General features: G+C 44.8%; 2 protein-coding genes and 2 long non-coding RNA genes across 5 annotated transcripts; 2 read left to right on the top strand and 2 right to left on the bottom strand.

Moving 5' to 3' along the window:
* Positions 1-31,550: 31,550 nt before the first annotated feature.
* Positions 31,551-32,114, bottom strand: LOC124670354. The gene has a single exon (XM_047206865.1). It carries the CDS (start codon positions 32,112-32,114, stop codon positions 31,551-31,553), a length of 564 nt encoding a protein of 187 aa, XP_047062821.1.
* An 8,379-nt stretch (positions 32,115-40,493) lies between these two features.
* LOC124679383 lies at positions 40,494-41,582 on the top strand. The gene is made up of 2 exons (XR_006994960.1): positions 40,494-40,605; positions 41,339-41,582. It is a non-coding gene; the product is annotated as an uncharacterized LOC124679383 (long non-coding RNA).
* Positions 41,583-41,902: 320 nt separating this feature from the next.
* LOC124679382 lies at positions 41,903-43,572 on the top strand. Of its 2 annotated transcripts, none has more exons than XR_006994958.1 (3): positions 41,903-41,997; positions 42,880-42,946; positions 43,105-43,536. It is a non-coding gene; the product is annotated as an uncharacterized LOC124679382 (long non-coding RNA). The 2 variants fall into 2 exon arrangements; XR_006994959.1 differs by lacking the exon at positions 41,903-41,997 and adding an exon at positions 43,543-43,572 and having other exon boundaries at positions 42,771-42,946; positions 43,105-43,190.
* Positions 43,573-46,558: 2,986 nt separating this feature from the next.
* Positions 46,559-47,116, bottom strand: LOC124672357. The gene has a single exon (XM_047208596.1). It carries the CDS (start codon positions 47,114-47,116, stop codon positions 46,559-46,561), a length of 558 nt encoding a protein of 185 aa, XP_047064552.1.
* Positions 47,117-72,089: the final 24,973 nt, after the last annotated feature.

Raw genomic sequence — 72,089 nt, 5'->3', positions numbered from 1 at the left:
TTTCCATAAGTGAAACATCGAGCGTGGGTTGTGTGTAAGTTTTTCCAAACTCTTGCTTTGTTCGGCGCTCGTAGAGGCATCTAAAGCGAGAGGGAAAGATGTCGTCATCTTAGCACTCGCGAGGCTTTTTGGAGCACAATCTTCGGCCCTGTACTATGTTTACATAGTGATGGGGTTTAGAAGTTTATAGGTACTGCAATGCTTAACAAGAATCGAAGCTTTAAGTTCTTATTAATAAAGTAAGGATGATGCTAAAGGGCGAAAGGAGGGGGGCCCTATTTATAATGAAGGAAAAAAAACATAATAAAAGCTAGTAAGCTGCTTAGGCAAGGAAGGGATTCTTCTCTTCTTCTGGCATCTTCACCGCGTTAGTATTTGCAGCAGCGTTGCTGATTTCATCAAGGGTTTGAACGGTGGTTGCCATCGTCTTGCTATCTCCTAAGCCTTACGTGCCGTCAAGCTGCCGAGCCTTTTGCTTGCCGAAGCTGCTGCTGCCGAAGCCTCAGTGCCGATGCTTTAAGGGCGAGAGCGGCTGGCTTCTTCTTGATTTCCCTGCCATCTTTTTCTTCCTTGATCTCTCGTAAGGACAGCTTGGGCGGAGGGCCGACGATTTCTCGCTGTGGCCCAAACTTTGCAGCAATCCTCTGAAAGTCGCGATCACAATTGTCCGATCGTGAAAAACTTCCATGGACTGTGAGGTTTGTCCCATTGTTCCCAGGCATTTTCAGCTTGAGGTATGCATAATGCGGCACAGCCATGAACTTGGCATAAGCTGGTCTTCCGAGTATAGCGTGATACTGTGATTCCCAGTTCACCACTTCAAACTCGATTTTCTCCTTCCTGAAATTATCGGCTTTGCCGAAGATGACATTCAGGTAAGCTTTGCCAAGAGAGTATCCCGGTGCGGTTGGAAGGATCCCGTGGAAGCAGGTGTCTGTTTCTTCCAACATGCTCATGGTGATCCCCATACTCCCGATTGTATCGACGAATATCGGGTTTAGCCCGCTTCCGCCATCCATAAACACTTTGCTCATCTTGAACCCTCCAATTTGTGCTTCGACTACCGGGGCGGCATGTCCTGGTTTTGGTATGGTCATCGGATGATCTGTTCGGCTGAACGTAATGCTACGAGACGACCGGTCGACGTACTCGGGGATGTTTGCCATGATGCTTTACGCCAAATTGATCTCTCGGGTGAGCTTCTTCATCTCTCTTCTTGAAACGCTTGTCCTGTGGATCATACTCATCCGCCCACGTGGCGGTGGGAATGCCTCGTTGGGTTGAGCCTGCTTGGACTTGGTGCTTGTGGTGGAGGTGGTGGCGGTGGTGGTAGCTGTTGTTGGCACTGATTGCTTGGATGAGCTTGTGCATGTCAAGGAACTGTCGACAGTCCCTGAGCAGGTGACTCGACTTCGTTTTACCGTCTTTGGAATCGACATACGAATGTAGGTAACAAGGGGCGTTGACCTGTTCAGCATAGGGTAGTTCGGGAGTCCTCTGCTGCCGTGGTTTATAGTTACCACGGTTCCCAGAGTTGTTCCGGTTATCATCGTGCTGTTGTCTCGGTCGTCCTGCCGATCGGCATACCACTGCTGCTACCAGATTGTTATCATCGTAGTTGCGGTTTTTCCTCCTCTTGTGTCGATCCCTTCGGCTACCCGAGTCGTGCTTCGGCTGATCATCGTCTTCGTCATCGCTGCGCTGCCGTGGCCTTCGCACGTTATCTTCGTCATCGGTCCAGTTGTTGGCAATTTCCATTAACTTGGTTATGGTTTTTGGCTTCTTGCGCCCGAGTTCTTCTATGTAACTTTCCCGCTGGACGCCGTCGCTGAAAGCGTCGATTGCTCTGTCGACAGATACGTCTTCGGCAGCATTCGGGAGCTTTGTGAATCTCCCAATGTAAGAACGCATCGACTCCTTCGCTTCGCCGACAATTCCGTAGCTCTTCGATCCCGACGGGCCTCTTATATGTTGCTTGGAAGTTGGCAACGAAGGCGTCTACTAGGTCATCCCATGATTTGACGGAACCTTTCGGCAGACCCCGTAGCCAGGCCCGTGCTGAATCCTTCAAGTAAAGTTGTAAGCATTGCATTGCCGCTATCTGGTTTCCTTTGTGCAAGATCACTGTCTGCAGGTAGTCATCTATCCAAGATCTTGGTTCTTGCTGCCCATCGTACTTGGCGGTGTCAGTAGGGGTAGGCTTAAACTTTTAGGCGGCATTGCTTCGCGTATCTTGTAACTTAGGCAGTCGGCTCCCCTGAGCTCGCCGTCGTACTCCTGGTCTTCATCCGAGGAATCACTATCGTCGTCTTTCCTGGTGGCGCGTCGACGCCTTGCTTTGTCGATCCTGCTCTGGGTGATCTCGTCCCGAGCGTCTCTCGCATGATGTTTTGACCCTTTGCCTTGGGCCATAGTTTTTTCCTTTTGCGGGACCAGGTTGTTTCCCAATATCGCGAGACTCTCGAGGGCACCTCGGTGAGCCTGAGCCATAGATCCTTCGGGGCGCTGGTTGATGAGGTAAGCGGCGAGGTTGGCCGTTGCTGCTGCAACGGTTTTTGGCCGTGGCATGCCCGCGGTATCCGTGGTCATGAAAGATTTAGTCAGATTTGACGTTATCTCTCTGGCGTCATCTTCCGAAAGCCTGGACATCCTCGACCGATGCTTGCCTGCTCCCTGGGTGTTTCGGGAGGCACTCCCCTGTGAACCCCTTCGTCGTTCGCTGGATCGATCCGCGGCAGTTAAGCGTCTCTCGAGGGAGGCTTGCTCTTTCGACAAGTGTTCTCGGTTTTTCTCTAGTATGGAGCGGTAAGCATTGAGGGTTCCGACCGAAGTTCCTGCAGGGAGCGGTGTGTTGTTGAGTACTGCTGCCCGTGCTGCTGCCCACTCTTCATCCGCAATGGTGTAATCGCTATCGCGGTTGCTGGCGCTGTCCTCAAAACTTGCCCTTCTGCTAGAGCGGGGGGTATGGTCCTCGTCTCCTCTGCGCCTTGCGTTCCCTGTGTTATTGGCGACATAGACCTGGTGGCGTGCTGCCCTTTGGTTGGTTCGTAGGATGGTGCTGTCGATACTGTCTTCTCCCGATGAATACTGGGCGTTGCAGATGAACGGCGTGTCGGTAGATCCCGATCCGTGCCTGGTGTCGCGGTTCGAGGCAATAATACGAGGTCAACTTCGAAGACGAAGAATCGTCCGACCCTACTGACATAGAGGACGTCGAGCGGGGAGCCGATGGTGTAGGAGAGCAAGTTGCTCCCGTTAGGCCAGCCGACAGATCGACTGAAGATGATGCGTTCGAACTTGTCGATCCGGAAGCGGGGGATTCCAGCAGTTGAAGGATTCCTTCTGCGTTGACGTTGTAATGGACGCTGCCGAAGGTCATCTCCATGTTCCCTTGCAGATCCGAAAAGTTTGAACGGGAGGACTCGCTGTGTGGAGTAAACTCGTAGGAGCCGAACCGAATCGGGCTTCCCAGGACGGGCGACGATGGTGTCGATGAGGTTGCTGATGAAGTTATAGGCGAACTCGCTGGCGAAATTGCCAGCAAATTTGCCGATGAGGCTGCCGATGTCATGATCGGATCTGCCGATGCCCTGCCTTGTGCCAACAGGGTCCCCACAGACGGCGCCAATTGTCGAGGGTGCTCCTCGGCAATGCCCTCCGATAGGGGCTTAGGGTTGATGGAATCCTGCAAGCTGACATGAGACATCGGTACACAGACAAGCGGGGAGAGCGATTTACCCAGGTTCGGGGCCCTCGATGAGGTAAAACCCTTACGTCCTGCCTGTCTGTTCTTTGATTATGATGAAAACAGGTTACAATGGGGTGCCGAATAGTTCGGCTGTGATCTCGTCGAGATGCTAGTTGCTAGGGTAACCTAGTTCTAAGCTTTTGTTGGCTATTGCTGCTAAGATTGATTGTGTCCCTCGGCGGGCCCTCTCCGACCTTTATATAGGAGGCCAGGTCTCAAGGGTCCTAACCGAGGACGACTAGGTTTACAGTAGATTAGATCCAATCTTTCCTTGTTTGTCCGTTTCATGATCTTGTCCGCCAAGGAATCTTCTGACTCGCCGGCCTAGTGCCCCATCCCGCCTTCTGGTAGCTTCATGGGCCTCCAACTTGTCAATATCAGATAAGGCAATACTGGTTACCCGAAGGGTAATGCCCACGTCATATACCCCTTGCAAAAGCTGTCCCTACTTATGAAGATGCCTCTGTTTGTTTGGTACGCATGATGGAAGCTAGATTTATTAGTCTCAACCCCATGATACAACACATGTTTCTTACACTTTCTGATATGGAGCGGGGAGAGAAGAGAGATTTTGTTCTAAAAGTCTTAGTGCGAGAATTTGCAGATACAGCTAGAGAAGCTAGAAAAGTTTTTAGTAAGCATGAGAGGCTTGGTACGATCACCGATTTTAAAAGAACACTTGAAAAAATGGATATGGATAGAATTAAGTACACTAATAGTGTTAATAATGGCGGGGAGATTAAAGCACCAATACCATGTAAGCTCCTAGCGATGCATGAAGCTCTAGATGATAATTATGCTTGGCTTGTTCCTGAAAATTTGTTTGATGAGAGTAGCAAGCCCAAGACTAATGAAAAGGGAGCCGCTGAAACCTATGTATCCAAAATACTATGCATGGTTGAGAAAACTCCAAACCCCGCTTGTCGATGCATCATCTCTTGATAACACTTGATATACACTTTCTGCGCCTAGCTGAAAGGCGTTAAAGAAAAGCGCTTATGGGAGACAACCCATGTTTTTACTACAGTATTTTTATTTTATATTTGAGTCTTGGAAGTTGTTTAATACTGTAGCAACCTCTCCTTATCCTAGTTTTGTGCATTGTTGTGCCAAGTAAAGTCTTTGATAGTAAGGTTCATACTAGATTTGGATTACTGCGCAGAAACAGATTTCTTTGCTGTCACGAATTTCGACCTGCCTCTCTGTACGTAGCTCAGAAAAATATGTCAATTTACGTGCGTGATCCTCAGATATGTACGCAACTTTCATTCAATTTGAGCATTTTCATTTGAGCAAGTCTGGTGCCTCAATAAAATACATCTTTACGGACTGTTCTGTTTTGACAGATTCTGCCTTTTATTTCGCATTGCCTCTTTTGCTATGATGGATGAATTTCTTTGTTCCATTAATGTCCAAGTAGGTTTGTGCAATGTCCAGAAGTGTTAAGAATGATTGTGTCACCTCTGAACATGTGAATTTTTATTATGCACTAACCCTCTAATGAGTTGTTTTGAGTTTGGTGTGGAGGAAGTTTTCAAGGATCAAGAGAGGGAGATGATACAATATGATCAAGGAGAGTGAAAGCTCTAAGCTTGGGGATGCCCCGGTGGTTCACCCCTGCATATTTTAAGAAGACTCAAGCGTCTAAGCTTGGGGATGCCCAAGGCATCCCCTTCTTCATCGACAACATTATCGAGGTTCCTCCCCCGAAACTATATTTTTATTCCATCACATCTTATGTGCTTTGCTTGGAGCGTCGGTTTGTTTTTATTTTTTGTTTTGTTTGAATAAAATGGATCCTAGCATTCATTGTGTGGGAGAGAGACACGCTCCGCTGTTGCATATGGACAAATATGTCCTTAGGCTTTACTCATAGTATTCATGGCGAAGGTTGAATCTTCTTCATTAAATTGTTATATGGTTGGAATCGGGAAATGCTACATGTAGTAATTCTAAAAAATGTCTTGAATAATTTGATACTTGGCAATTCTTGTGCTCATTTTTAAGCTCTTGCATCATATACTTTGCACCCATTAATGAAGAAACACCTAGAGCTTGCTAAATTTGGTTTGCATATTTGGTCTCTCTAAAGTCTAGATAATTCTAGTATTGAGTTTTGAACAACAAGGAAGACGGTGTAGAGTCTTATAATGTTTATAATATGTCTTTTATGTGAGTTTTGCTGCATCGGTTCATCCTTGTGTTTGTTTCAAATAACCTTGCTAGCCTAAACCTTGTATCGAGAGGGAATACTTCTCATGCATCCAAAATCCTTGAGCCAACCACTATGTCATTTGTGTCCATCATACCTACCTACTACATGGTATTTCTCCGCCATTCCAAAGTAAATTGCTTGAGTGCTACCTTTAAAATTTCCATTCTTTACCTTTGCAATATATAGCTCATGGGACAAATAGCTTAAAAACTATTGTGGTATTGAATATGTACTTATGCACTTTATCTCTTATTAAGTTGCTTGTTGTGCGATAACCATGTTCCTGGGGACGCCATTGTTGCGGTCAGAAACCCACCGGCGAGCAGCGACGGGAAACACCGTAGAGCCGGGAGGCTCCCAGGACTGCGGCTGGCCCTGGTCCCTCCGAGCGACGGCCCGCAAAGACTTGGCATGCACGTCCGATGCTGATGCAAGGGCGTGCCACCTGACCTATACCGGTCGGGAAGGTGTTGGATGATGCCTCGCTTAGTTTCCTGCATGGCATACACGTAAACATTAAATACGAGCCTCGATCGGCTCTCGGGTTGTCTCGTGAATCGGCTCAAGGAGCCGATCCACCCATGATCCGTACGAGGTGTACGATCAGATGGTGGTCCTGCTTGATCAAAATAAAGCTAAAACGACCTACTACGATTTAGGGTTTTCATGATCGGAACATCCTACTCGTGATTGAGCCTGGCGGCCACACACGGTGATCGTAAACCGACCCTAGACAAGGCCTAAAAACCAACACGAAGTTGATCCTCGGAACATCCTGTCTAGGGCTAGCAAACTACACCCTACGCGCCACTTGGATCCTTCAACCCGTTTGTAAGGCCTAACTATGCAGATATTAAACTAATCCTTGAAGAACAAGGAGCAATCATAACGGATCGGATCTACTAAATAATGATCAAGCGGGGTGCCGCCCTTACACCTAAGATAGGTGTAAGGACGGCTAGATGTCTAAGGGTTGCTGATGTCTACGGGTGCTTCTATTCTTGTAGACAGTGTTGGGCCTCCAAGAGCAGAGGTTTGTAGAACAGCAGCAAGTTTCCCTTAAGTGGATCACCCAAGGTTTATCGAACTCGGGGAGGAAGAGGTCAAAGATATCCCTCTCATGCAACCCCGCAACCACAAAGCAAGAAGTCTCTTGTGTCCCCAACACACCTAATAGGTGCACTAGTTCGGCGAAGAGATAGTGAAATACAGGTGGTATGAATAAGTAGTAGCAACGGCACCGGAAAAGTGCTTTGCCCGGGACGAGTAAACAAGCGGTAGTAACGCAGCGAGTAGTAACGCAGCGATAGTAACGCAATAAAACAAGTAAACAAGCAGCGATAGCGATATTTAGGAACAAGGCCTAGGGATTAGACTTTCACTAGTGGACACTCTCAACATTGATCACATAACGAGAATAGATAAATGCATACTCTACACTCTTGTTGGATGATGAACACATTGCGTAGGATTACACGAACCCTCAATGCCGGAGTTAACAAGCTCCACAATAATGCTCATATTTTAGTAACCTTTAGTGTAAGATAGATCAAAAGACTAAACCAAGTACTAGCATAGCATGCACACTTGTCACCTTCATGCATATGTAGGAGGAATAGATCACATCAATATTATCATAGCAATAGTTAACTTCGCAATCTACAAGAGATCATGATCATAGCATAAACCAAGTACTAACACGGTGCACACACTCGTCACCTTTACACACGTGCGGGAGGAATAGAACTACTTTAATAACTTTGCTAGAGTAGCACATAGATAAATTGTGATACAAAACACATTGCAATCATAAAGAGATATAAATAAGCACTTCACTACGCCATTCATAACGGTGAGTAAGTATTCGTGAAATATAGCCTAAGAGACCCACACGGTGCACACACTCGTCACCTTTACACACGTGGGACAAGGAGTCTCCGGAGATCACATAAGTAAAACTCTCTCGACTAGCATAGTGACATCTAGATTACAAGCATCATCATATGAATCTCAATCATGTAAGGCAGCTCATGAGATTATTGTATTGAAGCACATAGGAGAGAGATGAACCACATAGCTACCGGTACAGCCCCGAGCCTCGATGGAGAACTACTCCCTCCTCATGGGAGCAGCAGCGGTGATGAAGATGGCGGTGGAGATGGCAGCGGTGTCGATGGAGAAGCCTTCCGGGGCACTTCCCCGCTCCGGCGGGGTGCCGGAACGGAGACTCCTGTCCCCCGGATCTTGGCTTTGCGATGGCGGCGGCTCCGGAAGGTTTTCCGTATCGTGGTTCTTCGCCTCGGGGGTTTCGCGACGGAGGCTTTAAGTAGGCGGAAGGGCAGAGTCGGGGGTCGAAGGGGTGGCCACACCATATGGCGGCGCGGCCGGGGCCCGGGCCGCGCCGGCCTATGGTCCGGGGGCCCGGTGCCCCCCTCCGGTCCTTCCCGGGTGTTCTGGATGCTTCCGGTGAAAATAGGAACCCGGGTCTTCGTTTCGTCCAATTCCGAGAATATTTCGTTACTAGGATTTCTGAAACCAAAAACAGCAGAAAACGAGAACCGGCACTTCGGCATCTTGTTAATAGGTTAGTTCCGGAAAATGCACGAATATGACATAAAGTGTGCATAAAACATGTAGGTATCATCAATAATATGGCATAGAACATAAGAAATTATCGATACGTCGGAGACGTATCAAGCATCCCCAAGCTTAGTTCGCTCGTCCCGAGTAGGTAAAACGATAACAAAGATAATTTCTGAAGTGATATGCCATCATAACCTTGATCATACTATTTGTAAACATATGTAGTGAATGCAGCGATCAAAACAATGGTAATGACATGAGTAAACAAGTGAATCATAAAGCAAAGACTATTCATGAATAGTACTTCAAGACAAGTATTAATAAGTCTTGCATAAGAGTTAACTCATAAAGCAATAAATCAAAGTAAATGTATTGAAGCAATACAAAGGAAGATTAAGTTTCAGCGGTTGCTTTCAACTTGTAACATGTATATCTCATGGATAATTGTCAACATAGAGTAATATAACAAGTGCAATATGCAAGTATGTAAGAATCAATGCACAGTTCACACAAGTGTTTGCTTCTTGAGGTGGAGAGAAATAGGTGAACTGACTCAACATAAAAGTAAAGAATGGTCCTTCAAAGAGGAAAGCATCGATTGCTATATTTGTGCTAGAGCTTTTATTTTGAAAACATGAAACAATTTTGTCAACGGTAGTAATAAAGCATATGAGTTATGAAAATTATATCTTACAAGTTGCAAGTCTCATGCATAGTATACTAATAGTGCCCGCACCTTGTCCTAATTAACTTGGACCACCGGATCTTTGCAATGCACATGTTTTAACCAAGTGTCACAATGGGGTACCTCCATGCCGCCTGTACAAAGGTCTAAGGAGAAAGCTCGCATTTTGGATTTCTCGCTTTTGATTATTCTCAACTTAGACATCCATACCGGGACAACATGGACAACAGATAATGGACTCCTCTTTAATGCATAAGCATGTGGCAACAATTAATTATTCTCATATGAGATTGAGGTTGTGTGTCCAAAACTGAAACTTCCACCATGATTCATGGCTTTAGTTAGCGGCCCAATGTTCTTCTCTAACAATATGCATGCTCCAACCATGAAGGTGGTAGATCTCTCTTACTTCAGACAAGACGGACATGCATAGCAACTCACATGATATCCAACAAAGAATAGTTGATGGCGTCCCCAGAAGCATGGTTATCGCACAACTAGCAACTTAATAAGAGATAAAGTGCATAAGTACATATTCAATACCACAATAGTTTTTAAGCTATTTGTCCCATGAGCTATATATTGCAAAGGTGAATGATGGAATTTTAAAGGTAGCACTCAAGCAATTTACTTTGGAATGGCGGATAAATACCATGTAATAGGTAGGTATGGTGGACACAAATGGCATAGTGGTTGGCTCAAGTATTTTGGATGCATGAGAAGTATTCCCTCTCGATACAAGGTTTAGGCTAGCAAGGTTATTTGAAACAAACACAAGGATGAACGGTACAGCAAAACTCACATAAAAGACATATTGTAAACATTATAAGAGTCCATACCGTCTTCCTTGTTGTTCAAAACTCAATACTAGATGTTATCTAGACTCTAGAGAAACCAAATATGCAAACCAAATTAGCAAGCTCTAAGTGTTTCTTCATTAATGGGTGCAAAGCATATGATTCAAGAGCTTAAACATGAGCACAACAATTGCCAAGTATCAAATTATCCAAGACATTTTAAAGTTACTACATGTAGTATTTTCCAATTCCAACCATATAACAATTTAACGAAGAAGAAACTTCACCATGAATACTATGAGTAGAGCCTAAGGACATACTTGTCCATATGCTACAGCGGAGCGTGTCTCTCTCCCATAAAGTGAATGCTAGGATCCATTTTATTCAAACAAAACAAAAAACAAAAACAAACCGACGCTCCAAGCAAAGTACATAAGATGTGACGGAATAAAAATATAGTTTCAGGGGAGGAACCTGATAATGTTGTCGATGAAGAAGGGGATGCCTTGGGCATCCCCAAGCTTAGACGCTTGAGTCTTCTTAGAATATGCAGGGGTGAACCACCGGGGCATCCCCAAGCTTAGAGCTTTCACTCTCCTTGATCATATTGCATCATACTCCTCTCTTGATCCTTGAAAACTTCCTCCACACCAAACTCGAAACAACTCATTAGAGGGTTAGTGCATAATAAAAATTCACATGTTCAGAGGTGACACAATCATTCTTAACACTTCTGGACATTGCATAAAGCTACTGGACATTAATGGATCAAAGAAATTCATCCAACATAGCAAAAGAGGCAATGCGAAATAAAAGGCAGAATCTGTCAAAACAGAACAGTCCGTAAAGATGGATTTTATTAGGCCACCAGACTTGCTCAAATGAAAATGTCCAAATTGAATGAAAGTTGCGTACATATCTGAGGATCATGCACGTAAATTGGCTTAATTTTCTGAGTTACCTACAGAGAATTAGACCCAGATTCGTGACAGCAAAGAAATCTGTTTCTGCGCAGTAATCCAAATCTAGTATTCACTTTACTATCAAAGACTTTACTTGGCACAACAAAACACAAAACTAAGATAAGGAGAGGTTGCTACAGTAGTAAACAACTTCCAAGACACAAATATAAAACAAATTACTGTAGCAAAATAACACATGGGTTATCTCCCAAGAAGTTCTTTCTTTATAGCCGTTAAGATGGGCTCAGCAGTTTTAGTGATGCACTCGCAAGAAATAGTAGTTGAAGCAAAAGAGAGCATCAAAAGGCAAATTCAAAACACATTTAAGTCTAACATGCTTCCTATGCATAGGAATCTTGTAAATAAACAAGTTCAAGAAGCATAATGCAACAAGCATAGAAAAACTAGACAAGCTCAACTTCAAGATTTTAAGCATATAGAGAGGTGTTTTAGTAACATGAAAATTTCTACCACCATATTTTCCTCTCTCATAATAACTTTCAGTAGTGTCATGAGAAAACTCAACAATATAACCATCACATAAAGCTTTCTTATCATGAGTCTCATGCATAAAATTATTACTCTCCACATAAGCATAATCAATTTTATTAGTAATAGCGGGAGCAAATTCAACAAAGTAGCTATCATTATTATTCTCATCAAGTGTAGGAGGCATAGTATAATCACAATAAAATTTACTCTCCATAGTAGGTTGTACCAAAAGACCACTATTATAATCATCATAAATAGGAGGCAAAGTATCATCAAAGAAAATTTTCTCCTCAATGCTTGGGGGACTAAAAAGATCATGAAAACCAGCTTCCCCAAGCTTAGAACTTTCTACATTATTATCAACAATGGTGTTCAAAGCGTTCATACTAATATTACTACCAGCATGCAAATAAGATTACATAGGTTTTTTAATTTTCGCATCAAACAATTCATGTTTTAAATCAGGAAATAGAATAAGAAGCTCATTGTTGTCCATTATGCCAAACTAGTGTAAACAAGAAACAAAAAGATGCAATTGCAGGATCTAAAGGAAATAGCTTCGAGCACAAACACAATGGCGCCGGAAAAGTACTGTTACACTGGAACCGGAGTATGAGTGCCTTTTTACCTTTCCTCCCCGGCAACGGCGCCGGAAAAGTGCTTGATGTCTACGGGTGCTTCTATTCTTGTAGACGGTGTTGGGCCTCCAAGAGCAGAGGTTTGTAGAACAGCAGCAAGTTTCCCTTAAGTGGATCACCCAAGGTTTATCGAACTCGGGGAGGAAGAGGTCAAAGATATCCCTCTCATGCAACCCTGCAACCACAAAGCAAGAAGTCTCTTGTGTCCCCAACACACCTAATAGGTGCACTAGTTCGGCGAAGAGATAGTGAAATACAGGTGGTATGAATAAGTAGTAGCAACGGCACCGGAAAAGTGCTTTGCCCAGGACGATAAACAAGCGGTAGTAACGCAGCGGTAGTAACGCAGCGAGTAGTAATGCAGTAAAACAAGAAACAAGCAGCGATAGCGATATTTAGGAACAAGGCCTAGGGATTAGACTTTCACTAGTGGACACTCTCAACATTGATCACATAACAGAATAGATAAATGCATACTCTACACTCTTGTTGGATGATGAACACATTGCGTAGGATTACACGAACTCTCAATGCCGGAGTTAACAAGCTCCACAATAATGCTCATATTTTAGTAACCTTTAGTGTAAGATAGATCAAAAGACTAAACCAAGTACTAGCATAGCATGCACACTCGTCACCTTCATGCATATGTAGGAGGAATAGATCACATCAATATTATCATAGCAATAGTTAACTTCGCAATCTACAAGAGATCATGATCATAGCATAAACCAAGTACTAACACGGTGCACACACTGTCACCTTTACACACGTGCAGGAGGAATAGAACTACTTTAATAACTTTGCTAGAGTAGCACATAGATAAATTGTGATACAAAACACATTGCAATCATAAAGAGATATAAATAAGCACTTCACTACGCCATTCATAACAGTGAGTAAGTATTCTGTGAAATATAGCCTAAGAGACCCACACGGTGCACACACTGTCACCTTTACACACGTGGGACAAGGAGTCTCCGGAGATCACATAAGTAAAACTCTCTCGACTAGCATAGTGACATCTAGATTACAAGCATCATCATATGAATCTCAATCATGTAAGGCAGCTCATGAGATTATTGTATTGAAGCACATAGGAGAGAGATGAACCACATAGCTACCGGTACAGCCCCGAGCCTCGATGGAGAACTACTCCCTCCTCATGGGAGCAGCAGCGGTGATGAAGATGGCGGTGGAGATGGCAGCGGTGTCGATGGAGAAGCCTTCCGGGGGCACTTCCCCGCTCCGGCAGGGTGCCGGAACGAGACTCCTGTCCCCCGGATCTTGGCTTCGCGATGGCGGCGGCTCTGGAAGGTTTTCCGTATCGTGGTTCTTCGCCTCGGGGGTTTCGCGACGGAGGCTTTAAGTAGGCGGAAGGGCGAGTCGGGGGTCGAAGGGGTGGCCACACCATATGGCGGCGCGGCCGGGGCCTCGGGCCGGCCTATGGTCCGGGGGCCCGATGCCCCCCTCCGGTCCTTCCCGGGTGTTCTGGATGCTTCCGGTGAAAATAGGAACCCGGGTCTTCGTTTCGTCCAATTCCGAGAATATTTCGTTACTAGGATTTCGAAACCAAAAACAGCAGAAAACGAGAACCGGCACTTCGGCATCTTGTTAATAGGTTAGTTCCAGAAAATGCACGAATATGACATAAAGTGTGCATAAAACATGTAGGTATCATCAATAATATGGCATAGAACATAAGAAATTATCGATACGTCGGAGACGTATCAGTTGCACGACGACAGCATGTGATACGATGAACAATGCTAACCCTAACACATCTATGATAACTACGTTGCTCGCCATCAAAAAGGCTTCAGCACGAGCAACGCATGAAAAACGAATAAACGTGTGCTGCCTAGATCGCAAGATGCGATCTAGGCAGCATGATGCTTACCCGGAAGAAACCCTCGAGACAAGGGAGTTGGCGATGCGCCTAGATTGGTTTGTGGTGAACGTGATTGTTGTTTATTTCATAAACCCTAGATACATATTTATAGACCGTAGACTTCCTATCGTGGGAATAATCCCAACCGGGCACGAGCCAAACTCTATCTAACCGATACGTATCCTACTATGTTACAGATACACGGGAAAACTAGCCCAAACTTTGTATATAAGGCTGATTCATGTATTTCTTCTATGTATAATCTTCAAGCCCATCTTCCATCGCGGCCCACCTCTGATCCGATCAAATTCTGGTGATAACACATGCCCCCCTGGTTTTGGAAATGACAATTCCAAAATCATTATGCTTTTCCTTCGTCGGGTCATGTCGTGGCATCTTGCCTCCCTGATTTCATCACCAATCTAAAAAACCCCTCTGATTAATGAAAGAGTGCTTCCATTTAATTTTACCGATAGTCAAAGTCAAACACTCCCCGAAAGAGCCGATGACATCACATCAGCCTCCACGATAAAACAAGAGTAAGGCCAACCTAATTGCTCCTCCAAACGGTAACCTGCGCCCTCCGTCTGAGAAAGCAAACCCAGATCCCCAAATCGCCGCCCAAGCAGCTCCACGAATCTCAGATCTCAGCCGCGCCGTCCCAATTCCTCAGCGCATCAAATGGCGGAATCATCCAACGCCAACGCCATGGTCTCCGGTCTGAAGGTAATCCTCAACAGCCTCCTTGCCATTCGAATCAATGTTAGGAGTAAACAAGCAAACACCTGAATTAATGTCCTATTCCATTATCAATTTTAGGTTTCGGACATCCTGCTGCCGCACCCTTCTCTCCCAAACTCTATGTGTCTTGGCCCCCGTTCTTCCGAGAGTCCCGCTCACCTAATCTCATGCGAGGCCAATAGAATCCCCTTCGTGAATCAGAATTTAGATCTGACTTCCTGGGCCGACTGCCTGCGAGCCTGGCCTAATCCTCCCGAAGGTTGGGTGGCATGGTACAGTAGAGTGTCTAAAACACACTATGCCACCTGGGACGCGATAGGGATAGCCGATGCCTTATCGTTATCACTATCTCCTCTTGAAAAGAACGAGAACATCCTGAAAACCATCGGCTACTTTTGGTCTGATGCACTGAACTGCTTCATGTTCGGCCATGGCCCTATGACACCAACTCTGCTGGACGTGGCCATGATCACAAGCCTGGACATTGCATCCCCAAGCCCCTCTGCCTTTAAATTGCCAAAGGTCCCTTTCACCCTTTCCTCTAAAACAGAGTGTACAAGCTGGGGCGCCTACCTCAGGCGTTATATAAAAACCAAAGGCCCTGTAACAGAAAGAGAGCACACAGCCTTCCTGAACTTCTGGCTGGAACACTTCATATTCTGTGGCCCTTCACTCGCCCCAACCAAGAATTACCTTTCCCTGGCTTACGAGCTCGCCAAAGGTACTCAACTTGGCCTCGGCAAGCTGCTCCTTGGAGAGGTCTACCGATCTCTTCAACTGATGTCCGTCAAACTGTTCTCCCAAAAGACAGTTAAAACAGGAGGCCCCTGGTGGTTTATTCAGTTATGGGCTCAGCTGTACTTCCAAAACCAGATCCCAAACTTCCCGCCTTTGGCCACCTGCACCTTCCCAGATGCAAATGGGAAGGATATTCGATGCACTAGCTATGGTCAAGCTCTGTATAGTCTCCCAGGCAGCAGGTTGATCCCCAAGGAAGCAGCAGAGTGGTTCAAGATTTTCTTCCAAGGCCTGGACAACCCCCTATTCTTTCCCTATACTGAATCGGAAAACTTTGAGAACCCAGTCTCTTTCCGATTAGACAGCCTTGCCGATGATGCTAGCACCCGGCACTTGTACTCTATCATGATCCGTCCTTGCTTTCTCCCAGTTGGTATGAGTTCCTCAAACAGGATCATCAAGCCTGGTTATGAGTCTTACCAACCGGTGGTAGTAGCCCGGCAGCTTGGTCTCGGGCAAGTGCCTCCACATTTCTTCCTCCACCATCTGACAGCAAGCAGAGCTGAACTGCCTGACATTCTCACTGGCCAAAGGTGCTATACCTTCTTTGATGCTCTGGCCATTCCAATTCCTCATAATCTCTGCTTCACCACCACTACCGACGGTTTCAAGACTTGGTGGTCCATGTGGAAGACCCACGCCTTCAGAAGAGCTCTAGGACCATTGCTGAAGCAACTCGATGCCGACTACGACGTCCCGGCACACCAGGTACCATTTCACATAAATTACTTGCCATGGCTTATGATGATTGTCTGTAACCTGACTCTATTTCTTGGCAGCAACAGGATGGCCCAGAGCCCACGCAAGCCGATGGCTCCCCTTTCAAGTTTCTTCCACCAGCCCCGGTGGTTCTCTTCTGTCACAGCTCACCGCCCTTGAAGAAGGTCATAATGCAGAGCCAGCCGATTTCTCCGAAATCGGCTCCCAAGAGTAAAGCATCCTCGGGGTCAGTTGCCCCCCGAGCCTCAACCCGAGCGAGGAAGGCGGTGAGGAAAGTAGCTGCCGGAAAAACCCCGAAGCGCAAAGCTCCCGTCCAAGCAAGCTTGCATGTAAGCTGACTCGTGCCTCGACCAAATTCATCTGTCTTCGCTAGTCTTTTGTAACATGGTTGTACTTCTTCTTTCAGACTTCCACTGAAGAGAACTCCAGTGAGGAAGCACAGTCCAGCCCAAGGGACTCCATCCCGGGCGATTCTGAGAGATCCACCACACAGAGCCAGACGGACTCGCCAGCGTTGGCTTCTAGGAAAAGGTCGACTCCCGAGCCTACTGATCTCCAAGCTCCGATCAAAACGGGGTCACGCGTGAAGCGTCGATGCGTCAAAAGGGCTCGCCAAGACCCACGAGTTTCCTCGCCGAGCCAGGAAGTTTCAAATGTAATTACCTCAACAGCTCATATTCCATACCGTCCCGTTGCTAATCGGATCGGCTCACCATTTCTTTTGCAGACTAATGGGACCTCTAGCGGGGACGTTGAAGAGGTACCGATGCCATCCGCCATGCTCGGCCTAACCACCTCGCCGAGCGTGGCTGACCAAGTAGCTAACCCGGCCCAGTCCACCGAAAAGCCGATTGTCACAACATCGGCTGCCCTTCCTTCTTTGGGAGAGGTACGTTCCACTCTCTCGGGCCTACCCTTTTCCTTTGTTGTATGCTCATACTGCTCTTGTTCGTCTGTCAGGGTTGTGATCTTTCAAGCTTGCTGACGTTCGATCCCGACTCCATCGAGCCAGCTACTTCCAAAGCAGGTGAAGAGCCAAGCCCTAGCGCGGTCCATGGCCCGCTCCAGCGTCTCAAGGTTTTGCTCTCCTCCTCGGTCGAAACCCTGGTCGAAAACCCCGAGGCAGTCAAGGGCATCCTCGAAGACATCCAGCCCCATCTCCCGGTGACGCTGCAGGTTAAGCTTTGGCCGGCTGTGACTTTGTCGGTTTTCAGGTCAAGGGTGCGATCGGCTCGTCAAAGAATTACTCTTCGCCGCGCCCAGCTTCCGTTGAGAGCCGATATTGCGGACAAATGTCAACGGCTCAACGAGAAGAAGGCCGCTTTAGACGCCAAAACCGACACTTCTACCAATAGTGCCGAACTCGAGATCTTGCGCAAGGAACTCGGAGGATCTGGAAAAGAGGGTCGTGGAGACCAAACAACTTATCCAAGACAAGGAAACCCTCATTGCTCGCTCTCGGGAGGAAGCAAAAGGCCTCACAGCCCGATCTGAAGACCGATCTGGCTGAAATTCGTGCCCTGAGCAGTCAGCCGGTGACGGGCAGAGACGAGGACGACGAGGCTGAGATCGCCGAGGTGGATCGAATCCGTGCCGATGCCCTTCACGCCCTCAACGCTTTTCTTCAGTAGAGCCTCTTTGTGCAAACTGATGAATGTTTTGCTGAACTTGTTTCGCTGAACTTGTCTAAAGTCGACGGCCGTGCATCGGCTTTTTTAACATTCTGAAGTCAATGTCTGTGCATCGGCTATGGTTTGCATGTACTGATTTTTTTTTACTGGCCGATTTCTCTATCGGCCCGCAATATTTCTCCGCACATGTATCGGTGTCGCACATGTTCATCTGATTAGGTGCCCCCCGAGCCGATTCTGCCAGGTATCTGCTGATATCGGCTCTGTGGTTAGCCAAGGCACTATATGTGAACGTCGGCTCTGTTAGGACCAGTGTTGACTTCTTCTAGCTCATCAGCCGACGTAAACCCATTGCCCATTAGATCGACGTTGAACCCAGGCAGAATGCATGGCAAGGATAATTTTGGCCGATTGCTGGAATCGGCCTCCATGTTGATTGCTCAATGAAGGTTTTGCAATGTTCCTTCATAGATCTTTGGGGCCGATCCCGCGGACCGGCATCGCCGCGTTTGTCCGTATATAGATTTTAGGGAAGTGTCGGAGCCGATCGCGTGGAACGGCTTCTTTCTTGTCCTCGTTATGAGAGCAGCTGCCCTCGTCTCTGTCCTTACCAGGGTGGTGCCCGAGTCCTATCATGTTGATGTTGAACGAGAATCTTGGCTGGAACCCTCCAGGGTAAGTGCACTCCACCATGTTAACGGCGGATGCCGGTGAATTCGGCACCTCGGCGCCGCCAACGCGAATGGCAGCGGTGATCGGGACCGGAGTGGCATCTCCCCTTGGTGAGTCCCCGAGCTGGTCCCGACGGAGAGTACTGATGCCTCATGATTTCCTGGATCACGCGAAGAGCGACACGCTCCAAAGTGTTCACCAGGCTCTCGGAATGGCGGTGCAGCGAATGAGCTACCATGAAGTTAATCTCCTGACGCAGAGACCTGGTGCGTTCTTCTGACGGGGCGGACAGGTCCACTCCATCGAGCGCGCCTTCAGGTGAGAACCCTTTCCACCTGATGCCGTGTGAGCGGGTTCTGTGAAAAGAGCCGATGAGATCGGCTTCGAGGATCGCTTTGACCTCGTCATGCTTCTTCTTGAGCTCCTCGGTCAGATCCTCGTACGTGACTGGAGTGCCTTCCGCCATCTCAGATGTAGATGGCGATGCGGTTGATGTCGAAGATTGTCCCACCGGGCGTGCCAGAATGTGTTGCGGTCAGAAACCCACCGGCGAGCAGCGACGGGCAACACCGTAGAGCCGGGAGGCTCCCAGGACTGCGGCTGGCCCTGGTACCTCCGAGCGACGGCCCGCAAAGACTCGGCACGCACGTCCGATGCTGATGCAAGGGCGTGCCACCTGACCTATACCTGGTCAGGAAGGTGTTGGATGATGCCTCGCTTAGTTTCCTGCATGGCATACACGTAAACATTAAATACGAGCCTCGATCGGCTCTCAGGTTGTCCTGTGAATCGGCTCAAGGAGCTGATCCACCCATGATCCGTACGAGGTGTACGATCAGATGGTGGTCCTGCTTGATCAAAATAAAGCTAAAACGACCTACTACGATTTAGGGTTTTCACCGCATAATCGGAACATCCGACTCGTGGTTGAGCCTGGCGGCCACGCACGGTGATCGTAAACCGACCCAAGACAAGGCCTAAAAACCAACACGAAGTTGATCCTCGGAACATCCTGTCTAGGGCTAGCAAACTACACCCTACGCGCCACTGGATCCTTCAACCCGTTTGTAAGGCCTAACTATGCAGATATTAAACTAATCCTTGAAGAACAAGGAGCAATCATAACGGATCGGATCTACTAAATAATGATCAAGCGGGGTGCCGCCCTTACACCTAAGATAGGTGTAAGGACGCTAGATGTCTAAGGGTTGCACGACGACAGCATGTGATACGATGAACAATGCTAACCCTAACACATCTATGATAACTACGTTGCTCGCCATCAAAAAGGCTTCAGCACGAGCAACGCATGAACAACGAATAAACGTGTGCTGCCTAGATCGCAAGATGCGATCTAGGCAGCATGATGCTTACCCGGAAGAAACCCTCGAGACAAGGGAGTTGGCGATGCGCCTAGATTGGTTTGTGGTGAACGTGATTGTTGTTTATTTCATAAACCCTAGATACATATTTATAGTCCGTAGACTTCCTATCGTGGGAATAATCCCAACCGGGCACGAGCCAAACTCTATCTAACCGATACGTATCCTACTATGTTACAGATACACGGGCAAACTAGCCCAAACTTTGTATATAAGGCCGATTCATGTATTTCTTCTATGTATAATCTTCAAGCCCATCTTCCATCGCAGCCCAGCTCTGATCCGGTCAAATTCTGGTGATAACAGCCATCAACTATCCTTTGTTGAATATCATGTGAGTTGCTATGCATGTCCGTCTTGTCTGAAGTAAGGGAGATTTACCACTCATTTATTGGTTAGAGCATGCATATTGTTAGAGAAGAACATTGGGCCGCTAACTAAAGCCATGAATCATGGTGGAAGTTTCAGTTTTGGACATATATCCTCAATCTCATATGAGAACATTAATTGTTGCTACATGCTTATGCATTAAAGAGGGGTCCATTATCTGTTGTCTATGTTGTCCCGGTATGGATGTCTAAGTTTAGAATAATCAAAAGCGAGAAATCCAAATGCGAGCTTTCTCCTTAGACCTTTGTACGAGCGGCATAGAGGTACCCCTTTGTGACACTTGGTTAAAACATCCGTATTGCGATAATCCCGGTAATCCAGAGCTAATTAGGACAAGGTGCGGGCACTATTAGTATACTATGCATGAGGCTTGCAACTTGTAAGATATAACTTACATGATACATATGCTTTATTACTACCGTTGACAAAATTGTTTCTTGCTTTCAAAACCAAAGCTCTAGCACAAATATAGCAATCAATGCTTCCCTCTGCGAAGGGCCTTTCTTTTACTTTTATGTTGAGTCAGTTCACCTATTTCTCTCCACCTCAAGAAGCAAACACTTGTGTGAACTGTGCATTGATTCCTACATACTTGCATATTGCACTTGTTATATTACTTTACATTGACAATTATCCATGAGATATACATGTTATAAGTTGAAAGCAACCGCTGAAACTTAATCTTCCTTTGTGTTGCTTCAATACCTTTACTTTGATTTATTGCTTTATGAGTTAACTCTTATGCAAGACTTATTGATGCTTGTCTTGAAAGTACTATTCATGAAAAGTCTTTGCTTTATGATTCATTTGTTTACTCATGTCATTACCATTGTTTTGATCCCTGCATTCATTACATATGCTTACAATAGTATGATCAAGGTTATGATGGCATGTCACTCCAGAAATTATCTTTGTTATCGTTTACCTGCTCGGGAGGAACTAAGCTTGGGGATGCTGATACGTCTCCGACGTATCGATAATTTCTTATGTTCCATGCCACATTATTGATGATATCTACATGTTTTATGCATACTTTATGTCATATTTATGCATTTTCCGGCACTAACCTATTAACGAGATGCCGAAGAGCCGCTTGCGCTGTTTTCTGCTGTTTTTGGTTTCAGAAATCCTAGTAAGGAAATATTCTCGGAATTGGACGAAATCAACGCCCAGGGTCCTATTTTTGCACGAAGCTTCCCGAAGACCGAGGGGGAAAGGAAGTGGGGCCACGAGGCGCCGCCACAACAGGGCGGCGCGGCCCAGGTCTTGGCCGCGCGGCCCTGGTGTGTGGGGCCCTCGTGTGGCCCCCGCGTTGCCCTTCCGCCTACTTAAAGCCTTCGTCGCGAAACCCCCAGTACCGAGAGCCACGATACGGAAAACCTTCCAGAGACGCCGCCGCCAATCCCATCTCGGGGGATTCAGGAGATCGCCTCCAGCACCCTGCCGGAGAGGGGAATCATCTCCCGGAGGACTCTTCACCGCCATGGTCGCCTCCGGAGTGATGAGTGAGTAGTTCACCCCTGGACTATGGGTCCATAGCGGTAGCTAGATGGTCGTCTTCTCCTTATGTGCTTCATTGTCGGATCTTGTGAGCTGCCTAACATGATCAAGATCATCTATCTGTAATGCTATATGTTGTGTTTGTCGGGATCCGATGGATAGAGAACACTATGTTATGTTGATTATCAATCTATTACCTATGTGTTGTTTATGATCTTGCATGCTCTCCGTTATTAGTAGAGGCTCTGGCCAAGTTTTTACTCTTAACTCCAAGAGGGAGTATTTATGCTCGATAGTGGGTTCATGCCTCCATTAAATGCGGGACAAGTGACGAGAAAGTTCTAAGGTTGTGGATGTCCTGTTGCCACTAGGGATAAAACATTGATGCTATGTCCGAGGATGTAGTTATTGATTACATTACGCACCATACTTAATGCAATTGTCCGTTGTTTGCAACTTAATACTGGAAGGGGTTCGGATGATAACCTGAAGGTGGACTTTTTAGGCATAGATGCATGCTGGATAGCAGTCTATGCACTTTGTCGTAATGCCCAATTAAATCTCACAATACTTATCATATCATGTATGTGCATTGTCATGCTCTCTCTATTTGTCAATTGCCCGACTGTAATTTGTTCACCCAACATGCTATTTATCTTATGGGAGAGACACCTCTAGTGAACTGTGGACCCCGGTCCATTCTTTTACATCGAATACAATCTACTGCAATACTTGTTCTACTGTTTTCTTGCAAACAATCATCATCCACACTATACATCTAATCCTTTGTTACAGCAAGCCGGTGAGATTGACAACCTCACTCTGTTTCGTTGGGGCAAAGTACTTTGGCTGTGTTGTGCGGGTTCCACGTTGGCGCCGGAATCCCTGGTGTTGCGCCGCACTACATCCCGCCGCCATCAACCTTCGACGTGCTTCTTGGCTCCTCCTGGTTCGATAAACCTTGGTTTCTTTCTGAGGAAAAACTTGCCGCCCTCTTGGGGTTCCCAACGGACGCGTGCTGTACGCGCATCAGTGTGTTTTTTTCGGGAGAGAGAGTGCAGTGGCAGGTGGAGGAGTAAGTGGAGGCCCCAGGGGCCCCACACCATGCCTGGGCGTGGCCAGGGTGTGGCCCACGCCTCCACATGGTGGGGTGGCCTGGTGGGTCCCCCTGGGTTGCCGTAGGTGCCTCTTTTCCCCCTTTTATGCGTAAATTTTTTGTAAAGTTTTTTGGAATTTTTAGAGAAACTTTATTTTTGGGAAATTTCTAGAATTTGAATAATGATTCTAACACAGGAAAACAATTATGGAATGATGCAAAACAAACTCAAAACCAAATCTACAGAAGTTCTAAAACAATCTAATATGCAATTAATCAGTGGTACATAGGTGAAAACATAGTTTCATTCATTCAAAATCACTTTGTTAACAAGGTTGATCAAGTTTTACCACCAAAACAATTTTATATGAAACAAAACTTTGCATTTCACTAAATGATTATGTTACCTCAATTTTTATAGGCATAGTCCCAATCATGACAATATCATATTCTTTCTTTGGCATTGGCAAATGGAATTTCTCAATCTGGATGGTCTCAATGTTAATAATTGAATTTAGACCATATTTCCTATCAATCTTCTTGGGAACATAAAGTGGGTGCTCCTTGTCATTAACATTAAAAGTTACTTTCCCTTGGTTGCAATCAATAATAGCCCCTGCAGTGTTAACAAAAGGTCTCCCAAGAATAATAGATTATCATCTTCAGGCATTTCTAGCACAACAAAGTTAGTTAATATCATACAATTATGAGCCACTTGAACAGGAACATCCTCACATACACCAAAAGGAATAGTAGTAGACTTATCAGCCATTTGCAAGGATATATCAGTTTGTATTAATTTTTCCAGATCAAGTCTCCTATAGAGAGAAAAAGGCATAACACTAACTCCTGCTCCCAAGTCGCACAAAGCAGTTCTAACATTATTATTTTTGATGGAGCATGGAATAGTGGGTATACCTGGATCTCCAAGCTTCTTTCGGATTTTGCCATTAAAAGAATAATTAGCGAGCACAGTGGAGATTTCCTCATTAGGAATCTTCCTTTTATTAGAGACAATATCTTTCATATATTGTGAATAAGGAGGTAAATTAATAGCATCAGTCAAAAGAATTTGCAAAAACAAAGGTTCATCCATTCACATAATTTGTTATAGTGTTCTTCTCCCTTTAATTTGTGTTTCTTCTCAGGAAAAGGCATTGGTTTTTGCACCAAGGTTCTCTCTCACTACCATGTTTATTAGCAATGAAATCTTCCTTAGTGTACTTTGTATTCTTAGTATGGTTTCAGGATCCTCTTCGATTTCTTATTTATCAGAAGCATAATTTTTAACATTACCACTTTCAGTTTCAGCATCAGAGATAGATATACTATTAGGATCTCTAGAAGGTTCAGAAGATTCTACAACCGTTTTATGTTTCTTCTTCTTTTTCTTAGACTGAGTCCTAATATCATTAGCTCGTTGAGAATCTTGTTCAATTTTTTTGGATGTCCCTCATGATATAAAGGATCCCGAGTAGAAACACCACTTCTAGTGATTATTTCATAAGCATGTTTTTCCCTAGAAGCATTAACTAGCAAATCTTTTTGCACTTTAGTGAGCTGATCAATTTGAGTTTGAACTATCCACAATATCATCATGCAAATTATTAATAGCTCTAGAATTTTCCATTAGATGAGTTTGCACCCTCATATTAAAGTTATCTTGCTTAACAATATAATTATAAAATACATATAAGCATTGATCAGGAGGTTTGGAGTAGCGAATATCTCTATTGTCAAAACATTGGAGAGAGTGTACCTCAATAGTGGATGGATGAGGAATTGGCTTACATAATTCTTCTATAGGTGGTAGATTCTCCTTAAGATATTTCTTGGCTTCCCTCATCACTTCATCATTTAATGCAATCATTCCCCTTTTCTTTGGTGTTGGTGTTGGCTCAGGTATAGTCCAATCATCATAATTTGGCTTATTTTAGCCAATAAATCCTCAGCTTCAACATGAGTTCTTTTTCTGAAAACACAACCAACACAACTATCCAGGTATGTCCTAGATTCAACAGTTAGTCAATAGAATATATATATATAGGAGTTCATTTTTAGCTAATGGATGTCTAGGTAGTTCTCTAATTAAAGAACAAAACATTGCCCAAAATTCAGGCAATTTCTCTCCTTCTACCCGCAGAAAGTCAAATATTTTCTGCAAAGCAGCATGTTGAGCACCAGCAGGGAAATATTTCTGAAAGAAAGCATTAACCAAACCTATAGGACTATCAATAGATCCACGAGACAAATTATACTACCAAGTTTTAGCTGCACCTTTCAAAGAGAAAGGGAAAATTTTAGTGACAAAGTAAGTGTGTTTCTTAATATCATCAGAGAATAAGTTGCTCAAAGCAGAGAGCTCATTCATATGTTCCATAGCACTTTCATTTTCAGTACCACAAAAAGGTTCCTTCTCAACAATAGATATATAAGATAAATCCAGAGAGAAATCATAATCCTTATCTCTAACGTTTATGGGAGATGTGACAAACTTAGCATCAGGAGACAGTTTATATCTAATAGCTCGTCTTGCAAGAAGACTTTTAATAGCACTTGCACCTCTAGTAGCATGACATTCTTTAATAAAGTCATCATCAAGTTCAATATAAGTTTCATCAAGATCATCACTAGGACACCTTATAGACTCAGGTGAACTAACAGGTGTAATAGTATTTTCATTAGGAATTTCAGTGGTTTTAATTTATTTAGCTCTAGCAATTGTAGTATCTGGGAAATGACCTAATGAACCACTCTTATCAACCACAGTAGAAGCATCATCAAAATTATTAGAAGCATTTTCAGATTCAGCAGAAGTAACAACATGTGTAGCATGTGCATTTGGTGGAGTAAGAAGCTTACTCATCACAGATGGCAGATCAAGAGCAACAGAGGTGTTCAGAGTTGTATCTCTTCTTGTAGTGGATGGCAATATAGGGAATTTCCCTTCACGAGCTTTCCCCATAATAAATAAATTACAGCAAACAATATCACCTTCAAGTGGGATTATAAATAAAGCACTGCTCCCCGGCAACGGCGCCAGAAAATAGTCTTAATGACCCACAAGTATAGGGGACCGCAACAGTCTTCGAGGGAAGTTAAACCCAAATTTATTGATTCGACACAAGGGGAGCCAAAGAATATTTATAAGTTTTAATAGATGAGTTGTCAATTCAGCTGCACATGGAAATAGACGTGTTCGCAATAGTTTATCAGTAGTAACAGATTTATAGCAGTAGCAGTAGTGAAGTAACAACAGTAATGAAATAAAAACAGCAGCAACAGTATTGCAGTACACAGCAGAATTAAAATACTTTAGGCATATGGATGGATGAACGGGCGCTGCATGAATAAGATAATTCATATAATAAGCAAGACAAGGGCATTTGCAGGTAACAATGATAAGAGCATCCAAGTACTAAGTAACCATAGGCGTGTGTTCCTATTTAGTCATACGTGCTCACAAGAAGAAACTTGCATGACATATTTTGTCCTACCTGCCCATTTGCAGCGGGGCCTCAAGGGAATCTAATGGTAATTAAGGTACTCCTTTTAGTAGAGCATCGGAGCAAAGCATTAACACTCCGTGAACACACGTGATCCTCACATCACAGCCATCCCCTACGTTTATCCCAATTGTTGTCACTTTGGGGCCTCGGGTTCTGGACAACAATATGTGTACACAACTTGCAGGTAAGATAAAAAACAATAATTATCCTCATGAATCAATAACATGGTCAGATCTAAGATCATGGCACTCGGGTCCAAAGTGACAAGCATTAACCACAACAAGTTGCAACAATGTTAAAAGTACTAATAACGGATACTAGGCACCATGCCCCTAAATTTTTTATAGCTATTACATGAATGATTTCATCCAATCCCTACCATCCCCTACAGCCTACAGCGGGGGAATTACTCCCACATGGATGGGGGAATCATGGATAGTTGATGGAGAGGCGTCGGTGATGATAATGGCGATGATCTCCTCCAATTCCCCGTCCCGGCAAGGTGCCAGAACGGAGTTTCTGGTTCCTGAATTGGGGTTTTCGGTGGCGGCGGAGCAGCGGAACTCTTTCTAGAAAAACGTCGAACCCCCTCTGTTTTTAGGCCAGAGGCTTTATATATAGCCAGGAGGAGAGGTCGAGGAGGTGCCCGAGGCGGCCTCACCACCCCTAGGCGTGGCCAGGGGTGTCCCGCGCTTAGGCATGGTGTGCCCCCATGTGGCTCTTCTCCGTCCCGTATTTTGGCTCCGTCAGTCTTCGGGTAAAATAGGGACTTTGCGATAATTTCCGGGATTTTCCTGAAAGTTGGATTTCTACACAAAAACGAGACACCAGAGCAATTCTGTTGAAAACAGCGTTAGTCCGTGTTAGTTGTATTCAAAAACACACAAATTAGAGGGAAAACAATAGCAAAAGTGTTCGGAAAAGTAGATACGTTTAGGACGTATCACACCTCCACACAACCACCACCACCGACCAGGGGCTAGTTGCCGCCACACGCCGCTCGCAGAGAGAGGCGTCCGAGCTAGCCCATGCGTGCCTAGATCGGGCCCACCAACCCACCGAGACCGGGAACCAGGACTCGTCGCCGCTTCCTGGAGCCACCGGGACCGCCGCCGCTGGTCGCCACACCGCCGCACCCCAGCCCAAGCGACGCCCTGGCCCGACGATTTTGCCCCGCGCCGATCTCACCATGTGCGGGAGGAGGAAAGGCCCCATCGCCGCCCACAACCAGCCTTTGGCCGGCAGCACCATCCGGGCGGCGGCGAAGGGAGGGTGAGGTTGGGGAAGGGATGAGGGGGATAGCGATGGGGGTCCTCTCCTGTCGCCCGCGGGAGCTACGAGGAGAGGAGACGAGCCTTTCTCTATCTGCCAATTTCTTGGTTATATTGAAATTGCAGGAGGTGATGGTACGTCCCTGTTTTTCCCTTTAACCGCTTAGGTTTTGAATATTGAACCCGCAATCCAACGATCACGTGTGTCTCATCCGGGAGATCGATTGCCACTTGAACCCTTTATGTGTGTCTCATCCCTTGTTTGATTCTAGCTGAACTTGTTGGGCCGTTTGTCTCCGTTGTATGCTAGTTAGAGTCACGAGGCCCATCTCACATGTATGAGCAGACGTATCATGCATTTAGCTAACATGTTCCCTCGTCTCGACAGTTCGGTGATATCTTGATGAAGGATCTTTCGTCACCGTTATTTATGGATTTTCAGTCCAGTCTTAACGTTCATCCTCCTCTGCGCGGGAGTATTAGACACACATGTCAATTAACGTGACATATCCCCTAATCCCCTAAATCATGGGAAGTCCTTATTTGTGCAATCTTCTATTATCGTTAGGATTGTAATATTTGTCTATATATACATGTAATAAGAAAGGTCCAAGTGTGATTAATCTTCTCACAAGCAGATGTCCAGCATACATACGGGATGACATTTTCTTTTTCTTTTGTGATATAGGGAGCATGTGTAACAGAGGCTAGTTAAGCCAAGCATAGTAGCAGGTGCATGCATGGCCTGCTCGCCGCACCCTAACCGTGTAGCCGCGCACGATCGGCATGGCTGATGAAGGCAAGCGACCGGCGATAGAGCCGGAGACGCTACGTACACCCAAGTTGACCTTTAAAAGTGAATACGTAAACGACAAAAATCTTGGGCTTATTTCCTACAACAGCAACGGCGACCTGTGAGTCCACACGAGACGTCGTCGCGACTCGCGAGTCCACACTAGCTTTAAACTGCTAGCTCACCAGCCAGCCTTGCAAAAAGCGCATGGAGCACGAACCAACAATGGCGACGTCCACCCAACGCCGGTCGGTTCATGTAGTTTCGAGACAGATGCGTCGACGCGTACATACCAACGCAGCGCGTGTGGCTATCAAACTATATTACCTCCGAGTAAAATCCTAACCAAGTTTGAGTACATGTAAAAAAATACATTATAAAATAAATATATTATGAAAATGTATTTTAAAACAGTGAATGTACCGTTAGATGAGGTAGTCCATGTAACCTGCAATTCTTAAATCTCAAGGCTGTGTTTATGGATGCCACAGACGAGACGGACAACCCGCCTGATAATGCATGGAACAAAATTAGTAGTAAAGATTAGTGAGTTTGTGATGACGTGATTAGAGAAGGAACATGATTTGGCGGACATGCCTTGATGTCTTGGTGGACGTCCGCCTCCATCCCTAGCTGTGATGATTAAGTTTACTTTCACAATTTTAGTTGGAAGGGAATTGGAGCAGTTGTTTTGGCTCCGTTAATTGGGCAAAAAGCACTCTTCGCCGCCAGCGTTGCGTCGAGTGCCTCGAGTTTGAGTTCGACATCGGTTTTGTGCAAGACTATACCAACTGAGTTGTGTACGTGTCAGCGTGTGTGCGCATGCTCACCGTGCGTCATTGTGTTCCTACGCGTGGATGTTCTGTCGGCTGCTCACCTCTCAGGCTATACCGGGCGACAAGAGATAGAACGTATGAGGAGTTCTCCACTTCCTCCCTCTCTCTCTCTCTCGACCAAGTTTTTTTTGTTGCACTACTCTCTAGCCTTCCTCATCCCGGTGCTACGTGCATGGTTGTTCAGGAGAGGAGGCATCCGAAAACCCGTTTGCAGAGATCTTGCACCGGGAGACGTGCAATAAGGTATTTCCGTCTTGGCTCAACTGCTCGCCTACGTCCAACTCCTTCCTCACCGGCTTACTGCTATTCAAGTCCACGACAGCTCCGGCGACTTCGACAAATACCGTGGGCGACATCTACAATAACCATGGTGATGGTGATATTGCTGTTGGAGCAACCTTCTAGGTCACGATGTACACGTAGCTAGCACTACTACTTGTTGTATATTTAGATTTGCTAGATGTGGATAGTTCAATTAGTATGGTTAAGTATGCTACTTAATTAAACTCACTCTAAAATTACGTAATAATCTAATGTCAACTAATACTAACTCAAGTAAAAATTAATCTGGGTTCTAGATTTAGTCAAAATCAATCTTTGCAGAATTTGTTAAAGTTCGACTCTAAAAAGCAAATGAAGTATTGACTTTTTTTGCGAAAATTCGACCCATCCATTAATAATCATCAACAGTAGTACAAAAATGCCTAAAAGTAATAAAAAATACAAATAGGTCGTTGGACCACCTAGCTACGACTACAGACACTAGCACGAGCCGAAGGCGGGCCGCCGTCCTCGCCTCTCCATCACCGGAGCCAGGCAAAGCTTGTCGTAGTAGAGCTTGTTGTAGTAGACATACGGAAAGTCGTCGTGCTAAGGCCCCAAAGGACCAGCGCACCAGAGCAGCAACCATCACCAATGATGACAACCGTAGATCGGAAGAGACTAACCTGAAACCACACAATCGAACACGAAAGACGATCGGATCACGGGGGATCCACCGGGCACACAACTCCACGCGTCCTTCGCCGGCGCTAGATGCACCACCGGAGCGATGATAGGATGGGGAGGACCTTATTCTGACTTCAGGAAGTAGCCGCCTCATCATCCCGAAGAAGACACCAAAAACAAACTAAGCGAAGAACTGAAAACTAAAACCTTCCCGCGGCGAGAGGCCGCGGTCCGCCACACCTCCAAAGCCCCAAGGGCACTGGAGGCGGAGCGGACCGGCAGCGTCGCCGGCGAGAGGGACGAAACCCTAGATAGGTTTTAGAGCCGCCTCAACACGCCTTGTTGTTTCCGTAAAATAAATGAAGTATTGACTTAATAATGCAAATATTTATATTTTATTTATCTATAACATTTTTCAAACTTACGTTTGACTAAATTTATACGTCTTGTTCAAGGGAATATGTGACTAGGTGTAGAATGACATTTCAGGTCGGAAGGACACGAGAACGCCTTGGCTATGGGAAACGCTCATGAAAACCGTAGGAGCAAAGCAGTGTGCGCCGCTGCCACTTGCCCACTTGCCAGGCGGTAGTGGCCGTGTAGCAGCACTCACGCACACAAAGCAACAAAGGTTCCCGTCGAGCGTCGATCGTCGAACGAACAGCAAACTCTCACGGAAAGCACAGGCCAACGTGAAGCTGCCTAGAACGATAGACAGGCGTACAGACGAGACCAGAAGGTGTATCGAGCTGACGCGAGCTGCAAAGGTCGATCTTCTGAGGCTCAGGTCGGGCACGATAATTTTCCATCGTGCAGTCCGTGCGAGTGTTATCTTTGCAGGTTGCAAACATCTGACGAGGGCACTAGACGTTGTTAAAAAAAAAAAAAAAAAGACAAGGGCACTAGACAAAGAAAAGCGCATGTCTTTGTTCAAAATTCAGAAAATTTTGATTGCGTAGCCTCCATTCCCTCGTTTTCAAAGGACCAACACAACTCAACTCAACTAACAGGAGCAAAATCGTTTCCTACAAATTACAAATTACGATTCCCCTCGCTCCACACACTCTGCACAGTCCGTCAGTTAGAATTACTCTGTCTAGGATCGCGACAGCCACTGGCGCCATTAGTTCCGTCCGTCCGCGTCACTGCTTGTTCTGTTTCCAGGATGGCCGGAGCGCCTCCAACATCCGACGAAAATATCACCTAAATTTTCCGTTCTTGCTTCGATCTCCCGAAACGACCGTTCGATGGATCACTCGCTGGCGTCGCACTCGGGAATGGCGCTCAGGTCGGGCGCGAACCGCGTCTGCATCCTCCCGGCGCTCTTCGCGCGGGCCACCTGCCGCCTCTTCGCCGCGAGCGCCGGCACGGTCTTGTAGGCGGCGGTCTGGTCGACCTTCTCCTCCGGAGGGGCGAACACGAGCGGCGACACGGAAACGCCGCGCCTACGCCGTCCGGTGCTTGATTTCTTGACGAGCGCCGCGGAGGCCTTCACGGCGAGCGCGGCGATGTCCTCTTTCCGCAGTCCGTTCAGCCGGGCCTCCGCGGGGAGCACGAAGTAGATCTGCCCCGGGCGAAGCTCCTCGGCCCCCTCGACGGCGGACACGCCGCCGTCGAACCCCATCGCGTCGGCGTCGCACAGGAACCAGCCGGCTCCTGCCTCCACGGATTCCTCGAGCACCCTTGCGGCTGTTGTCCGGGGCGGGTACTCCCGCAGCTCGCCTGTCGAAAGCAGCACCATCGCCGTCGACGCGGCCACCCCATCGGCCTGCACCGCCGCCACGGCTGCCCCGCTGCTAGACAAGCAGAGACCCATTGTTTTCGGTCTGGTTTGAGCTTCCTGCTGCTACTGTTGTGAAGCTGGTGTGATGTTGTTGTATGTATGAACCTGGAGGAAGAAGAAGCACTGAGTGAGATGGCGATGGAGGTGAATGTCTGGGAGGGCCAGTTATATATATGGAAACTGCTGGGCGTCCCCCGGGGATCTGATTCCCCAACCCCCGGATCCCCAGCCGTCGGATCAACCATTTTAACGATTAGATTTGCATGTAGCAAAAAAACCATCTTCGGTAGCAAAAAATCACCCCCGGCAGCAAATGACTGAAGCAAAAAACGGTTCGTTTCAGAAAAGAAACTAAAAAAGCTGGGCTCGCTGGAGACCTCGCCGGAGACCACGTAGCAAAAAATATTACGCAGATGTAGCAAAACCGCAAATAAATTGTAGCAAACTTTTTTATTCATATGTTGCAAATTCTCTAAAACATCAAACGGAGACATCGCCTGCAGCCGGCAGCAACGCCGTCCGAGGTTGTAGCAACTCCGTCCGTCAAGGACAGCAACGCCACAAGCTGCTAGGAGCAACGCCCTATGTCTATGGTAGCAAAAATCCACCCTCCGCCGGAAAATCGTAGCAAACCCAACCTCGTCGAAAAATCGTAGCTTAATTTTGTACCAAAAGTAGCAAAACAATTTTAATAATTGTAGCAAAGAAATATACTATTGTAGCATCGTGGCTTCGTAGCACTTTGAGGTAGCAAAAATAGCAAAATTATATATCTATGTAGCTAGTGGAGCAAAGTCCCCAAATCAGGACACCATCAACCACGGCGGTAGCAAAACAGAGCATTAGCAAAGTCGGCCGTCTCTTGTAGCAACCACGTCCACCGGCCGGAAGCACGCCCACCCCGCCCGCGGCCCACCGCCCTCCTCCGCAGCGGATTCATGGCGGCGACGGCCTCCCCGAGCCGTGCGCCGGGGCTAGAGCTTCATGGCGACGGGCGAGCTCGTGCCCGAGGTCGAGGAGGAGCTCCGACGGCGCGGCCTTGGCGCGGACGCGAGCGGCGGCCGGACGGTGCTCACGCGAGGAGGACACGGACGGCCGGAGCGGGTCGAGGTCGAGACGAGCGAGGGAGGGCGACGGGGGCGGGAGAGGAGCTCGAGGCCGGCGCGGGAAGGAGAACGGCGGCCGCGTGCGTTGGCGGGAAGCTGCGCCGGCGAGGGGCTCGGGAGCGGCCGGCGAGGAGGGCGAAGCTTTCGGAGGGAAATGCACTGAGGTGGGCGGCGCCGACGGGGAGGTGGGCGGAGCGGGCGTGGACGAGAGGTTTCTGGTGAGGAAGAGATAAGGAGCTGACGTGGCTGGTTTTTGACCAAGTGATTGGGGCAAATCGTACGACGCGCGACCCGGAGGCTGCGAGACGCGCAGCCCCCGGGGGAATCTAATCATTTTCCTATATATAGGAGGAGGCGAAGGCGAGGATGGAGGGAGACGAGGGAGCATGACGGGGCTGGCGTTTGCATGGGGCCAGGGCGGGCGTACGTCGACTCGTCATATTTTTCTGTTTCTCAGTTATCCATCGCTTTCTCCATATATTTCGTTCTTGCTACTGCTATCTGGTCTGGGAGTGGGAGCTGCGTGTACGTGCCGAATACGTACGTGATCCGTGCAGACTCGTCAACAGGGCGCAAACGACAGTAAGATTTGCACACGTCGTGTAACCGCGGTAGTTACCCATGGTACGTTTGAAAAGAACAGCTAAAGTGAATCTTACGCTTACACTGCTCTGGTCTAATCAAGCAAAACTAACTAGCTTCGTGCTTCCTTTTTTTTATTAGATTGAGTTCTTTTTTTTTTGACGGAAATTAGATTGAGTTCTAGCAAGCTCTATTAAGTTTGATCAAAACTATAGTGAAAAATATCACACAACTATAATAATACCAAATACACATTGTAAAAATATAGCTTATGGTGATTCAAATAGTATCGACATTTAGATACATCCAAATTTCGAGTGCCACGCGAGCGAGTGATCCATCGAACGGCGTTTCGCAAGATCGAAGCAAGAAAGGAAAATTAATTTATGGGATTTTTTTCCTCGGATTTTGGAAGCGCTCCGGCCATTAAGCAATGATGACGCTTACGGTGATGGGATAACCAGATAGGAATGCGCATGGAGATTTACCAGGGGCTGATATGGTTAACTATGTGAGTGGACTGTGGATCAGGTGTTCATATGGTTAACTAAGTTTGTTGGATCGATCAGACTCAGCAACCTCGTGAGGCTTTTCTTCCTGTCCACTTGGAACAGAAAAACACCTTCATGCGTAGATTACTGATAGTGATAGTACCGACCCGCAGTAGATTGGCCTCTTTGTTTGGGCTGGCTGTGGCTAGCTGTGTAGCTGTGCAGGAAAAGCTGCTGCGCAGGAAAAGCTACTGTTTTAAATTTTACTCTTTGGCTCTGTGACTGGCTGTTTGGCTGTAAATTGATGAATTCTCTAAAATAGCCTCAAAGTAAGTTTTGCCGGTTTACATGTAATAAGTAACATATGAATTTCTAATTCTTCTTTTATAAAAAAGATCACTATATAATACCGTTCTAACACAAGAATATGCATAATTTTAAAATCATTAACTAACATAATTTCCGTCTTATAATTTATTAAAATTTTCTATCAACCACTTTTTTTTCATACAGCTGCAATAATATAGTTAGTGACTAATGCCCAAGACATATCGAACCAAGCCAAATCATTGTTGCGAATCAATAATGAATGAACGGTGCATGTGCCATCTCTTTTTACGAGTCAGATAGAAATTTATTAGACGAGCCAAGGTGCATGTACAATCTTCTCGTTTGCTAATGTAAAACTAGTACGTACGTTCAGCCAGAATCAATAAAGAATGAAATCGTGTCCAAGCACGCCAGACGAGCTGGTCCAAAGCACGTACAAATAGGGCCTTACGTACAAACTGCTGTGTTGGACTGCGGTGGTAGATTTGTTGTAAATAATCAAAAGAACAAGGACATTGCCATATGACGGTTTGGTGTAACGAACAAAAGCTCGGGAAGCACCTCCGGGAGGTGCTTTTTCGTCTACACGGGAGGAGCACATGCTTAACGCGCAGCCGGGCCGTTTGTTTCGTTTGTCCTACTTTTTTTGGTGAAAAACACCTAAAAGCTCAAACAAAGAGGCCCAGTTTCATATAGTTTTGTGGGGGCACACTCAAATTCTTACTTTCGTATATATATTGTCGCTTTTGTATCCCTTGGGGTCGCATATACGTAAAGCTTCTGTGACCTGAATCGGATTCAGGTAAACCAGATACGAATACTGTGATACGGATCAGTTTGTTAATTATTAGCATATATGATACGTGTGCACTTTCTTACGCAGTTAGTGGAAAGGATTGTTAGTCTTAAAATAACATGTGGCTAGAGAATCGTTCTAATCCATAGTAGTTTCCAGGATTAATTAATCTAATTGGCTGATCAACCGCCATTACATTTCACAACCTTGCCTGCCGGCAACTGCAAAAGAAAGATCAATGTATAATCTAATTTTACTTTTGGAGTTGCTTTGGCAGACTTTTCCGGATCTTATCTTCCTATTCTCATGAAGGCAACCGAAAAGGAAGATAGTACAAAAGAGCAGTGCGTCATCTCAAATGCTTTGTGTTGTCTGGCAGCATATATATATGTTTATGGCATAATTTTCACCACAAGTTATATAACTCACGATCAATTATTGGCAGCATATATGAATATGCACAAACCTTGTAGAATCTAGGATGTCGGTATGTATTTCAAAAGTAAAGATGATCATCCTACATACTAAAATACAAACATGTATTCACTCAATGTTCTCTAATCCTTTTGCAAGATAGCTTATTTACCCTGTTGTGTCCGCAAATGCTTATCTATCACGCACAATATTCCTTGGCAGATGACGAAAAGAATCAGAGATAGGGCAAACTTTAATACGGTAGGACCTAAAAACATACCAACAATGAATCTTTAATGACGTATAGAACTCTTTTGGCAATGGCAAAATTCCATCATTTTCTTGAATATCTTCTGTAAGTTCATCAATTAGAACATCTAAATATCTCTTGCTAGATGTACCGCATCATCAAGTTGTCAAGAAGCCATCGCAGCGCAGCTCGGTCTTGATGTTTCTTGTGCTATATCATCGCTGCCGGTTAAAGCAATGTCAGCTTAGTGGGGGTGGGGTGATAAATTGTAGAAAACATGAGGCATCTTTCAAATATCAACACAATCTCTAAAGTCTTGAATTATATGTGTATGAATGATAAATAGCACAATGTTATTTTTATATGCTAATGCTTATAATTCGAAAACATCCCCTGATAAATCTATGTAAGAACAACAAATTTATTCACATTGAACCAAAACGTTGAGTGCCATTAGTCAAGACAAGTGAAATTCTCAAGGAACTCTGAAGATAGCTCATGATGGTCAAGACAGGCTAGCTGGGCATGTAAGGTTCACTACATGGAACAGAAGATGTAAATTTTCTGTAGATACATTTTTATATAAAAAACATTTTCATCGGAGGTTGAATGCAACCAGAATAGCCATTTTACCAAAACATTACACCATTTTGCATAATATATCAAAATTCATGCTTGTTAATTTTTATTAAAACTATATGACATAACACATGGCCATCTCGATGGAATTTATTTTTTGAATTTTCTATCATTTTATTTTATTTTTTCCAAAACTAAAAATGTGATATCAATCCACGGCGGGGTGGGTGTGCGTGGAGCAACAAAAGAGCTTGTGCCGACGGCAAAGCCATCGGCATAGGGCCTAGTCCAAACACCGTTTATCTCTCTATCAGGACGGAACCCCCTGTGCCGACGGTCACTCTCGGCACACGAAGGAGCTGTGCCGATGGTGGCTATCAGCACAAGGGAGCCTACGCCGACGGCTAAGCTGTGCCGACGACACCGTTGGTGGACTGTCAGGACTAGGTTCTATGCCGACCAAAGTTTCTGGCCATCGACACATCGTGCATTTCCCGTAGTGGTTCAGTTGTACCGCAGGAATCTGAAGACAACACATTGCAATTTTTAGTAATTTTTCTTGTTATATTCTTCTTGTTGGTATATTCACTAATATAAGACATTTTAATTTAGCGAAACTACCAAATTGTATTTTGTCTTATATTAACGAAACTTCTAATTATTAGGGATTAGGGAACATAGGGAGTAGTAATATATTTGGTGCTTGCTGGAGAACATCTATTATTCCATCCTTTCACAAATATAAGATGTTTTAGACACTCAAAGTGAATTAGATGCACACTATAAACATACACACTAAAAGTAGACTAGATACATACCAAAATAGATGAATCTACTAAAAGCTAAAACATCTTATATTAGTGAACGGAGAAAGTGTTAAACACGAATGGGTGCACGTAAACAACATGCATGAGTAGTAACTACAAGTACCCCCTACGTCTATAAAAGAGTGTCGGAGATTATATAAATTCGGATGTATCTATAAACTAAAGAGTGTCTAAATATATCTAAATTTAGACATACTTGCGACCTCCTTTTATGTAAAGAGGTAATACTTGGCTATATATATATGGCGATGGTCTATCTCTGAATAATCATGACACAGTAAGCACCATGTTTTGCTGTTTCTAGGCGAGTTGGCTGAAACCTCGATCACATGAAATTGCACACAGTACTAATTTGGCTAAAGCGCATTGTACATGTAGACGTACACACGTAGGAGAAGGTCGGAAAGTAGAGATGGAGGCATCCAGTGTGCACGCACGCACGTCGGCAAGAAGAGATGGAACGTCGGAAAGCGAGCGGCAGCGACTAGCCGGTGCAGGGTCTGTTCGCCGCAGCCTAGCGCGCGCGATCGGCACGGGCGATGGAGGTGATGGGGGACGGCGGCGTGGCGACGCTGCCCAGCCCAGGTAGGTGCCCATGTTGACCTCGAACCGTTCGAAACACTTTTCTCCGTAGCTACAGCGCAGTATACAGCGACGTGCGAGTCCAACCTGAGCCGTTGTACTCCGTATGAGTTTACTTTGTATCCACACCTATACCTAAGCTGGACACAGGCACCCGTGCGTTCTATGTGTGAGAACGATAAAGAAAGGGACTAGATGACTAGATGAGTACACGTATAATACTATACTTATCCATGAACAACCTTCTTTTTTCTCCTAATTTTGATTTTTTTTCGGATTAACCATCTGTATGACACGTACCCTTTTACTGGTTTGCTTTTTATCGTGAATTTCATGTGTGCAATTCAGATGGTCTGTACTATTTTTCAGAGGTGGTGTGCTGTCCACAACTTCAACGTGTTTTCTCTCCCGAGGATCCGCTTGTGCTTCTGCTCTGCGTGGATGTAGTTATTTATGGTGGATTCATGTCCTTAGGCTGGTGCCAATGCCTCACCTCACTCTCATCCGCCACGTCAGCTTTTTCCCTCACTCTCACCCCACTCTCACCCCACGGTGCCAATGCACGGGCTATAGTGCCATCTCTCACTTCTCTCTTCTTCACATCACCATTTCTTTTTCACATTAAGTTATTTCACCCGAATTTTTGTAGACATTCAAAATAATGCAAGAAAATTATTCAACTAAAAATGTTACCGATTACATAATAATTAATAAAAATACAAATTATGTTTCTTATTTTTCTAAATAGCCTATATGACAAGTGTGTACTTGTGTTTGTATTTTGAACTGAAAGAGTAAAAAAAGGAAAGAAAATAAAAGAAGGAAAGAAAATAAAATAAAAACTGACATTTAAAGAATAAAAGAAGGAAAGAAAAAAAGAAAAAAGAAAAAATCGACCAGGTCGTCTTCTTCTACCTCTCGCCCGCGTCGCCCCGCCTCTCGCCCCTCCTCTCGCCCGCGTCGCCATCGCGCCGCCCCGCCACTCGCCCCTCTCCCCCCTCGCTCTCGCCGCCAACGCGGGCGGCGGCGGGCGGGAGCGGGCGATAGCGCCGGGCGCCCCCGCCGGCGCCGCTCCCTCTCGTCTCGCCCGCCTCCCGCCCCTCTCTCGCCCCATCGCCGCCGTTAACGCCCCCGCTACCGCCCGCAATGGCACCAGCCTTAATTGCCGCACCACCGCTTTGACCACCGTTTACCGATCTAAAAAAATCTTTCCCCCACCAGACCCTCCGCTGCCTTCTCTTCCTTCACCACACGTCCCGCCCCACCTTACGGCCCCACATCACCGCTCGACACCGCTTGCTGCCGCAGTGGAGCGGATGCATATAGCGATGTCCACCGGCGGCTCATCTTCATGGCCGTCGCGAGGCTGGTGGCCGCTCGATTCACTCTCGCAGCCTCCCGCGCCCGTGCCTCGCCAGCGCGGCTCTCCTTCGGCCCGTCCCGACGGCAGGGCCGACGCCGCGGAGGTGGACGAGACGAAAGAGCCGACGGTGGCGGCGGGGAAGGCGTGACGGAGGACAAGGCGAGCTGTTGCGCCGCAAGAGGCTCCTCCAGGCCGCCGCCGACAAGCGCGACGAGGCCCGTAGCAGGGAGGGCTGCGCCAGGCAGCCGTCGAATCGGCCGCCTTGCCGCCAGCGACCATGGGCCGTGAGGAAGTGTCGCGTCACGAGGAGGACTCCGCCACGCCGCCGTCGATGAGCTCGAGGAGATGGCGCGGCGCGGGAGGGCTGCACAAGGCCACGCCGCCGTCGACTCCACCACGCTGTGAAGAGCAGCGGTATTTTTTTCGCGTGCGCCGAGGCGGGCGGCAAGATCTATGTCATCAGCGGCCACAACATGCTGAAGAATGCGCTCAAGACGGTGGAGGCGTCCGACGCGGTGGCCTCCTCCCTCTTGCCCCTCTCGGATCCGCAGCGAGCAGGTAAGTGCAGCCCGTGCGACCTCGCCTCCCAAACGCACGGCTCGCCGCTCTACCTCGCTCCAGTGGCCGTCCTTCTTTTCTTTCAGATTCCAGTTCCGGAGATGCAACATCTCCCGTCACCGCTCCCTCTTCATCGTTGGATGATGCCCTGACTGAGTTCAGATGAATCAATTTGTAGCGTGGAGACTACTTTGCTTCTTTCTTCATATTCTTTGTGTTCTCTTAATTTAACTTTTCTCATATTCTTTGCAGTTCCTGTTTTTGTCCGTGACCTGTATTCGTTTTCCCGTTTCAATCGAGCGTCCATCGATGCCTGCTTACGTAGGCCTTCTGCTTCTTATTTCGTTCTTCTTCCTTTCCTGGCACACTTGGGATTCTTATATTCGCGATAAATTACATGCCCTTTCGAGTTGGATTGTTCACCTTTAGATTCCCGCTACACAGTATACCTTCCTATGCTAAAAATTCTTACTTTTATGGCGCAGGCCAGGAAAGAAAAGACGCATGTTTCGTTGGTTGAGGATGTGCCATCCTAAGCTATTTGGCTATTGGTCTTTTAACTGTGATTCAAAGATTCATGTACATCTCAAGATAAAATATGAAGCTATAACTCTTATGCATGCTCAGGTTTGGTGTAAGTGCTTACGTAAGTCACTATCTTCTTTTACCATGTGACAATATTTTGTACATCCAGTGTCAATGCTAAGGGAAATAGACTTAAGTTGATTTAACCCGGTTAATGATAAAAAAAATTGTTTCTTCGATGTAAATGTAGGACCGAGAACACTCATTTTTTTCAATCAGATTGCGCAACTGAGGACCTTAGAAATTTATTAGGAGGCTTTCCTTTGAGGAGTATCTGTTTGTTTTATTACATCTGCACCGATTTGTTGGTCTGATGGTCAGCTTAAACTAACTGAAAGAGTTAGGAGTAATTTAGTTGGCAGGGAAAATATTAGGTTTTCTGTTAAGTTGAAAAGATTGCAAACATGCTGTTCTACGTATTGATCTGTGGTTCCTGATTTCCCACTAAGAACAGACTTTCATTTTTTATTACGTATTGGAAAACATACCGAGAAGTTCCTTCTAGGATATTTCCTCCCAAACATAAACCAATCAGTACCTAAGGTTGCACACAGAGCTAAACCTAGCAGTATCAAAAAACACAATCAAGAGAACTCTCTTTTTTGTTCTGTTGTTACCATTTTTGAAGCTTGGAGCCAGTATTTATGATTTATCACATTTACTTTCAACAGTGGTCTGTAATATTTTCCTGAAGTTCAGCTATTTGGTTCAAAATAACCGATTCACATGCAGAATCTGATTTAAAGAGTAGAATTTTGCAACTTCTTTTAAGTAATGCTATGTATGAATGTCAGGTTCAACTTCTCAACGAGTTAACATCTTGGAAGAAAATTATGAAGAATCAAAAAAGAGCTAGCGCATGTACATGTGATTCTTTAAATTGATTCCTTTGAGCTGTTAGCTGCTTGATCATGTCGTCGTGATTTTTCCTCAGGTTTCAGCAGCTCAGTCATCTTTTGACAAAGAGATCGCGCAAGGAAAAGAGAAGCAAACTCACCACAATTCCAGTAAACATGCAGAATTGAAGGATGAGATAAAGAGAAGAAAAACCTGTTGGTTTCTCTGTCTCACTCCACACAACGGGTGGACCTGCGGCCATGGAGTCTGGATGTCGCTGCGGCTCCATTGAGCCTGTGGTCGACTTCGCCGAACAGCCACAGTACGAACATGGTCGTGGCTACCGTCCCCAAGATTGTGCATCCAGCCCGATTCCCCAGGATGGCGCATCCAGCTCCAGTTCCGGAGCTTCACTGCTGCCGGCAGGTGTGCGTCTCCCTTCTAAGAAAATATATGCATATATTGCAGCAGGTTGAGTACATGTTATTTTGTTCAGTTAGCTCTGAGAGAATGAACTGCGAGAAGGCTTTTTTGCAGGTTGTTCATCTTCTTATTTGGTAAATAGTTCTTCAGTTGTGTGAACGTTCCTCAGTTTCGGCTCCAAGAAAAGGAGAAGGTATGTATACAATTTCTATGCTGTGCTCTTACTCATTACATGTACCATTCCCTTTTTCTCTTTCAATCAGCTACCCTATTTTACAGATCCTTTCATTTGGGTTAGAAAATAATAATGTAGTGTCAGATTCAGACTATTGAGTAAGCAGTAGTTAGTTGAGTAGATATGGCATCTGGCACTGGTGGTGGTAGCATAGAAGAGCGAGCGACGCGGCTCCTTTTTTTCTGGCTTTCTCATTGTCTAAAAAAAGGTTTGGGTTGTTTTTTAGATACAGAGAAAATACCACAGTTTTAGGAATACTGCAGTATTAATAATGTAGTTTTAGTTGACAGGCAAAAAGTTCACAATGTTTCATGCTTCAGTTTTTTTTAAAACTGTAGTATTCTCAGAATGCATTAAAAATGCAGAGCTGCCAAACGGGGCCTAAGTTTGTAGACAGACTGGTTTGCTTCTCTTGATTTTGAAATTTGTACAATCAGTTTTTTAAGTTTGTAGGTGGACCTGGTTTGCTTATCTTCCTTCTGAAATCTGTGAAATCAGATCTGAGTCAATCCAATGTATTGCAACAAACCAGTCAGAGCTCTTTTTCGTAGCACGTGCTTCGCAATAGGACTGTTCAGATAATGTCATAGTAATGCGCCTGATGCAATAGTTTAAATTCTTTGTAGCTCATTTATGTTTTACTTATGACCAAGTAATATTCCGGTGTAGATTTTCCTGCAGAAAAATTCTTTCCCTATAAAGGGGTAGGAAAACAGTTTCCTTTGCCACACACAAGAATCATTTCCTGCAACTGAATGTATTAAAATGCTTCCCAGAAGTACTGTTGTTAATTGGACTATATATTTGAATAACTTCTACTCAGATGATTTTCATTTTCAGTACCAGCAGAGCACTTCCCCGTAAGTTCAGAGTTCCTCCATGTTTTTATTTCGTTCGTCGCCAACAGGTAGCCACGTGTTGTGTTTTTCTCAAGTTCGTGTTGAACTACTTACTTTTCTCGCTATCTGTACAAATATCAGACTGGAGATTTGTAGAATTCCAATAGATCACTGTTATATGTTGCAAACTGATCTTGTGTTTTTCTTTTTCTTTTTGAATGGTCAGTTTTCAATTCCATGTCTTGCAGTCCGTAAGAGGATTTAGACTTACCAGAACTGCAAGAACTGCAACAGCGAGCGTAAATGCCAAAGGTGCCCTGATTGCTTTAACTACATCCTCTAGAACAATATGGGAAAATGTCGAATGTATGAATACCCATGTTATGACATGGCGAGCTTTCACATTGCAAAAGCCTTGATGTTTAGGGAAACGGTAATGGATTAGTTGATATTCTGTCGTCTATGGGACTACAAACTGTCAATTTGAGCTTACTACTTGATTATTTTGATTCTTCTGTGGGAGAAACAAAAACAATCTTTTTTGCAGATTAGTATTATTTTTCCTGGCCTGCTAGCCTCCTTCATTGTAACTTGATTTCGATGTGATAATTTCGGGGGAAAAAAACTGTTGGTCATATGTTGTTCCTTTCCTGCGCTTCTGCAGGTTTTTGGCGCTTGGCGGCGGTGAGGCGTGTGCCCCCTTCTGATTCGTCGTTTCCGGCGCCGAGGTATGCGTGTTTCTCTGCTTCTCTGTCTGCTTGATTCTATTTTCTTTTATTTCTGGACTGATTTGGTGTGGATTTTTTACTTCTCTTTTGTGGCAGAAGGACGGGATGTCAATGATGGGAGACGAGATTGACTACATGAAGGAGCCACTGCAGCGGAAGATGCAGGAGCAGCCACACGATGCTGACACGGTGGTGGCGTTGTTGAGCCTCTTCCTGGAATCAAACCTGAACGAGAATTGGCCGTGATCATGCGTTCTATATGAATGATGATGTTCTTCCTGTATGAATGATGCTGTCCTCTTTCAAATACAGTGTTCTAGCCTAAACACATCAGTTTGGTTCAATAATGTATTGTCAACTACTGAATTGGCTGCCTGTTTATCTTGCTCACTTTTAATTCAGTAATATTGGTCTCTGGCTTTACTTAACACCATCGTTTGGTCTCAATTATTTCTCCTGCAGTCAAGATTCTTGATAACAACATGCCTGAAAATTCCACCTCAACAAATAGGTGTAGCAGTGCACTTATCTCTTCCTCTTCCCAACAACGACAAAGAAGCCGTCCAAGGTCTTGCCCTCTTTGTCTCAAAGGAAGAGCTGATACCGGGCGAGGACAACAATGCCGTCTGCTGATACCTCAAAGACAGAGGATCGCCGTGGGGACGGCGAGGGCTCCAGCTGGCTTGGGGATGCAGGGAGGCGGTCCTGCGTGTGGTGATTCCCTGCTGGAGGTCGCCGACCTCGTCGTGCGAAGCGACGGGGATTAGATCTAGGCTCGATGAGGAGTCTTGTGCGGTGGTGGTGGTGGTGACGTCGACATGTAGTTGTAATTATAGAGCACTGCATCAACACCATGGAATTAGTAACCCATAATGCGTGGTGGCCTATGCGAACAACCAATAGGTATATACGTCTCGGTCTTATCACACACCTCCATCCCATGTAGGTGCTCCAAGATTGGTGCTTGTATTTTGTAAAGAAGTCCAGGAACCTAAACCTAGTTTGCACCAAAAAGTCCCTAAAAGTTTGAAGAACACACCTCTCACTTTTCTCTTTTCGATTTAGTAATATAGACGTCTCATTCTTATCACGCACCATATGTTTTCCCTAAAAGTTCGAGGAACCAATTCCGGAGGTAGGAACAATTCCTAAAAAATCCACACACACAAAACTAGAAAGAAACGAAGACAAATCCCGAGATTTAAAAGCTTGGAGACTCTAGATCAAGGCCCGAGCAGGTTAGCTACTTGCGTGACTCCCGTCGTGGTCGCAGCTCGTGGAGGTCAATTTGGAGGAGCTGATTGAATGGATGTGGGATGTCGGGACGTGCTAGTCGAGGGGAGGCCGGCGTGTCCTTCTCGAGGTTCACGATGAGGTCGCTCTTGAGGTCGTAGCTACTGGTCAGGAGAGATCAGAGATTATGCGGGTGGGAGGAGCAAGGATTCCATGTCGGGGATTGGGGTTGGCAGCGCGTCAACCAGCGAGACGGGGGATAGGGGAGAAGAAAATCCACGGGAGGAGAGATTTTGTAAAAAAGAATCCGACCACAACGGCAAAATTAATTAGACATGTTGAGAACACAGACTACTAAATATAAGAGATTTTTAGCTCGTGAGAAAAGGAAAAACAGAAGTATAGTTGTAGATAACAAGGATAGGTTGCATTTTGTAATCATTGTTACCCCCTCCCCACCCCTGCCTAAATCCTGACTCCGCCCCTGGCCAGCCGAGCGAAACTGAACAACCGGTTCACAAATAGGACCTTTGTCTCGCCCATGCAGAGGTTGCACGGCTTGTAGCCGGCTTCGTTGTCATGGTTTGAGACATCCAGGTGTGCATTTTCTTTTGGTCGGGCAGCCCTAAAGAACCCACCCATGAAGATGCCCTAACGAAATTATCATATAAATTAAACTGGACTAATACTTGATAAATCATGACTACATAAACAGTAGATGAACTAATCATGTAGATCAACAGTGTAGATGAACATATAGCATCTACACAAGATAGACCTATCACATCTACTCCAAATAGTAGAAACTCTAGTAAGATCTGAAACGAGGAGGACATGAACACGTACCGTCCAGCGTTGGCGGTATCATGGTTGTCGCCCATGTTGAGGTTGCCGAAGAGGTTATCGATGTCCGGGGAGAAGTCGTACTTCAGGAACTCGTCGCCAGTAGTCGCGCGTAAGCGCTCCCCAAAAACCTGATTGCCACTCATCCGTACAGGTCTACGAGAGGCAAGGTTCCGGAGGCCTACTATCCTGCCGAAGGATGGGGTGAGAAAGATGAAGGCGGTGACGGAATGTACTGGAAAGAGGCAGTCGCATAGGGTGTCTCGTACATGCTAGGATTCGCGACCGCGCTTATATATAGTGCGGTTCGGGAAGGTCGTGGGACGCAGCCCACGTCCGAGTCCATGAAAATCGGAAAGATCGGCGAGATTCCCGCAACCCGCGACGCGGAGGAGGAGGAGGAGTGCGCAAGGGCTTTCTCTCTCTCTTCTCACTCACTTATAAGGACTAGAACAGCCCACCTTATATACCTGTATAATTCTCTCCCAACTAGCAATGTGGGATTCTCGCATGGACAAAAAAAAATCAGAAATTATATTGAAACATGGGCTAAGACCCAAAAGCCAAATTCGAGCAAGAAGATGGGACAAGAAAAGCACATGCGTTTTCAGTCAAAATTCAGAGCATTTTGATTGTGTTACCTCCATTGACTCGTTTCTACAACACCAACTCAACTAGCACGAGCAAAATTGTTTCCTACTGATTACAGATTAGTACTGTACGATTGTCCTCAGTCCTCACACTCCGCACAGTCCGTCAGCTCTCAGAATCCGACAGCCGCCTACTCAATTCCGTATGTTCGCGTCATTCCTTGTTCAGTTGTTCTGTATCAAGAATGGTCGGCGAGCCTCAAATTCTAAGGTTGGAAGTCTGGAATCACTCCGCACACTCGGGAATGGCTGTCAGGTCAGGCGCGAACCGCGTCTGCATCCTCCCGGCGCTCTTCGCGCGCGCCACCTGCCGCCTCTTCGCCGCCAGCGCCGGCACGGTCTTGTAGGCGGTGCTCTGGTCGATCTTTTCCTCCGGAGGGGCGAACACGAGCGGCGACACAGAGCCGGCGCGGACCCGCCGGCCGCTGCTGGCTTTCTTGACGAGCGCGGCTGACGCCTTCACGGCGAGAGCAGCCATGTCCTCCCGGCGGAGCCCGTTGCGGCCTGCCTCTGCAGGGAGCACGAAGTATATCTGCCCCGGGCGGAGCTCCTCTGCCCCGCCCACGGCGGACACGGCGCCTTCGAACCCCATCGCGTCGGCGTCGCACAGGAACCAGCCGCCTCCTGCCTCGACAGATTCCTGGAGCACCTGCGCCGCTGTGGCCCGGGGCGGGTACTCCCGCAGCTCGCCCGTCGGCAGCAGCACCATCGCCGTCGACGCGGCAGCCCCATCGGCCTGCACCGCCGCCACAGCTGCTGCGCTGCTAGACATGCAGAGACCCATTGTCTTGGAGCTGGTTTGAGGTTCTAGCTGCTGCTGATGTTAAAATGTGTGATTTTGCGATGGAGGTGAATGTGTTGCAGGGCCAGTTATATATAGGAGGAGGCCGACGGGCTGGCGTTTGCCTGGGGCCAGGACAGGACGTCGACTCGTAATATTTTTTCCGTTTCTCAAGTATCCATCGATCACTTTCTCTATGTTGCTACCTGGTCTGGTAGTGGGAGCTGCGTGTACGTGGTGAATACGTACTCCCTGCAGACTCGTCAGATGCCGCTAAAGACAGTGAGATCTGCACACGGCGTGCAACCGCGGTAGGTTGCCCGTATTTTACACTACTCTGGTTCAGTTAAGCAACACTAGCCATAGTCAAATGATATTTTTACCTAAAAACGAATATTAAAATATTAAAAAAAATTGGAGAAAAATGTAGATAGTATACCTCCACATTTTATGTTCTCGTTTACAGTCCCATAGTCAAATGATTATTTTTTTTGTGGCCTGTGCAAAAAAAAAAAAAAGACAAACAAGTGTCTAGCAAAAAACCTTATTTAAGCATGGAATTTTGTCCTTTTGCAGTGGGAGCCACATAAAAACTCACTTTTTTCTTAAACGACTTCATGAACACATATGATGTGGAGATGTATGCTCAATATTTTATTTTCAATTTTTTTTGAGAACTTTGAATATATTTAAAATGTATTTTAAATAAAGGAAGCATAAGCACCATGTGTGTGTGTGTGTGTGGGGGGGGGGGGGGTAGGAGTATGGCCGTGAGTGTGAAGTAGGCCGATGACTAAACTATGTACTATCAAGTGGTAATTTAGCAACCGCATGGTCCGGAAGGACCAGAGCGACACGAAAATCTTACGTGCTAGCATATTGTAGGTTGACTACGATGCACGAGCAGGCTTTTTCCTGGTGTTGAAGATGCCAAGCCACACGCATGTTCCGACGGTGGTGATTTCGGCCGCGAAACTGCCCACGGGCCACAATTGGACTTTGATGAAGCATGCTGAGCTTAGATTGGCACAACGACAACGAGGCATCTCGACAGCGGCGGAACACGGACCTACGTGGGTCGGCGGTGGTGATGAGAGGGGATGTGGCGGCAGGAACTAGTGGAGGAAGAAATGAGTGATGAACTATGCGTCCTACACCTCTTTATATAGTAGTGCGATGACAAAATGATAGCGGGGAAAACCGACGGGGAGGAACTAACATGGAGAAAGTTGAGGGAGAAGTAGGCAAGAAACCCCTTTGCCGTGAGGCAGGGAGAAGCACACGGCAAAGGGGTGCCTTACACACGGCAAATGCACCTCTTTCCCGTGTGCCTCTCCCTGGTACACGACAAAGGAAACGCGGGAAAATCCCTCCACGCGGGCGGAAAATGGGCATTGAAGTGGCTCTAAAAGCTTTGCCGTGTAGAGGACACACGCCAAAGCCATGTTGTCGTAACAGGTCCGTTAGATGTGGCCGGCGGGGACACGTGTCGCGCCCCTTTGCCGTGCAATTTTGTTGTTGTGTTTTTCCCTCTTTGTCGTGTATTTTGTCCAACTTTCACCATGTTTATCTCCGTTGCTAGGTACCGATATGTGTCGAACACGACAAAGGTCATCTTTGCCGTGTACCGATATGTTTGGAACACGACAATGGCATATTTTCTAGCAGTGATTCCACGTCAATCATAGGGGAAAAATTGTATACCTTTTGGACATACTCCATGCATTTCTTAAAAACAAGACATATACATTTAGTCAAAAAAATTAAACCATGCGAAGTTTGGCCAAACGTTATAAAAATACTATTAACCTTTACAACTTCAGATTAATCTTACTAGATACACCATTAAATAGATTTTATTGATGTACAATAAAAAAATACTCATACGTAACACAACAGTTTAGAAAATAGTACATGTATATACCTCTAATGGTGTATCTAATGAGATTATTTCTCGCAAAAAAAAAGTGTATACCTCTAATGAAGGTCTACGGTGTCAATAGTGTGGATACAGCCGTAATGTTATTAGGACATTGCGTTGTTGCAGATACTGGATGTAATTGGTATCTTCTAATATTAATACATTCCCTTTATCGATAAATAGTGTGGATACATGAAGGGTACTAGAAAATCCGCTCTTGCATAGGCGCTAGTGGCTTTACTTGGCAACGACAGCCGTGTAAAAACCACATGGCTGAAACAATGCGAGTGGCGGGGCGGATAGGAACGAGCATGGCGATTGGTCAGGGGTTGATATGGTTAACTATGTGTGTGGATCAGGAGTTGATATGGTTAACAAAGTTTGTTGGATCGGTCAGACGCAGCAACCTCCTGAGGCTTTTCTTCCTATCCAGTTGGAACGGAAAAACACATTCATGAGTAGATTACTGATAGTGATACTGCCTACATATTGCACTAGAGTTATATAGTTTCATACTGTATATCTTAGCACAATAGTATATTGTCGCTTTAGTATTCTTTCGGGGGCGGGGGCCACGAGTAGGTAAAGCCTCCATGGTCTGAATTGGATTCAGGTAGATATGAATCTTGTGATACGGATCAGATTATTAATTACTCTAGCATATATGATTGATATGTGAGCTTTGTTATACGGTTAATGGAAAGGATTGTTGGCTTAAGGTTAATGGAAATGATTGTTGGCTTAAAAGAACATGTGGCTGCAGAGTCATTCTAATCCATAGTTGTTTGCAGGGTTAATCTATTAGGCTGAATGGCTGACCAACCACCACTATGTTTTACATCCTTGGCTACAGGCAACTGCAAAAGAAGGATTAACCCTAATTGCACTTTTGGAGTAAAATATCGTTGATTAGCGCCCTTTTCTAGAGCTTATCTTCTCTTTCTTACGAAGCCAACTGAAAATAAGATAGTACAAAAGAGCACTGCGTCAACCCAAATGCTTTGTGTTGTCTAACATCATATATGTTTACCGCATAATCTTCACCACAAGTAATAGAACTCACGACCAAGGATTAGAAGGATTAGGATCTTACATGCACACACCTTGTACAATCTGACCATCAATGTTTAAACTCCAGGTCTTCCTCGCAAAATATAGTCTAGGATCTTGATATGTATTTCAAAAGTAAATATGATCCTACGCAGTAAAATACAAACATTTATTCACTCAATGGTCTCTAAACCTTTTGCTAGATAGCTTATTTACCATTTTGTGTCTGCAAATACTTATCTATCACGCACACTATTCAGTGGTGGAGGACGAAAATAATCTGATGTAGGATCAACTCTAAAAAATAATGCAAAAGTTAAAATATTTCCAAGACATTAGCAAAACATCTAGTACAATAAGAAATAGAAACATATTTAATATTTGTAGATACTAAAAACAGATCTATAATGAATTATTAATGACACATATAATTCTTAGGTAATGGCAAAGCTTTATCAGTTTGTTGAATATATTCGGTAAGTTAATCAATCAAAACATTTGAATATCTCTAGCTCGATGCACCACATCATCAGGTCATCAAGAAGCCATCATTGTGTAACTCGGTCTTGATGATCTTTGTGTTATCATCGCCATCGGTTAATGGAATGCCAGCTCAATGTGGGGTGATAAACCGTACGAAATATGATGCGCCTTTCAAATATCAAAAAGACAATCTCTAAAGTCTTCAATTATCTATGTACGAGGTACGGCAGGAGAGACCTGGACGAGGCGATTCTAAGGCGGCGCTAAGAACCCATCTAGGGTTTCGTCCCTCTCGACAACGACGCTGCTGGTCCGCTCCGCCTCCGGAGGCTTTAGGGCCTTGGAGGTGTGGCGGACGGTAGCCCCTCGCCGGTGGGAAGGTTTTTTTTTTGTTTAGCTTATTTTCAGTGTCTTCTTCGAGATGGTGAGGAAATGGCTACATCTTGATGTCAGAATAAGGTCCTCCCCACCCTATCCTCGCTCCGGTGGTGCGTCTAGCACCGGCGGAGGGCGCGTGGAGTTGTCTGTCCGGCAGATCTCCTGGGATCCGATCCGTTTCTATGTTCATTGGTGTGATTTCAGACCGGTCTCTTCCGATCTACAATTGTCATTATTGGCGACGGTTGCTGCTCTGGTGCGCTGGTTCTTTGGAGCCTTAGCACGACGACTTCCTGTATGTATACTACAGCAAGCTCTACTGCGACAAGCTTTGCCTGGCTCCAGTGATTGAGGGGCGAGGACTACGGCGCGCCTTCTACCCGCGCTAGTGTTTGTAGTTGTCGCTAGGTGGTCCAATAGCCTCTTTGTAATTATTATTACTTTTAGATTTTTCTGTACTGGAATTTTCGCAATTTTTTTTTTATCTATGTACGAACAATGAATAGATCAAGGTTATCTTTTATATACTCATGCTCGTAATTATAGGAAATATAATGATAAATTTATGTAAGACAAGCAACCCTTTCTAGAACACAGTACAAGCAGAGGCTCACACATGCATGTACGATCACTCCTATGAATGAACGCACACGTAGCTGACACGTATGAGTGTCTCCAAAGGACCGAGCCGGCAGATCTTGAGGTTGACAAAGTTATTACAGGCGCATCGATGTTAACGGGTACATCACCTACCATTTAAAAAATAGTGTCGGTTAAATCCAGGTAAATGCGAACACCCATCCCAAGTCTAGGACTTGAATCTGAGTGGACTGGTTCCACCACAACAAACCTAACCACCAGAGCCAAGCTTTGTTTCTTTGCTGTAAGACGAGCAAACTTGATCACACTGAACCAAAACAATGAGTCCCATGAAATTCTTAAGCAACTCAGAGGATAGCTCATTGAAGTTATGGTCAAAATCAGCTATGTGGGCGTAGATGCTTCCAATTTAAAAAGTGTAACCACTTGGCTATATATGACGATGGCCTAACCATGATACAGTAATGGCCATGCTTGGCTGTTTCTAGGTGAGCTGACTGAAATCTCTACCACCTGAAACTGCAAACACGTTTCTAGTTGCAGTTAAAGCCCATTGTACAAGTAGTAGTAGCACGTCGGAAAGATGGCAGACGCCAACAATAATGTGAGCACCAGGGACTAGCCGGTGCGCGGCCTGTTCGCCGCAACCTAAAACTGCAAACCCGATGGGGATGGCGGCGCGGCGACGCTGTACAGGTAGCTAGGTGCCCAATGCCAATGTTGACCTCGAAGCGTTCGAACCACTTCTATCCGTGCTAGCTTTCCTACTAGTACGTGCACAGCTACACGGTGTGAGCACGATAAAGAAAAAAGGAGAATACGTGTAGCTACGTGTATATTTTGGTCGCTTTGTGCAAGCTGCCATAGATGGCGTCGGATGACTTCACGACTGACGCAGTCGATAGCACACAGGTTTCTTTCACGTGCAAGTGTAGTTAGGCTAGCTCACCATACGGCAATGCTAGAAAGTGCAATGCAGGCGGCACACTGGCTACATACGCGGACGAGCCAGATCGACGGTCCCGAGACGCGGCCACGAGGGCAACAAATTTTACATACGGAGTATTTTCGTGTAAAATAGATAGGCCAAAAATCAATAAACCTACATTCCAAGAGCAAGAATAATAGTGTTGCCAGCAACTGGCTACATCAATTTGTCACGTTGTCTATAATTAGTCAATAGCTAGCATGTACAATGGTAGACCATAAAAGTGTAGTACTTTTATAATATATGGTTAACTTTTTACTCTCACAAAGTGTCTGAGCACGTGCTAGAACCTGTGTGCATGACAACGACAACCAAACACGCTCCAAGTTTCTTGCTTTTCTGCAATAGGGGAGAAGGCAGGGTTAGCCGAGATGTTGCAGTTCTACAGCAGGAATCTGAATTCAGAACACATTGCCGCTCTAAAAAAAAAAAATGTAGGTGATATGGAGGAGCATGTAGAATGAACGTGCGAGAACGTGCGCATCCAGGCTAATTAAGCAGAGCGCATGTATGGCCTGTTCACCGAACCCCTAACCGTATAGGGCGTGTTTGGATGCCTGAGCTGAAATCGTGCACGCACTGGTGCAGCGAGATGGATGCCCCTGCGCGTTGAACGGCCGCCGGCCACTTTTGGCCCATCGTTTGGTAGGCTGTGCTGCACCAGCCCGGACAGAGTTGCAAATTGTTTGGATGGATGTACACAGCGTTCCATCTCTGTTCAGCCACATCACATGTGTCTAGTTGCCATTTTGGGCACCCTGACAACAGCTTCTCCTCACCACATTCAAATATGGTGACCTTACCATCATACAACGGCACACAAACAGCTCAAACACGATCATAATCACAGCAAACACTTATAAACAACGAACAAAGTACTTCACAGGTCCTAATCTAGCGTCAGAGTCGTAAGACGCTTGCCTAAACCTGGGGGCAGACTCCTCAGGTCCAAAAGCAGTGTTCAAACGCCTCCTAGAGACCAGCACAACAGTGAGATATGCACAAAAGTAGTGTTTATCAGCCTCCTAGAGGCCAGCACAAGTAACATGATCAGACTTAAACATAGGCACCGATGGAGCAGCAGCACCTTAATGGCGAGGATCAGCAAAAGGGCCCTCACGGTGCCTCTTGCAGCCGAAGACGCTGGAGCAGGACGTCTCCTTCCTGAATACGGCGACCTTGAAGCCGTCGTCGTCAGGGGTGAAGACGAGCGTGTCGTCGACGTGCAGCAAAATCCTGGCGCAGAACTCGCTCCAGGACTTGATGAACCCGACGCGCTGCCCTGTCCACTGCAGCTGCACCTTCCACGCGCAACGATCGCGCAAGTACAAGCAGACCTTCACAGGGGGGCCATTGTACTTGAGCTTGTACTTCCTGATGAGGGGCTGCTCCATGAACGGCGGGACGGCGAGGGCATGGAGGTCCTGGCTCTCCACCTGGACGAAGAACGCCGGCAGACGCGGATTGACATGGTGCCCCAGGTCAGCAGGACGGCCGGCATGGCGCCTCGGCGCTGTGATGTGCGCGTGGGCTTCCATGAAAGCTACATTTGGATCACGCAGCTGCACACAGACGGCATAGTCGACAGCGTCCAGTATGGGCCCGTCCGAGAAGTATTCCAAGAAGGGTCAGTTCTGCACACGCACAAGGAATCCATGTCAAGCTTAACAAGGCAATGGCATGGAAAGCACAAGCACTAGCAATGTCATGGAATGCACAAGCAACATCAATGTCATGGAATGCACAAGCACCAGCAATGTCATGGAATGCACAAGCAACAGCAAGCAATGGCATGCATAAGCACCACAAAGCAATGGCATGGAATGCACAAGCAACAACAATGTCATGGCATGCACAAGCACAAGCAGGCAATGGCATTGCCAGCTGATTCAGCTTGCCATTGCCAGCTGCTTGAGCAATGTCATGGACAATGGCAATGCCAAGCTCAAGCACTACCGTGGACTTGACATTGTCAAGTCCGTGATGGTGCTTGAGCTTGGATAGGCAAACATAAACACATTGCAGTGAATCCATGTCAAGCTTGATCTACAATGTCATCTAGTCGACGTAAACAAGCGACAAGGAGATTGAGTCAAGGTACTTACGATTGGGTGGATTGCCAGCGCCCCACTCTGAGGAGGAAGAGGAGAAAATCCCGATGGAGGGGGAGGCGACGTAGCCGGTAAGTACGTCCTCAGGTCCGGCCGCGGTGCAGCTGTCGGGAAGCTAGGCGCCGATGGTGCTAACGTCTGGCCCTGAGCACGAGGTCGGGTGAACCCCGGCGGCGGCTGGACGGGAGGCGCGCCAAAGGGGGCAGGCGGTCGCGGCATGCCCCATGGCATCACCGGCTGCATCGGTGTGGACGCGAACCCCGATGGGGGCTCCATCTCCCTGCTAGAGCCCGGTGCACCGCCCGCCATTGCCGCCGCCCTCGCCGTCGGAAACCCTAGTGAGGACGGGGAAAAACCCCCCGTCCCCGACGGATCCGCCGGTCGAATCCCGGCGGCTCGAAGAGCTAGGACGGCGGCGCTCCGGGTTGCAACGCCGACGGGCCTCGTGCTCGCGAACGACGATGGTCGATTCATCGTCGGCACGCGGCCGGCATCGATCTGCGCGGCCGAGTCGCCGCCTCCGGCCTCGTACTCACGGACGAGGCACATTAGCGCCTTGTTGGACCGGGTGGCCGACGGCCGTACGGCAGGATCCATCGGCAGTGGAGAGGATGGCGGAGGTGGAGGCGGAGGAGGCGAGGAGGCCATGGCGGCGGTTGATGGGACAGGGCGATGGTCTCTGTGCCAGTAGTGAATGGGGAGAGAGAAGAACGAAGCGGTGATGGGAAGTGGGCAGCGAGGACCAAGAAAACGCGTTGTCTCCCGCTCTTCTCCATGCGTGCAACCGTTGCACGCGGGCGTGCAAAATGGCACGAGGTTTCACGGGCATTCTAATGCAAGCACCAAAGATGTTCTTGAGCCGCTCTACATGCCCGGTCGATGCAAGCTTGGATTCACTTCCGGTCTCCAACCCGTCTATGATATTATGCTTCGCATCTACCGTGAGACTGTTGCCGTCAAAGTGGGTAATGTTGATGAAATCCATTCTTTTGTCATTGACTTGATGCTTCAAACTCATCTCCGAAAGGGCAAGGGTGTGAAGATGGATGTCATGGATTGCCTGTGGAACCAGATTTTCTCGCGTATGGTTGAGAAGAGGTCTCCTGCCTTTGGTCCCTTCATCATGAAGCTTATTTACGAGGTGTGGCGTCGAAATTTGAGGGTGCCATTCTGGAACCATTTTCATCACTCACTTGCTCATAAACGCAAGAACCTTCTTATCAAAGATCATGAGCTCCTAGCTTCTACCTCAGCCCCTGCAGCTCCTTCTGCCCCAGCAGCTCCTTCAGCAGGTCCTGCCGATCCTTCCACTGCTCCTGCTCGTCGGCTTGATGGCTTCATTGCTCATATGGCTCTTGGGGCACCTCCGGCTCACTCCGCATATGATCCCATGCTCGAGCCCTCTTGGTACACCAAGCTCAAGATCAAGGTAAAGAAGACCTTCTGCCTCCAGCTCGACATTCAGGAGCGTATGTATGACACCTATGTGGCAGAGAAGAAAGCCCAACGCCGTCAGAAGAGCATCATGACAAAGCTTGGTGTGGAAGTGTCTCCTCCGGGATCTGAAGAGAATATTCTTCCGAAGCCTCAGTGGATTTCTGCTCATAGCCAGTGGTCTGATGGCGAGGATGGTCCCTCCTATGATGTCGACTCCGATGTTGCCGAGGACTTCCTTGATGCCTAGGGACGGTAGCATCGCTCTTCAACCTTTTTGGCATCTTGATGTCAAAGGGGGAGAAGAGTTCTATTAGGTTCGGGATTTGCATGGGAAGTCACAAGCTTGCATTTTCTTTGACTCTTTATGCTTGTGACTTATGGTTATCTATTGTTACTACTTATCATGTTTTATGCACCTTATCTATGTGTGTGAGACATAGGGGCTATCTATTTATGTATGAGACATTATCTATCTATCTATCTATGGTAAAGACTAAGTGAACTTCATGTGGTATGATCTATAAACTCAACACTTGTCTTTACTCACATATGGTTGTATCTTCTCTATACAAGTGATGAATTTATTTGCTTACTAAGCATCTTTGCACTTGTTGGTGATTCGTATTTACTTGAGTAGTTTGATCCTAGATTAAGTGCCTCTTATTCAAATGTTAATTCTATTAGATGCACATGTCTAGGGGGAGCTTTTTATGCAAATCTTATATTTCCTCTGCTCAAATACTCTCATCTTTTGCAAATCTTATATTGTCATCAAGAAACCAAAAAGGGGGAGATTGAAAGATCATATCTCATTTTATATGTAGTTTTGGTGTTGATGACAATGATAATATATGAACATTTCGGTTTATAAGATTTGTAGGTTATTACATTCTCTAGATGCTTAAAGCGTGAAGAGTATGCAAGATATCGGAAGAGAAAAGAAAGAAAAGAAGAAAGAAAGAAATGAGAAGAAGAAGAGAAAAAGAAAAGAAGAAAAGAAGAGAGAAGCCGGAGGCTTGGGCGGTACCGCCGGCTGGCCACGGCCGGAGGCTCCGGCCATGGTACCGCCCAAGGTACCGGTGGCGGCGGGGCGGCTCAGTATACTAGCCAGGGGGGTTGGAGCCCCGGCGGTACCTCGGCCGGTACCCCGGCCGGAGGCTCCCCCCCCTCCCGGACCGAGCCCCTCTGGCCACGTGGCCTCCTCCTGATGGTAGCGCGCGTCGCCTAGGAGCGGTAGTACCGGCCCAAGCGGCCGGTACTACCGGCCACCCCTCTCCAACGGCTGCAACGGCTGTTTCGGCAGCCACTATTTAAAGCCTTCTTCTCCAATGTGCTAGGGTTGCTCATTCCCCCTCCAAAAAGGACATACACCATTGTTGAGCCACCAAGAACATCAAATCCATCGGATCTCCTCCCGCAACCACCCAAATCCCTTGTGCTTTGGAGAATCGAAGGAGAAGACCCCGATCTACATCTTCACCGAAGCAATTTGCATTTCCCCTCATTTTGTTGAGGGCCCCCTTGCTAGTGTTTCTCTTTGGGTCCCTAGTTGATTTGTGTTGATGTATTGTTGTTGATTGTTGTGTTGTAACAGATTTGGGAGCCTCCAATTCGGTTGTGGATGTGTGCCCCAAGAACCTTGTAAAGGCCCGGTTTCCGCCTCGAGGAAATCCCTTAGTGGAAGTGGGCTAGGCCTTCGTGGCGTTGCTCACCGGAGATTTGAGTGAAGCCTTCGTGGTCTGTTGGTTTGGCTTTCGTAGCAACCACACTCCTCCAAACGTAGACGTACCTTCTTGCAAAGGAAGGGAACTACGGGAATCATCTCCGTGTCATCGCGTGCTCCACTCTCGGTTACCTCTATCCTATTCTATCTCTTATATTGCCTAGCTATATCTTGCTTAGTTGGTAGCCTTGTCATATAGGTAAATTCACTTAGTTGCATATCTAGAGAATTTACCTTTGGTGTCAAGCCTATATTGAAAAAGAACTAAAAATTGGTTAGCACCTATTCAACCCCCCCCCCCTCTAGGTGCGGCATACGATCTTGCATTGGAAAGTCATAATGGGAAGCAAACCAAACTCCTCGCAAATACCAAGAGCTTCATGAAAGTAGGCATCCTTCTTCAAATGGTCAATGTTGATATACCATTGATCAACCACCTTCACCTTGTTGGGAGGATAGACTTCATTGAATATGCGTTCTTGAACCTCGGTGTAGAAGTGGCGGTTGCGAGTGCGAGAAGACCGAGGCCCCAAATAGGGGTTAGCGGTGCGAATAGCCATGTATGCATGAAGGCGGACGCCACCATAAGACTCAATACCCGGTTTCCCTTTCTTTTTATTTGCCAAAGAAGCACCACGAGCAGTAGTGGCACGGGGTAACACTTCATCTTGTTCAACAAACTCATCCTCAAGAATTGGAACCCCTCGCCTCTTCCGTGATTTCGCCGAACCGGAACCACTAGCACCTGTGAAATAGACGAATAGAGCCGAGGGACATATGGGATAAGGACACAAGCTCATCTCTAAATAACAAAATTTTGACCCAAAATACACATGCATGATGGTAAAAAAAATAAGGCCACACACAATGGGTAGAAAAAATGCTACATAGTAGAGGTTAACGGTGCTACATACTAGAGGACATAGATCAGCAATAGATACAACCTCTTAGAGTAAGATTTAGCCAAAAATCTAAGCATGTAGAACCAATAACCAACACACATGTGAGCCAAAAATACGAGCAAAATACACGGGGGGAGAGGCTAATACCGGGAGCCATGGAGGAGGAGGTGACAAGGTATCAACTTGTCAATGCCTATGGATTGTAGGCTAGGGTTTAGTTGTAAGTAGAGGGCAAGTAGATCTCGAAGGTTTCAGCCGAAAAGTACTCGACGATTATGAAAACTAGGGTTTGTAAACAATGATTCGATGATCTCTTTGTCCCTCGACCCCCCCCCCTTATATAGGAGATGGTGTCGAGGGATTCATATCGTACAGGTTACAGAGTTCGGGTAGGTTTCTAACTCCTCCCGCAAGATTACAAATATTACTTCCTATTACAACTCTAGCTTTCCTTAACAATATCTTGGGCTTCCGAATCTTCTTATTCTTCGAGTAGTGGGCCTTCGGTAAACCCCGGGTACTATCTTCGGCAGGCCCATTCGGGATGCCCATGTCGGTAGCCCCGAGATTTTGCTTGAATCGTAGAGTCGGGGAAAATCTCCATCGTTTATTTTTACTCGACAACTTAAACTTTTCTATATTTCTTCATATAAATTTCTATATTGTACAGGGATAATGGTAGTTGGGGCTAGTTCATCTGACGGATCAGGTACTAGTTAATTGCTCTAGTGGCAATCCGCAAAAACCTACTTCAAAATCACGTCCCTGGACATGATTTCGGGATACTGGTGTAAACTTCGACGAGTGCCGCTTAAGGTCTTACCATTCTGTCGAGTCCCGGTCATATTTATCGGGTACCTAACGCGTCCGTTAGGATTTTTCTTCGTATCCGATTGATACGGATAAAAGTAACAAACCGACGTCGGAGACGGCGCCACGCCTCACGGAATAGATCCGGGGTGTTACCTTCGCAAAGTTTTGCGGCATTCGGAAATTGATCGCAACTTCGGCGTTACGAGAATATATTGTCGAGTGCTTATTCGGCTGATGGAATGGCACATTTTATCGAGTCAAGGATGACTTATATTGCTCTCCCGATGGGAGTATATGCAGAGTTATTTATAGCTCGAAATATACTCTTTTGCTTTTCTATGTTTCTTCTTTTCATTCTGACTTTCTTTCTTTTTATAATTTCATCGGGCACGCGAACAGCGTTCCCGATGGGAGTAGCCCCCGAGGCTACAGCCAAGGACTTGTGCTTGGCTGTAGGCTCCACGCTATATGCCGCTATATTTTCTTTCTCTCCCGAAGTTTTAAAATTTCTCGGGTGCGCGAACAGCGCTCCCGATGGGCTCACACCATTTCTATTTTGTCTTTCTTGATCTCTTCATTTTTCCAAAGTAGCCCCCGAGCATTTGTTCAAAAACTTGTATTTGATCAAAGGCTCTCCAATACTTTTGCATGTCGCCTTTTGATGCAGCTGTTGAGTCGAATTTTTCTTCCGCCAAGGTGACGTTATTGCCGATCGATACCACGATTGCTAGTCAAAAATTTGCGACAAGTCTTTTCTCGCTGCCATGCGGGCCCAATTGATCCACTATCTTGACACGTCGTGCAAGTGGGGGACACACGTCCTCCGCTTTTTCGGCGCACGCACCGTAACTTCCCCAACGTTGAGTTACTTTTTTTCCCTTGTTGCCACGTGGCTATCATCTCGTCACACATTTTCCTTATCCAACGGTTCGTCGTTTCACCGCACCCCTATATAAGATCGTCTTCTTCCTCCTTGAACACTTCCGCTCACGCCGTCCTCCTTCTCTCATCTCGCAAATTTCCTCCCGCGATCCACAACCTCTTAAGCTCCTCGCCTCCAAACCGCAAACCCTGCGCCATTGTTGATGCCACCGCGTCGATTGACAAGGCACAACACGCCGGAATCCTCCATGGCCGCCGCGGATCTTGGGGCGGCGGAGTGGGAAAGATCGAAAATTTCCACTCAAGACATCAACATGCTGAAGAAGCTGGGGATCAGCAAGAAACCCAAGGCATTGTGCTTCCCCAGTGAGGAGAGCTACCCAACCCCTCCAATGGGGTATCGGGTAAGTTTTGTCGATCACCTCATCCGCGGTCTGTCCGCCCCCATTCATCCTTTTCTTCGTGGACTGCTTTTTATCTACGGTCCGCAACTCCACCACCTCACGCCAAACTCCATTCTTCACATCTCCATTTTCATCACTCTTTGCGAGGCCTTCCTTGGCGTCCGGCCCTAGCCGGGCGCTATGGAAGCGCATTTTCTTCTGCCGCCGTAATGGCTCGCCCAATGTCGCCTATAATATAGGCGGCGTTGTAATTCTGTTCGGCCCACTGTTGACTACTTCGACGTTAAGCTTCCTGACTCAGTTCAAGGATGGCGCAAGAAGTGGTTGTACATTCAGGAGGAGAACCATGGATGTGCGGAGGACAACATCCCTCCTTTTGATGGCGCCGAAAAATCTTTCGCCGCCGCTCCTGGGACGCGGAGGCCACCGAAGAAGAAAGGGCGTCGACAGAAACCTTGATGGCTCGTATCCACGAGTTGCAAAATACTCGCGGCCAAGAATTATCGTGTATCCAAATCACTGCATTCTTTCTTAGGACTAGAGTGCAACCGCTTCAAGCTCGCAAATATCCTCTCTGGAAATATGCCGGCGACAAGGACGTAGATCGGCTGTCGGTGAATTTGGAGGTCAAGGATTTAGAAAAACTTGTCCGAAAAATTTCATCTCTCAGCAAAAAAGATGCTGTCCCTTCTTGCCGTGTGACACCATTCAGCGCCGCCAATCCACTTCCCGAGGTAATATTTGTCTATTGTCTTGTTGTTGCTGTAATATCCCAGGTATTGGGGTTACAAAAATAGAGGAAACAGATGTGTGCATTGCATTCATGCATAGAAAATCTGGGGAATTTTCGCGCTTTAAAGTATAACAGATCACAAGATATCGAAGTTTCACTTGACCTTGGTGGAATTGAAGTAGATCATCAAGTCAAGCGCTATAAACCTCAATGTGACCTTGCCAAAACCTTGCTTTGGGTAGAGATGATTTGATCTAAGGGGTTAGATCAAATAGAACTAACACAACAACACTTTAATCAATGGTCAATTGTTTGATCTTATAAAAGATCATAACATGGTATTCCTTGCCATAACATAAGAACATCTATTCAATTGGAATTCAACTAACAATAAGAAATGGAGAGAATTACTCTTGACTTATCTTTTCCATGTCTTTAACAAATAAATATTCCTACCATGAACCTCATGGTATTTCTTGAACTAAACTCTTGAACTTAACACCAACAAAAGCTTATCATTAAACCCTAGAGATGGGAGAGGTATATAACCATCAAAGAGATAAGAAGCAAACTCTAAATTATTAACACTTAAAAGTTAAGCAACTACCTTGAGTTACAATTGAATTCACTTTAAAACTAGATACCAAATATAGCAAAACACAAGGACTTAAGTGCATAAAAGCCACACAATCTTATATTAATCATAACTTATTAAATATGTGGAATATTACAAAACTAAATTCGTTTGCATTACAAATTATAGTTCAAACTATTTGAATAAAATAAAATATGAGTACTTTGAAACTCATATGATCATGCCTTGGTGAAATCAACAATCACCATTCAAAATTGGGGTATAATCCTTATCTTTGACATTTTGATCCCAATAATGATATAAATACCATCACATATGATATAGTGACTCAACCACAAGCATAAAATCATTCACAAGATATTTAGTAACAAAAGCCACTTGGCTATCCAAAAATAAATCACATGAGAGGATAATCTCAATGCCACATAGGATGAAAATATCTACATAGCTTGAATCCTAAGCTATGCCACCTCATGCTTAAAGGATTGCTATGGATGAGAGCATGACAACCAAGCACCTTACTCATCAAATTAAAGCAAGAGTCATCCACCCATGTGTCATGTTACTAGAGCATGCCCAAGCCTATAAAAGGAGCCTCACACATCATCCATTTCATCATCTTGCACCTTGATGCAAGAAGACCAACACATTGAGCCACTCCATAAAATAGTTAGGATCAAGATGAAGCAGCTAGGAGGTGGAGGCATGCCACAAGATGCGGGTTTATCGGAATTCCTGAAGAACAATCTACGGAAGATAGCAAGGTAGAAACTCTAAGGAAGACCACATATTTAGATAATCACATCATCATTCCTTAAATAGAACCTTAGATTATAAACCAAGCCTTGTGGAGTGAGGGGGAAAATTGGTATAACCATATCCAAATACTCCTAGTAATACTTTAGGAAACCCATACCATGCATGATCATCACAATTGGGTAATGATCATATACTCTAAGAATTGGAGTAGAAGTCATTGAGAATAAATTGCTCATGATAATGCCATGATTATGCTATGGAGAAATAGAAGAATAAGCCATAAGTTTAACCCTATATTCCGGTGACCAAATAGGAGCGGCGCCACCGCCAGTAGCTTCGTCTCATCGCCCTCGTTCGATTGCGCACACGCACGCCCCCGCTGGAACTCGTAATCGCCGGCGTTGACCACCACTGGCCGCCGGTGATGCACATGGTTGCCACATCGGCACCACGTGGCAGCCAGTGTGGCACGGCCCCACATGTACGTGCCCGTAGGTAGCTTTAGGCCGAGTACGTTTAGTAGTTTTTCTTCTTATTTCAAATTATGTAAATTCGTTGAAACTTCACATTAACTTATAAAATCCATTTTAATTCAGAAAAATACAAATGAGATATTTAAATGTTCCTAAAAATGAAAACTATCCAATAAAAATATAAAATGAAATTTTTATTTCAAATAAAAATTTAGTTATTTAAATACATGTTAATTAAGTCTTTTCTTTTAATTCCAAATGCAACTAAAATGCATAAATTAAGAAAAAGTTCTAAAACAAATAAAAACCAGTAAGTAAATAAAGGAAACAATAAAACTAATTTTCCTTTATTAATAACTTATTAAATCCTTATTAGAAGGATTTAAACCCTAAATAATAATTACCTTAATTATTTATTAATTCTTGAAAATTAATAAAATACCAAATCCAATTTTATTATTTCAAAGTTATTAATAACTTCAACTTTATTAATGAAGTTATTAACTTGTGAACTAAATAGTAATTATGCAACCCTAGTTCCATAAGGAAGAAAACTAGGAACTCATCATTTCATGTGTAATCCTAAAAAAAACCTAATACCATTTAAAACCCTAGCTCCATTACTTTATATGAACCCTAAATTGTTCCCAAACCTAAAACCCAAGTAACATGTGATCATGTTACTTCATTAGTAATCATAGGTTCATATTTAGCATCTAAATGCTTGTTCAAATCCACATAAAATATGGGTATCCCATGTGTTCATCTTCATCAGACCTAGATAATCAAGTAGAGTCAACCAAATGTAAACCCTAGATCCTATTACCAAAACCATCATCCTTATTCATTCCTATTCAGCATCACACCATTGTGATGAACCCTAACAGCAACCACACCTACTATTTTACTTTACATAACCCTGTTCCACCAAACTCTATTAGTGTGAGATAATTATTAAACATCCTATTTAGGAAACCACCATTCCTTACTTAGTGAATCCAATAACAAAAACTAGACAACCTCAACCTTAATTGTAATACTTCTTATTAATTAAGAAGTATGTTCTTCAAAAGTTATTCTTTTGAAGAAAATAAGGAATCATCATCAACCCTGCCTTATAGGACATATAAACCCTAGCTAGCTATCACCAATAAGATCAAAACAGTCCCGATGGCAACTTTGTATGAATAATTGCTTAGGATGCCTAGGATTAACTCAACCTTACCAACCCTAGGTGTTGATGAATCCAACATTGTTGGAATACATCTAATACCTACTCCAGAAACTAAATAAAACCATAGTCAACCATAGAAACCCACCAACCTAATTATCATACTTGTTCTTTATTAAGAAATGTTCTTCAAAAGTTATTCTTTTGAAGTATATGATAATTAATCATTAACCATGCCATATAGTGTTAAAACTAACCACTGTTCTTTACTTGTTAACATTATGCCAATTATCATTCTTTGTGCTAAATTGATTACTATGCCTTATTATCTACATGTTTATAATACCAAGTAATCACACCTGAATAAGAACCTTGTTTGTGAATCACTCTAAAAGTGCAACACACCCTGAACTAATCAATACAACTCACTAATCCTAAATCATCGGGGTTAGGTCACGCTTAGAGCGATTGCATCTCATACTTATGCATTAATGCATCCTTGCCAATCTTTTAAACATCGTCCTTACCGGACGATGATGCTATTGCAGAATTTGGAGTTATTGCGTATCGAAGACCTTGCCTGCATAATCTTGCAGTCAAGAAAGGCAAGTTCATCGCTTGCTCATGTCATTTGAGTACTTTTATCAAATTACTTGCAAAGTACTATGGTTATCACGATTGCATAAAAACCAAAACCACTACTTTCATAACTATGAATATGACTATGTGGTGGGCAATGGAACCATGGATTGTGTTGATATGGTGGAGGTTCCATTGCAAGGGTTAATATCCATCTAGGATTAAACAACAAATGTCGCCAGTGATTCTTGTGCCGTAATACCCGTATTAACCATAAGATCCGGAGTGGGACGGAGTAGTCAAAAGTGTTTTCACCTCTCGTTCATCAATGGATGCGCTTACCGTAGCAGTTGTGTCTTGCGGAGCAACTTGAGGGTGGGGAGCCCCTTCTAATTCCCCACGGTATAGTTGTTGCTTACCGTAGCGGTTCTTTGCTTGCGGAACAACTTGAGGGTGGGGATCCCTTCTAATTCCCCACGGTAATGTGGTCTATGATGGGTTGCGGCTACCGGCGAAGGAGTTTGGTTAACGAGTCCCAAGCTGTTGTCGTGGTCGGGGTCCACCCTGAAATTACGGGAATAATGGGACCGGCGAGGACCCAGGGTCGGGGCATGCAACAAAGGGTGGGTGTTCGAGGTAGCGGAGGAACATGATTGGCTAGACCTTATACCGGGCCTCACACCAAAGGAAGTGTGGACGGGGAAATTGCCCGGTTGGCACCAAGGTTAAGATCTCTTATGGGTAAAGCAACACACCTCTGCGAGTGTAAAGAACCGTGACCTGTCACTCCCTGTTCCGGGATATGGAACTGCGAACGCTGTCGGAAAGGAGCTCCATGAAGTTCTAGTAAACCGGTGAAGGCTGACGGACATAGTTCTTATGAATAAAAGCAACCTTTTGAAGAAATGGTTATGAAAACCTGCATTGGTATTAGATTTTCTGGTCTAATGCCGTAGCTAGTGCATTAAACACCTCTTTCCTATAATGAACTTGTTGAGTACGCTCGTACTCATCCCACTCTTAAATCCTCAGCTTAGATATGGAGGCATCGAAGGAGGATCTACGAGTGCAACTCAAAGGCCGAGGAGTCAACAACTACTTCAAGAGACAGGGACCACGTCGGTGGAGTCGAATATCACATCCAACGAGGAGAAAACATAGTTTAGCCATAGAAGGGAACTAGCTTCTTAAACCTAGCTCCTATTTAGCTAGAATCTATTCATAGCCCTATAGCTAGTCAAATACTCTACAAATAGAGTTCGTGATAAGATTAGACTACGAGTCGTTCTTCTGGAGTTTATTTGCAGTTTTACCTCATTGTAAAGTAGGAGGCTGTGATGATCTTATGTAACGAGTCGGTGTTGTAATTCTATAGACATACCTTGGACCCGCATATGTTTCGTTGTACCACTCGAGCGATATAATACTAGTGGAACGGTGTTTCATTGGTGTTATATCAGACTTGCATACTACACCATGCAGTGGTATGCCGGGTCACCACAGTTGGTATCAGAGCAAATGCTTTGACCCTAGGATTAAAACCCTTTAAAGGAGACCTATAGGATTGGTAGTGTCTATAGGAAGTCATCTTAGTTAAACCAAATACTTCTTATGACTTGAGATGGATATTCACTTGAGAATAATCCTGACACACTTGAGTCAACATGTCTTACCTATCCTTCCAAAGTTAGTTAGCTAATGCAAAACATGTAGCACATCAATAAGTCCTTAAAATAATAGATGAGTAGATCACAGTTGGTATACAATACACGGTAGTCCAAAGAAAGGATACAACCATAAGGAAGATATCCTATTGGAATATGTGTACCAACACATGTTATAGTTAAATAAGAATTACTCAGACCTGCACTAGAAGTAATATCAAGTGATGAAGATAATTAAGATATCCTAATAGAAGATGTAGACCCAAACAAGTAATAGGGTAAGTAAAATTTATCCAAACTTGTGAAACAAATGACAGTAAGTGATACAAACAAGTGATATGAGTAGTATAGACCATGATGAGTCAATCATGGAAAATAAGGAAGAGTGATAGGAAAGATATATGTCTGCTACAAGTTAGAGTGGCTAATCATATATGATTCACCTGAGAATCATTATGCGATGGAATAGAACATCATAAACATTTAGGAGGAGAACAATAAGAAGTCAGGTCATCAACAATAAAGCAAGATTTGTGTTCCAAAACCATGGGAACTGTGTCAAGTACATCAGAACCCTAGTTACATGGTAAGAACACATGGAAGTATAGGAACTACATTCCAATATTATGTGTTTAGAGTAACCATATTAGAACTAGTGGTATCATACAAAATAGTCCTCAATAGCCCTTATATATGGAATAATACTTTGTCAGTACTTCCAAACAAAACCAGGTTAACCTTAACTATCCTAGACCACTTTGTTTCAAGTTTATCTCATTGCAAATGTGCAATTAAGATAAATGTTGAGACAAATAGTAGAAATCCACTTATTCATGCTAAGTATCACGATATAAACCTATATTATGTGGTGTTATATACTAGACATCTCAGTCTGATGTTTAGAGATGTCTTACTCAACTAGTATATTCAGGCTTACGATGATGTGTATTATAAGCACAACGCTGAATCTTCTTGGATTTCATTGGATTTTCATTGTTTGACTAGATCTATACATGAAGTTTGACTTTGATATGCAAATGCATGTTGCTATATCAAGTTCCTACTTGATGTTAAAGATCTAGAGGGTAATGGTAAACGTGTGAGGAAGGGACGAACTCTGAAGATTTCATAGACAAGATGAAGGTTCATCAGATAAAGGAAACAAAGTTGTGGGAAGCAACCACAATACTCTGAAGGAAGTGCCAATCAACATTCATGCTTTACCTCAACAGAGGAGTACTTTAGTACATGAGAAGCATGAAGGTAAGAAATATGGTGATTATGGTGAAGGCGAAGCAGATCCATAGTCAACATAGAAGAGGGAATGCATGGGAAATCACTTAGGAGACTATATTCATAGTGTCGGCTAGTGGTTTTCTTGCAAAATAAACCCTGAATGAAGGAAGGTGATATATGAAATCATAGCAGACATAAGAAGACCATAGTCGATATCGAGAGGACCACAATTGGTATAATATCAATACTTGCGAGATAAAGTAGAAGATGTCTCGTCCGATTGATCAGAACCTATAATAGAATCCATTTTTAGATATCAAATAGCCACGGTTGGTATAATAACCACAAGCTGGTATCAGTTGGTATTACAAATAGTCCACGATTTAATTAGTTGTAACAAAAGTTTGTGGACAAATAAAAATCTTGTCAGTCAAATAGCTAGATCTATAAACATTTAGTCAAAGGATTCACATTGGATGTCCACAATTGAGTGGATACACCACAAAGATTCTTCGCAAAACCTTAGAGGAATATAAATCATAAACAAGACCTATACCAATGTTCTAACATAAGTCCAATAGTTGGAAGAAATGGAGTTGAAGACCATAAGAAAACTCTAAGGGGTAGAGTAAAATATTGAGTTGGATGTACAATAACTCAATATTTTGAACAAGATAGTTGAGGAAGGTCTGAACTGAGAGGAAGTTCGATCTTATTCTCATAAGACTGTTGGACAATACTTTCAGAAGGATTTCAGACCAGAAGCCGAGGTTCTTACCTCGAGGACGTAAGAAGTGGATTATAACTTGAGGAAGTAAGTAATATCTACTCAGAAGTACTTAAGCTCAAGTAAACTAAGGTTAATGAAGTTGGACGAAGGAAATATCGGAGACCAAACAGAGCAAGAAGGCCAAAGACCGAAGAAAATAGATAATACCAAAATCAAAGACTAATAGAAGGATTCCTTTCCTGGAACCTAAATAACCCAAAATAGTTATAGGTATCAACTATAAACCATGATTGGATGGACTAAATTAGTCTAATTCATGCTTAGGAATAAACCATCACGACCATTTCCATGGCAAGTACCTTACTAAGTCCCAACATTGAAGTTTTGGTAGTAAGGGAAAAAAAACAAAGACCTATTTTATCAAATAGGAGAATGTTATCCAATTAGTCCTCAATAAAGACTGCCAGGACAAGAAGAAGTCACAATCATTGAATCTTCAAGGAGATAGGAAACAAGATTATAATAGTTGGAAGACATCAATGAATCAAAGTAAGAGCCATGGTTCAGAGACAAGTATTAATAGATTCCAGAGAAAAATCATAGAACTGGAGTAAGAACTAATGTTCAGAGACAAACCCTAATGGATTCCGGGAAGAATACGGACAAGTGATATATTCAATTATATCCACCAAGATCACCATGGACTTCGAGAAAAGATTTAGTCTGCACAAGTCAGATCCACACTCCGGAAACGTGAGAGAGTTCAAACTTCGAGGACGAAGTTTAGTTTAAGGGGTAGAGACTATAATATCCCAGGTATTGGGGTTACAAAAATAGAGGAAACAGATGTGTGCATTGCATTCATGCATAGAAAATCTGGGGAATTTTCACGCTTTAAAGTAAAACAGTCACAGTAACTGAAGTTTCACTTGACCTTGGTGGAATTGAAGTAGATCATCAAGTCAAGCGCTATAAACCTCAATTTGACCTTGCCAAAACCTTGCTTTGGGTAGAGATGATTTGATCTAAGGGGTTAGATCAAATAGAACTAACACAACAACACTTTAATCAATGGTCAATTGTTTGATCTTATAAAAGATCATAACATGGTATTCCTCGCCATAACATAAGAACATCTATTCAATTGGAATTCAACTAACAATAAGAAATGGAGAGAATTACTCTTGACTTATCTTTTCCATGTCTTTAACAAATAAATATTCCTACCATGAACCTCATGGTATTTCTTGAACTAAACTCTTGAACTTAACACCAACAAAAAGCTTATCATTAAACCCTAGAGATGGGAGAGGTATATAACCATCAAAGAGATAAGAAGCAAACTCTAAATTATTAACACTTAAAAGTTAAGCAACTACCTTGAGTTACAATTGAATTCACTTTAAAACTAGATACCAAATATAGCAAAACACAAGGACTTAAGTGCATAAAAGCCACACAATCTTATATTAATCATAACTTATTAAATATGTGGAATATTACAAAACTAAATTCGTTTGCATTACGAATTATAGTTCAAACTATTTGAATAAAATAAAATATGAGTACTTTGAAACTCATATGATCATGCCTTGGTGAAATCAACAATCACCATTCAAAATTGGGGTATAATCCTTATCTTTGACATTTTGATCCCAATAATGATATAAATACCATCACATATGATATAGTGACTCAACCACAAGCATAAAATCATTCACAAGATATTTAGTAACAAAAGCCACTTGGGCTATCCAAAAATAAATCACATGAGAGGATAATCTCAATGCCACATAGGATGAAAATATCTACATAGCTTGAATCCTAAGCTATGCCACCTCATGCTTAAAGGATTGCTATGGATGAGAGCATGACAACCAAGCACCTTACTCATCAAATTAAAGCAAGAGTCATCCACCCATGTGTCATGTTACTAGAGCATGCCCAAGCCTATAAAAGGAGCCTCACACATCATCCATTTCATCATCTTGCACCTTGATGCAAGAAGACCAACACATTGAGCCACTCCATAAAATAGTTAGGATCAAGATGAAGCAGCTAGGAGGTGGAGGCATGCCACAAGATGCGGGTTTATCGAGAATTCTGAAGAACAATCTACGGAAGATAGCAAGGTAGAAACTCTAAGGAAGACCACATATTTAGATAATCACATCATCATTCCTTAAATAGAACCTTAGATTATAAACCAAGCCTTGTGGAGTGAGGGGAAAAATTGGTATAACCATATCCAAATACTCCTAGTAATACTTTAGGAAACCCATACCATGCATGATCATCACAATTGGGTAATGATCATATACTCTAAGAATTGGAGTAGAAGTCATTGAGAATAAATTGCTCATGATAATGCCATGATTATGCTATGGAGAAATAGAAGAATAAGCCATAAGTTTAACCCTATATGGTAAGTAGATATCACTCACCACATGAAATTATAGAGAGATCACTAGTAAGCAAACCTAGGCTTACATCCCAACCTTAACTTGTGAATCACTTGGTGATCATAAGTAGAATCCTATCTACATTTTACTTATTCCTCAATTAAAGAAAACAAGAAAACCTTTAGAGTTAAACTCTATACTTTATATGGTGAGAAACCATTCATCCATATAACCAAAGTTAACTATAAAAAGAACCATAACCACTTTAGATACTTTAATAATGGATTAAGGATAATAATAGAAGTCTACTGGTATAAGATCTAACCAACAATACTTATTAGAATTTCACTCAAGGTTGTGAGACAAACAAATAAATCTTTATATCTTTCACCAATGATCTTTGAATATCATTAATCATCTCCAAAACTCAAAAATGCTGGGGCACATGAAATCATGCCCTAGAATCACATTCCTAAATAAGAAACTTTACTTTGCAGATTAGTTCCTTGCAAAGTAACACCAAATAAAACCCTACATATCATTGAATAAGAAAACAATCATTTGGAAAATAATTTGAATATTTCCAAAGACAATATTCAAACTCATACCTATATGGATAATTAATCCAAATACCAATAGTAATTAATCAACCAATGTTCTAGGACCAATATTAAAAATTGCTAATATACAACAACAATCTTTAAAGTGCCTTGAGTGTATTCCAGCAGAAATTCAAACAAGCAAATTATACAAAGGTGATTGAATTCAAAAGCTGAATTTAAATAAGCAAATACAAAACGAGAAAAGAAAACAGAAAATAAAATAAGAGAGAGGAAAGGCTTACCTATCGGGCCAACGCAGCCCAGCAGTAGCCTGCAGAGCAGCCCAGCACCCCGGCCCAAGACGCAGCCCAAACCAGCCCACGTACCTCTTCGCGTGGAT

Source organism: Lolium rigidum, chromosome 7 (genome assembly GCF_022539505.1).
Source record: "Lolium rigidum isolate FL_2022 chromosome 7, APGP_CSIRO_Lrig_0.1, whole genome shotgun sequence".
Lineage (NCBI taxonomy): Eukaryota > Viridiplantae > Streptophyta > Magnoliopsida > Poales > Poaceae > Lolium > Lolium rigidum.
The sequence above is the reverse complement of the archived record's forward strand: the minus strand, read 5'-3'. Positions and strand labels throughout refer to the sequence as shown.

Excerpts from the sequence above, each read along its gene's own strand:
- LOC124670354 (XM_047206865.1), bottom strand. The coding sequence starts at position 32,114 with ATGGGTCTCTGCTTGTCTAGCAGCGGGGCAGCCGTGGCGGCGGTGCAG.
- LOC124672357 (XM_047208596.1), bottom strand. The coding sequence starts at position 47,116 with ATGGGTCTCTGCATGTCTAGCAGCGCAGCAGCTGTGGCGGCGGTGCAG.